Source organism: Rhipicephalus microplus, chromosome X, assembly GCF_043290135.1.
Source record: "Rhipicephalus microplus isolate Deutch F79 chromosome X, USDA_Rmic, whole genome shotgun sequence".
In the NCBI taxonomy this organism is placed as follows: domain Eukaryota; kingdom Metazoa; phylum Arthropoda; class Arachnida; order Ixodida; family Ixodidae; genus Rhipicephalus; species Rhipicephalus microplus.
Window position 1 is genome coordinate 512537675 of NC_134710.1, and position 72089 is coordinate 512609763.

Consider the following 72089-nt stretch of genomic DNA (forward strand, 5'->3'; position numbering starts at 1 on the left):
TCTCATTAGATGACGTCGTTTTTGGTAGTTTCACGACGCTACCTAGCCTAAACTAACTCAACCTAACATAACCATCGCACTTCTATCGTTAGAAAACGTTTTACTCGCTACATTACAATGCTCTCTACAACATTACGACGGTTTCATGTGCTTTCACATTAGATATCGCAGTTCCCGACTTGTAATGGTCAAAAACACTGCATCTCACTAAGTGACATTCTTTAATGCGGTTTTACGACGGTTCATATCTTAACCTAACCTAACCTAACCTAATCTAACCTAACCTAACCAAACTTAACCTAACCTAACCTAACCTAACCTAACCTTACCCAACCCAACCCAACCCAACCTAACCTAACCTAACCTAACCTTACCCAACCCAACCCAACCCAACCAAACCTAACCTAACCCCACCCAACCCAACCCAACCCAACCCAACCTAACCTAACCTAAACCAACTCAACCCAACCCAACCCAACTTAACCTAACCTAACCTAACCAAACCTAACCTAACCTAACCAAACCTGACCTTACCTAACCTAACCTTACCTAACCTAACGTAACCTAACCTAACGTAACCTAACCTAACCCAACATAACCCAACCCAACCCAACCTAACCTAACCCAACCCAACCCAACCTAACCCAACCTAACCTAACCTAACCTAACCCAACCTAACCCAACGCAACCTAACCAAACACAACCCAACCCAACCTAACCCAACCTAACCTAACCTAACCTAACCTAACCTAACAATGGTTGCAAGCGCTTTAACATTAGATATCGCAGTTCCCGACTTGTAATGGTGAAAAACACTGCATCTCACTAAGTGACATTGTTTAATGCGGTTTTACGACGGTTCATATCTTAACCTAACCTAACCTAACCTTACCTAACCTAACTTAACCTAACTTAACCTAACCCAACCCAACCTAACCTAACCTAACCTAACCCAACCCAACCTAACCTAACCTAACCTAACCTAACCCAACCTAACCTAACCTAACATAACCTAACCTAACCCAGCCCAACCCAACCCAACCTAACCTAACCTAACCTAACCAAACCTAACCTAACCTAACCTAACCTTACCTAACTTAACCTAACCTAACCTAACCTAACCTAACGTAACCTAACCTAACCTAACGTAACGTAACGTAACCTAACCTAACCTAACCTAACCCAACCCAACCCAACCCAACCCAACCCAACCTAACCTAATCCAACCCAAACCAACCTAACCTAACCTAACCTAACCTAACGACGGTTGCAAGCGCTTTCACATTAGATATCGCAGTTCCCAACTTGTAATGGTGAAAAACACTGCATCTCACTAAGTGACATTGTTTAATGCGGTTTTACGACGGTTAATATCTTAACCTAACCTAACATTCGCACTTGTATCTAAAAACGTTCCATTACACTGTTTTGTTCACTATTACGATAATTGCATAACCTCACAGTTTTTCAGCAACTTATTGCAGTACAGAACGCTGTATCTCACTGAATGACATTTTTCTTTAAGGTTTGATGCTTGCATGCGCTTTAAGGAGAATATCACAGTATAGCAGTTTGGCACTTGTAACGGTACAACACGCAGTATTTGGCTTGTTCATGCCTTTTTGTGTGCTTTCACAACATTTCACCTATCGCGGTTTCGTACTCGCAATAAAACAACACTATCTCGTTAGATGATGTCATTTTTGGTGGTTTCACGACGCTACCTAGCTTAAACTAACATAACTCAACCTAACATAACCTTCGCACTTCTATCGTTAGAAAACGTTTTACTCGCTACTTTACATTGCTTTCTACCACATTACGATGGTTTCAAGCGCTTTCACATTAGATATCGCAGTTCCCGACTTGTAATGGTGAAAAACACTGCATCTCACTAAGTGACATTGTTTATTGCGGTTTTACGACGGTTCATATCTTAACCTAACCTAACCTAACCTTACCTAACCTAACTTAACCTAACCTAACCCAACCTAACTTAACCTAACCTAACCTAACCTAACCAAAACCAACCCAACCCAACCCAACCCAACCTAACCTAACCTAACCTAACCCAACCCAACTCAACCCAACCCAACCCAACCCAACCTAACCTAACCTAACCCAACCCAACCCAACCCAACCTAACCTAACCTAACCTAACCTAACCAAACCTAACCTAACCTAACCTAACCTAACCTTACCTAACCTAACCTAACCTAACGTAACCTAACCTAACCTAACCTAACGTAACCTAACCTAACCTAACGTAACCTAACCTACCCTAATCTAACCTAACCTAACCCAACCTAACCCAACCCAACCCAACACAACCCAACCCAACCCACCCCAACCTAACCTAATCCAACCCAAACCAACCTAACCTAACCTAACCTAACCTAACGACGCTTGCAAGCGCTTTCACATAAGATATCGCAGTTCCCGACTTGTAATGGTGAAAAACACTGCATCTCACTAAATAACATTGTTTAATGCGGTTTTACGACGGGTCATATCTTAACATAACCTAACATCGCACTTGTATCTAAAAACGCTCTATTACACTGTTTCGTTCACCTTTACGATATTTGCATGACCGCACATTTTTTCACCAACTTATTACAGTACAAAACGCTGTACCTCGCTAAATGACATCTTTCTTTAGGTTTCACGATGCTTGCATGCGCTTTAACGAGAATATCACAACATAGCAGTTTCGCACTTGTAACGGTACAACACGCAGTATTTGGCTTGTTCATGCCGTTTTGTGTGCTTTCACATTTCACCTATTGCAGTTTCGTACATGCAATAAAACAACACTATCTCGTTAGATGACGTCCTTTTTGGTGGTTTCACGATGCTACCTAGCTTAAACTAACATAACTCAACCTAACATAACCTTCGCACTTCTATCGTTAGAAAACATCTTACTCGCTACATTACAATGCTCTCAACAACATTACGACGGTTTCATGCGATTTAACATATGATATCGCAGTTCCCGACTTGTAATGGTGAAAAACACTGCATCTCACTAAGTGACATTGTTTAATGCGGTTTTACGACTCTTCATTTCTTAACCTAACCCAACCCAACCCAACCCAACCTAACCTAATCTAACCTAACCCAACCCAACTCAACCCAACCCAACCCAACCCAACCTAACCTAACCTAACCTAACCCAACCCAACCCAACCTAACCTAAACTAACCTAACCTAACCTAACCTAACCCAACCCAACCCAACCTAACCTAACCTAACCTAACCCAACCCAACCCAATTCAACCCAACCTAACCTAACCTCACCTAACCTAACCCAACCTACCTAACCTAACCTAACCTAACCCAACCCAACCCACTCAACCCGACCCAACCTAACCTAACCTAACCTAACCTAACCAAACCTAACCTAACCTAACCTAACCTAAGCTAACTTAACCTAACCTAACCTAACCTAACTTAACCTAACCTAACCTAACCTAACCTAATCAACCCAACCCAACCCAACCCAACCTAACCTAACCTAACCTATCCCAACCCAACTCAACCCAACTCAACCCAACCCAACCTAACCTGACCTAACCTAACCTAACCCAACCCAACCCAACCTAACCTAAACTAACCTAACCTAACCTAACCTAACCTAACCCAACCTAACCTAACCTAACCTAACCTAACCCAACTCAACCCAACCCAACCCAACCCAACCTAACCTAACCTAACCTAACCCAACCCAACGCAACCCAACCCAACCCAACCCAACCTAACCTAACCTAAACTAACCCAACCCAACCCAACCTAACCTAACCTAACCTAACCTAACCCAACCCAACCCAACCTAACCTAACCCAACCTAACCCAACCCAACCCACCCTAACTTAATCCAACCCAAACCAACCTAACCTAACCTAACCTAACCTAACAACGGTTGCAAGCGCTTTCACATTAGATATCGCAGTTCCCGACTTGTAATGGTGAAAAACACTGCATCTCACTAAGTGACATTGTTTAATGCGGTTTTACGACGGTTCATATCTTAACATAACCTAACATCGCACTTGTATCTAAAAACGCTCTATTACACTGTTTTGTTCACAATTACAATAATTGCATAACCTCACAGTTTTTCACCAACTTATTGCAGTACAGAACGCTGTATCTCGCTAAATGACATCGTTCTTTAAAGTTTCACGATGCTTGCATGCGCTTTAACGAGAATATCACAACATAGCAGTTTCGCACTTGTAACGGTACAACACGCAGTATTTGGCTTGTTCATGCCGTTTTGTGTGCTTTCACAGCATTTCACCTATCGCAGTTTCGTACTCGCAATAAAACAACACTATCCCGTTAGATGACGTCGTTTTTAGTGGTTTCACGACGCTACCTAGCTTAAACTAACATAACTCAACCTAACATAACCTTCGCACTTCTATCGTTAGAAAACGTTTTACTCGCTACTTTAAAATGCTCTCTACCACATTACGATGGTTTCATGCGCTTTCACATTAGATATCGCAGTTCCCGACTTGTAATGGTGAAAAACACTGCATCTCACTGACATTCTTTAATGCGATTTTATGACGGTTCATATCTTAACCTAACCTAACATTCTCACTTGTATCTCAAAACGCTCTATTACACAGTTTTGTTCACAATTACGATATTTGCATGACCTCACAGTTTTTCACAAACTTATTACAGTACAGAACGCTGTATCTCGCTAAATGACCTCATTCTTCAAGGTTTCACGATGCTTGCATGTGCTTTAACGAGCATATCACAACATAGCAGTTTCGCACTTGTAACGGTACAACACGCAGTATTTAGCTTGTTCATGCCGTTTTGTGTGCTTTCACAACTTTTCACCTATCGCAGTTTTGTACTCACAATAAAGCAACACTATCTGGTTAGATGACGTCGTTTTTGGTGGTTTCACGACGCTACCTAGCTTAAACTAACATAAGTGCACCTAACGTATCCTTCGCACTTCTATCGTTAGAAAACGTTTTACTCGCTACTTTACATTGCTTTCTACAACATTACGACGGTTTCAAGCGCTTTCACATTAGATATCGCAGTTCCCGACTTGTAATGGTGAAAAACACTGCATCTCACTAAGTGACATTCTTTATTGCGGTTTTACGACGGTTCATATCTTAACCTAACCTAACCTAACCTAACGCAACCTTACCTAACCTAATCTAACCTAACCTAACCAAACTTAACCTAACCTAACCTAACCCAACCCAACCCAACTCAACCTAACCTAACCTAACCTTACCCAACCCAACCAAACCCAACCTAACCTAACCTAACCCCACCCAACCCAACCCAACCCAACCTAGCCTAACCTAACCTAACCTAACCTAAACCAACTCAACCCAACCCAACCCAACCTACCTAACCTAACCTAACCCAACCCAACCCAACCCAACCCAGCCTAACCTAACCTAACCAAACCTAACCTAACCTAACCTAAGCTAACTTAACCTAACCTAACCTAACCTAACTTAACCTAACCTAACCCAACCTAACCCAACCCAACCCAACCTAACCTAACCTAACCTAACCTAACCCAACCCAACTCAACCCAACTCAACCCAACCCAACCTAACCTACCTAACCTAACCTAACCCAACCCAACCCAACCTAACCTAAACTAACCTAACCTAACCTAACCTAACCCAACCTAACCCAACGCAACCTAACCAAACACAACCCAACCCAACCTAACCCAACCTACCTAACCTAACCTAACCCAACCCAACCCAACCCAACCCAGCCTAACCTAACCTAACCAAACCTAACCTAACCTAACCTAAGCTTACTTAACCTAACCTAACCTAACCTAACTTAACCTAACCTAAGCCAACCTAACCCAACCCAACCTAACCTAAACTAACCTAACCTAACCTAACCCAACTCAACCCAACCTAACCTAACCTAAACCAACCCAACCCAACCCAACCTAACCTAACTTAACCTAACCCAACCTAACCTAACCTAACCTAACCCAACTCAACCCAACCCAACCCAACCCAACCTAACCTAACCTAACCTAACCTAACCCAACCCAACCTAACCTAACCTACCTAACCCAACCTAACCTAACCTAACCTAACCTAACCTAACCCAACCAACGCAACCTAACCTAACCTAACCCAACCCAACCCAACCCAACCTAACCTAACCTGACCTAACCTAACCCAACCTAACCTAACCCAACCTAACCCAACCCAACACAACCCAACCTAACCTACCGAACCCAAACCAACCTAACCTAACCTAACCTAACGACGGTTGCAAGCGCTTTCACATTAGATATCGCAGTTCCCGACTTGTAATGGTGAAAAACACTGCATCTCACTAAGTGGCATTGTTTAATGCGGTCTTACGACGGTTCATATCTTAACATAAGCTAACATCGCACTTGTATCTAAAAACGCTCTATTACACTGTAGCGTTCTCAAATACAATATTTGCATAACCTCACAGTTTTTCACCAACTTATTGCAGTACAGAACGCTGTATCTCGCTAAATGACATCGTTCTTTAAGGTTTCACGATGCTTGCATGCGCTTTAACGAGAATATCACAATATAGCAGTTTCGCACTTGTAACGGTACAACACGCCGTACCTGGCTAGTACATGCCGTTTTGTGTCCTTTCACAATATTTGACCTATCGCAGTTTCGTAGTCACAATAAAACAACACTATCTCGTTAGATGACATCGTTTTTGGTGGTTTCACGACGCTACCTAGCTTAAACTAACATAACTCAACCTAACATAACCTTCGCACTTCTATCGTTAGAAAACGTTTTACTCGCTACTTTAAAATGCTCTCTACAACATTACGATGGTTTCATGCGCTTTCACATTAGATATCGCAGTTCCCGACTTGTAAAGGTGAAAAACACTGCATCTCACTGACATTCTTTAATGCGATTTTATGACGGTTCATATCTTAACCTCACCTAACATTCTCACTTGTATCTCAAAACGCTCTATTACACTGTTTTGTTCACAATTACGATATTTGCATGACCTCACAGTTTTTCACAAACTTATTACAGTACAGAACGCTGTATCTCGCTAAATGACATCATTCTTCAAGGTTTCACGATGCTTGCATGTGCTTTAACGAGCATATCACAACATAGCAGTTTCGCACTTGTAACGGTACAACACGCAGTATTTAGCTTGTTCATGCCGTTTTGTGTGCTTTCACAACTTTTCACCTATCGCAGTTTTGTACTCACAATAAAGCAACACTATCTCGTTAGATGACGTCGTTTTTGGTGGTTTCACGACGCTACCTAGCTTAAACTAACATAAGTGCACCTAACGTATCCTTCGCACTTCTATCGTTAGAAAACGTTTTACTCGCTACTTTACATTGCTTTCTACAACATTACGACGGTTTCAAGCGCTTTCACATTAGATATCGCAGTTCCCGACTTGTAATGGTGAAAAACACTGCATCTCACTAAGTGACATTCTTTATTGCGGTTTTACGACGGTTCATATCTTAACCTAACCTAACCTAACCTAACGCAACCTTACCTAACCTAATCTAACCTAACCTAACCAAACTTAACCTAACCTAACCTAACCTAACCCAACCCAACACAACCCAACCTAACCTAACCTAACCTAACCTAACCTAACCTTACCCAACCCAACCCAACCCAACCTAACCTAACCTAACCTAACCCCACACAACCCAACCCAACCCAACCAAACCTAACCTAACCTAACCTAACCTAACCTAAACCAACTCAACCCAACCCAACCCAACCTACCTAACCTAACCTAACCCAACCCAACCCAACCCAACCCAGCCTAACCTAACCTAACCAAACCTAACCTAACCTAACCTAACCTAAGCTAACTTAACCTAACCTAACCTAACCTAACTTAACCTAACCTAACCTAACCTAACCTAACCTAACCCAACCCAACCCAACCCAACCCAACTTAACCTAACCTAACCTAACCTAACCTAACCCAACCCAACTCAACCCAACCCAACCTAACCTGACCTAACCTAACCTAACCTAACCCAACCCAACCCAACCTAACCTAAACTAACCTAACCTAACCTAACCTAACCTAACCTAACCTAACGACGGTTGCAAGCGCTTTCACATTAAATATCGCAGTTCCCGACTTGTGATGGTAAAAAACACCGCATCTCACTAAGTGACATTGTTTAATGCAGTTTTACGACGGTTCATATCTCAACCTAAACTAACCTAACCTAACCTTACCTAACCTAACTTAACCTAACCTAACCTAACTTAACCTAACCTAACCTAACCTAACCCAACCCAACCCAACCTAACCTAACCTAACCTAACCTAACCTAACCCAACCCAACCTAACCTAACCTAACCTAACGTAACCTAACCTAACCTAACGTAACGTAACCTAACCTAACCTAACCCAACCTAACCCAACCCAACCCAACCTAACCTAATCCAACCCAAACCAACCTAACCTAACCTAACCTAACCTAACGACGGTTGCCAGCGCTTTCACATTAGATATCGCAAACCCGACTTGTAATGGTGAAAAACACTGCATCTCACTAAGTGACATTGTTCAATGCGGTTTCACGACGGTTCATATCATAACCTAACCTAACATTCGCACTTGTATCTAAAAACGCTCTATTACACTGTTTTGTTCACAATTACGATATTTGCATAACCTCACAGTTTTTCAGCAACTTATTGCAGTACAGAACGCTGTATCTCACTAAATGACATTGTTCTTTAAGGTTTCACGATGCTTGCATGCGCTTAAACGAGAATATCACAGTATAGCAGTTTCGCACTTGTAACGGTACAACACGCAGTATCTGGCTTGTTCATGCCGTTTTGTATGCTTTCACAACGTTTCACCTATTGCAGTTTCGTACTCGCAATAAAACAACACTATCTCGTTAGATGACGTCGTTTTTGGAGGTTTCACGACGCTACCTAGCTTAAACTAACATAACTACACCTAACATATCCTTCGCACTTCTATCGCTAGAAAACGTTTTACTCGCTACTTTACATTGCTTTCTACAACATTACGACGGTTTCAAGCGCTGTCACATTAGATATCGCAGTTCCCGACTTGTAATGGTGAAAAACACTGCATCTCACTAAGTGACCTTCTTTATTGCGGTTTTACGACGGTTCATATCTTAACCTAACCTAACCTAACCTAACGCAACCTTACCTAACCTAATCTAACCTAACCTAACCAAACTTAACATAACCTAACCTAACCCAACCCAACCCAACCCAACCTAACCTAACCTAACCTAACCTAACCTAACCTTACCCAACCCAACCCAACCCAACCTAACCTAACCTAACCTAACCCCACACAACCCAACCCAACCCAACCCAACCTAACCTAACCTAACCTAACCTAACCTAAACCAACTCAACCCAACCCAACCCAACCTACCTAACCTAACCTAACCCAACCCAACCCAACCCAACCCAGCCTAACCTAACCTAACCAAACCTAACCTAACCGAATCTAACCTAAGCTAACTTAACCTAACCTAACCTAACCTAACTTAACCTAACCTAACCTAACCTAACCCAACCCAACCCAACCCAACCCAACTTAACCTAACCTAATCTAACCTAACCCAACCCAACTCAACCCAACCCAACCTAACCTGACCTAACCTAACCTAACCCAACCCAACCCAACCTAACCTAAATTAACCTAACCTAACCTAACCTAACCTAACCTAACGACGGTTGCAAGCGCTTTCACATTAGATATCGCAGTTCCCGACTTGTGATGGTAAAAAACACCGCATCTCACTAAGTGACATTGTTTAATGCAGTTTTACGACGGTTCATATCTCAACCTAAACTAACCTAACCTAACCTTACCTAACCTAACTTAACCTAACCTAACCTAACCTAACTGAACCTAACCTAACCTAACCTAACCTAACCCAACCCAACCCAACCTAACCTAACCTAACCTAACCTAACCCAACCCAACCTAACCTAACCTAACTTAACCTAACCTAACCTAACGTAACGTAACCTAACCTAACCTAACCCAACCCAACCCAACCCAACCCAACCTAACCTAATCCAACCCAAACCAACCTAACCTAACCTAACCTAACCTAACCTAACCTAACGACGGTTGCAAGCGCTTTCACATTAGATATCGCAAACCCGACTTGTAATGGTGAAAAACACTGCATCTCACTAAGTGACATTGTTCAATGCGGTTTCACGACGGTTCATATCATAACCTAACCTAACATTCGCACTTGTATCTAAAAACGCTCTATTACACTGTTTTGTTCACAATTACGATATTTGCATAACCTCACAGTTTTTCAGCAACTTATTGCAGTACAGAACGCTGTATCTCACTAAAAGACATTGTTCTTTAAGGTTTCACGATGCTTGCATGCGCTTAAACGAGAATATCACAGTATAGCAGTTTCGCACTTGTAACGGTACAACACGCAGTATCTGGCTTGTTCATGCCGTTTTGTATGCTTTCACAACATTTCACCTATTGCAGTTTAGTACTCGCAATAAAACAACACTATCTCGTTAGATGACGTCGTTTTTGTAGGTTTCACGACGCTACCTAGCTTAAACTAACATAACTACACCTAACATATCCTCCGCACTTCTATCGTTAGAAAACGTTTTACTCGCTACTTTACATTGCTTTCTACAACATTACGACGGTTTGAAGCGCTTTCACATTAGATATCGCAGTTGCCGACTTGTAATGGTGAAAACCACTGCATCTCACTAAGTGACAATGTTTATTGCGGTTTTTCGACGGTTCATATCTTAACCGAACCTAACCAACCCAACCCAACCTAACCTAACCCAACCCAACCTAACCCAACCTAACCTAACCTAACCTAACCTAACCTTACCTAACCTAACCTAACCTAACGTAACCTAACCTAACCTAACCTAACCCAACCTAACCAACCTAACCCAACCCAACCTAACCTAACCCAACCCAACCCAACCTAACCCAACCTAACCTAACCTAAACTAACCCAACCTAACCCAACCTAACCTAACCCAACCCAACCCAACCTAACCCAACCTAACATAACCTAACCTAACCTAACCTAACGACGGTTGCAAGCGCTTTCACATTAGATATGGCAGTTCCCGACTTGTAATGGTGAAAAACACTGCATCTCACTACGTGACAGTGTTTATTGCGGTTTTACGACGGTTCATATCATAACCTAACCTAACATTCGCACTTGTATCTAAAAACGCTCTATTACACTGTTTCGTTCACAATTACGATATTTGCATAACCTCACAGTTTTTCACCAACCTATTGCAGTACAGAACGCTGTATCTCACTAAATGACATTGTTCTTTAAGGTTTCACGATGCTTGCATGCGCTTAAACGAGAATATCACAGTATAGCAGTTTCGCACTTGTAACGGTACAACACGCAGTATCTGGCTTGTTCATGCCGTTTTGTATGCTTTCACAACGTTTCACCTATTGCAGTTTCGTACTCGCAATAAAACAACACTATCTCGTTAGATGACGTCGTTTTTGGAGGTTTCACGACGCTACCTAGCTTAAACTAACATAACTACACCTAACATATCCTTCGCACTTCTATCGCTAGAAAACGTTTTACTCGCTACTTTACATTGCTTTCTACAACATTACGACGGTTTCAAGCGCTGTCACATTAGATATCGCAGTTCCCGACTTGTAATGGTGAAAAACACTGCATCTCACTAAGTGACATTCTTTATTGCGGTTTTACGACGGTTCATATCCTAACCTAACCTAACCTAACCTAACGCAACCTTACCTAACCTAATCTAACCTAACCTAACCAAACTTAACATAACCTAACCTAACCTAACCCAACCCAACCCAACCCAACCTAACCTAACCTAACCTAACCTAACCTTACCCAACCCAACCCAACCCAACCTAACCTAACCTAACCTAACCCCACACAACCCAACCCAACCCAACCTAACCTAACCTAACCTAAACCAACTCAACCCAACCCAACCCAACCTACCTAACCTAACCTAACCCAACCCAACCCAACCCAACCCAGCCTAACCTAACCTAACCAAACCTAACCTAACCTAACCTAAGCTAACTTAACCTAACCTAACCTAACCTAACTTAACCTAACCTAACCTAACCTAACCTAACCCAACCCAACCCAACCCAACCCAACTTAACCTAACCTAACCTAACCTAACCCAACCCAACTCAACCCAACCCAACCTAACCTGACCTAACCTAACCTAAACCAACCCAACCCAACCTAACCTAAACTAACCTAACCTAACCTAACCTAACCTAACCCAACTCAACCCAACCTAACCTAACCTAAACCAACCCAACCCAACCCAACCTAACCTAACCTAACCTAACCCAACTCGACCCAACCCAACCCAACCTAACCTAACCTAACCTAACCTAACCCAACCCAACCTAACCTACCTAACCCAACCCAACCCAACATAACCTAACCTAACCTAACCTAACCCAACCAACCCAACCTAACCTAACCTAACCCAACCCAACCCAACCCAACCTAACCTAACCTGACCTAACCTAACCCAACCTAACCTAACCCAACCTAACCCAACCCAACACAACCCAACCTAACCTACTCCAACCCAAACCAACCTAACCTAACATAACCTAACCTAACGACGGTTGCAAGCGCTTTCACATTAAATATCGCAGTTCCCGACTTGTAATGGTGAAAAACACTGCATCTCACTAAGTGACATTGTTTAATGCGGTTTTACGACGGTTCATATCTTAACATAACCTAACATCGCACTTGTATCTAAAAACGCTCTATTACACTGTATCGTTCTGAAATACAATATTTGCATAACCTCACAGTTTTTCACCAACTTATTGCAGTACAGAACGCTGTATCTCGCTAAATGACATCGTTCTTTAAGGTTTCACGATGCTTGCATGCGCTTTAACGAGAATATCACAATATAGCAGTTTCGCACTTGTAACGGTACAACACGCAGTACCTGGCTAGTACATGCCGTTTTGTGTCCTTTCACAATATTTGACCTATCGCAGTTTCGTAGTCGCAATAAAACAACACTATCTCGTTAGATGACATCGTTTTTGGTGGTTTCACGACGCTACCTAGCTTAAACTAACATAACTCAACCTAACATAACCTTCGCACTTCTATCGTTAGAAAACGTTTTACTCGCTACTTTTAAATGCTCTCTACAACATTACGATGGTTTCATGCGCTTTCACAATAGATATCGCAGTTCCCGACTTGTAATGGTGAAAAACACTGCATCTCACTGACATTCTTTATTGCGATTTTATGACGGTTCATATCTTAACCTCACCTAACATTCTCACTTGTATCTCAAAACGCTCTATTACACTGTTTTGTTCACAATTACGATATTTGCATGACCTCACAGTTTTTCACAAACTTATTACAGTACAGAACGCTGTATCTCGCTAAATGACATCATTCTTCAAGGTTTCACGATGCTTGCATGTGCTTTAACGAGCATATCACAACATAGCAGTTTCGCACTTGTAACGGTACAACACGCAGTATTTAGCTTGTTCATGCCGTTTTGTGTGCTTTCACAACTTTTCACCTATCGCAGTTTTGTACTCACAATAAAGCAACACTATCTCGTTAGAGGACGTCGTTTTTGGTGGTTTCACGACGCTACCTAGCTTAAACTAACATAAGTGCACCTAACGTATCCTTCGCACTTCTATCGTTAGAAAACGTTTTACTCGCTGCTTTACATTGCTTTCTACAACATTACGACGGTTTCAAGCGCTTTCACATTAGATATCGCAGTTCCCGACTTGTAATGGTGAAAAACACTGCATCTCACTAAGTGACATTCTTTATTGCGGTTTTACGACGGTTCATATCTTAACCTAACCTAACCTAACCTAACGCAACCTTACCTAACCTAATCTAACCTAACCTAACCAAACTTAACATAACCTAACCTAACCTAACCCAACCCAACCCAACCCAACCTAACCTAACCTAACCTAACCTAACCTTACCCAACCCAACCCAACCCAACCTAACCTAACCTAACCTAACCCCACACAACCCAACCCAACCCAACCTAACCTAACCTAACCTAACCTAACCTAACCTAACCTTACCCAACCCAACCGAACCCAACCTAACCTAACCTAACCTAACCCCACACAACCCAACCCAACCCAACCCAACCTAACCTAACCTAACCTAACCTAACCTAAACCAACTCAACCCAACCCAACCCAACCTACCTAACCTAACCTAACCCAACCCAACCCAACCCAACCCAGCCTAACCTAACCTAACCAAACCTAACCTAACCTAACCTAAGCTAACTTAACCTAACCTAACCTAACCTAACTTAACCTAACCTAACCTAACCTAACCTAACCCAACCCAACCCAACCCAACCCAACTTAACCTAACCTAACCTAACCTAACCCAACCCAACTCAACCCAACCCAACCTAACCTGACCTAACCTAACCTAACCTAACCCAACCCAACCCAACCTAACCTAAACTAACCTAACCTAACCTAACCTAACCTAACCTAACGACGGTTGCAAGCGCTTTCACATTAGATATCGCAGTTCCCGACTTGTGATGGTAAAAAACACCGCATCTCACTAAGTGACATTGTTTAATGCAGTTTTACGACGGTTCATATCTCAACCTAAACTAACCTAACCTAACCTTACCTAACCTAACTTAACCTAACCTAACCTAACCTAACTTAACCTAACCTAACCTAACCTAACCCAACCCAACCCAACCTAACCTAACCTAACCTAACCTAACCTAACCCAACCCAACCTAACCTAACCTAGCCTAACGTAACCTAACCTAACCTAACGTAACGTAACCTAACCTAACCTAACCCAACCCAACCCAACCCAACCCAACCCAACCTAACCTAATCCAACCCAAACCAACCTAACCTAACCTAACCTAACCTAACGACGGTTGCAAGCGCTTTCACATTAGATATCGCAAACCCGACTTGTAATGGTGAAAAACACTGCATCTCACTAAGTGACATTGTTCAATGCGGTTTCACGACGGTTCATATCATAACCTAACCTAACATTCGCACTTGTATCTAAAAACGCTCTATTACACTGTTTTGTTCACAATTACGATATTTGCATAACCTCACAGTTTTTCAGCAACTTATTGCAGTACAGAACGCTGTATCTCACTAAATGACATTGTTCTTTAAGGTTTCACGATGCTTGCATGCGCTTAAACGAGAATATCACAGTATAGCAGTTTCGCACTTGTAACGGTACTACACGCAGTATCTGGCTTGTTGATGCCGTTTTGTATGCTTTCACAACATTTCACCTATTGCAGTTTCGTACTCGCAATAAAACAACACTATCTCGTTAGATGACGTCGTTTTTGGAGGTTTCACGACGCTACCTAGCTTAAACTAACATAACTACACCTAACATATCCTCCGCACTTCTATCGTTAGAAAACGTTTTACTCGCTACTTTACATTGCTTTCTACAACATTACGACGGTTTCAAGCGCTTTCACATTAGATATCGCAGTCGCCGACTTGTAATGGTGAAAACCACTGCATCTCACTAAGTGACAATGTTTATTGCGGTTTTTCGACGGTTCATATCTTAACCGAACCTAACCAACCCAACCCAACCTAACCTAACCCAACCCAACCTAACCCAACCTAACCTAACCTAACCTAATCTAACCTTACCTAACCTAACCTAACCTAACCTAACGTAACCTAACCTAACCTAACCTAACCCAACCTAACCAACCCAACCCAACCTAACCTAACCCAACCCAACCCAACCTAACCCAACCTAACCTAACCTAAACTAACCCAACCTAACCCAACCTAACCTAACCCAACCCAACCCAACCTAACCCAACCTAACATAACCTAACCTAACCTAACCTAACGACAGTTGCAAGCGCTTTCACATTAGATATGGCAGTTCCCGACTTGTAATGGTGAAAAACACTGCATCTCACTACGTGACATTGTTTATTGCGGTTTTACGACGGTTCATATCATAACCTAACCTAACATTCGCACTTGTATCTAAAAACGCTCTATTACACTGTTTCGTTCACAATTACGATATTTGCATAACCTCACAGTTTTTCACCAACCTATTGCAGTACAGAACGCTGTATCTCACTAAATGACATTGTTCTTTAAGGGTTCACGATGCTTGCATGCGCTTAAACGAGAATATCACAGTATAGCAGTTTCGCACTTGTAACGGTACAACACGCAGTATCTGGCTTGTTCATGCCGTTTTGTATGCTTTCACAACGTTTCACCTATTGCAGTTTCGTACTCGCAATAAAACAACACTATCTCGTTAGATGACGTCGTTTTTGGAGGTTTCACGACGCTACCTAGCTTAAACTAACATAACTACACCTAACATATCCTTCGCACTTCTATCGCTAGAAAACGTTTTACTCGCTACTTTACATTGCTTTCTACAACATTACGACGGTTTCAAGCGCTGTCACATTAGATATCGCAGTTCCCGACTTGTAATGGTGAAAAACACTGCATCTCACTAAGTGACCTTCTTTATTGCGGTTTTACGACGGTTCATATCTTAACCTAACCTAACCTAACCTAACGCAACCTTACCTAACCTAATCTAACCTAACCCAACCCAACCCAACCTAACCTAACCTAACCTAACCTAACCTAACCTTACCCAACCCAACCCAACCCAACCTAACCTAACCTAACCTAACCCCACACAACCCAACCCAACCCAACCCAACCTAACCTAACCTAACCTAACCTAACCTAAACCAACTCAACCCAACCCAACCCAACCTACCTAACCTAACCTAACCCAACCCAACCCAACCCAGCCTAACCTAACCTAACCAAACCTAACCTAACCGAACCTAACCTAAGCTAACTTAACCTAACCTAACCTAACCTAACTTAACCTAACCTAACCTAACCTAACCTAACCTAACCCAACCCAACCAAACCCAACCCAACTTAACCTAACCTAACCTAACCTAACCCAACCCAACTCAACCCAACCCAACCTAACCTGACCTAACCTAACCTAACCCAACCCAACCCAACCTAACCTAAACTAACCTAACCTAACCTAACCTAACCTAACCCAACTCAACCCAACCTAACCTAACCTAAACCAACCCAACCCAACCCAACCTAACCTAACCTAACCTAACCCAACCTAACCTAACCTAACCTAACCCAACTCAACCCAACCCAACCCAACCTAACCTAACCTAACCTAACCTAACCCAACCCAACCTAACCTAACCTACCTAACCCAACCCAACCCAACATAACCTAACCTAACCTAACCTAACCCAACCAACCCAACCTAACCTAACCTAACCCAACCCAACCCAACCCAACCTAACCTAACCTGACCTAACCTAACCCAACCTAACCTAACCCAACCTAACCCAACCCAACACAACCCAACCTAACCTACTCCAACCCAAACCAACCTAACCTAACATAACCTAACCTAACGACGGTTGCAAGCGCTTTCACATTAGATATCGCAATTCCCGACTTGTAATGGTGAAAAACACTGCATCTCACTAAGTGACATTGTTTAATGCGGTTTTACGACGGTTCATATCTTAACATAACCTAACATCACACTTGTATCTAAAAACGCTCTATTACACTGTATCGTTCTGAAATACAATATTTGCATAACCTCACAGTTTTTCACCAACTTATTGCAGTACAGAACGCTGTATCTCGCTAAATGACATCGTTCTTTAAGGTTTCACGATGCTTGCATGCGCTTTAACGAGAATATCACAATATAGCAGTTTCGCACTTGTAACGGTACAACACGCAGTACCTGGCTAGTACATGCCGTTTTGTGTCCTTTCACAATATTTGACCTATCGCAGTTTCGTAGTCGCAATAAAACAACACTATCTCGTTAGATGACATCGTTTTTGGTGGTTTCACGACGCTACCTAGCTTAAACTAACATAATTCAACCTAACATAACCTTCGCACTTCTATCGTTAGAAAACGTTTTACTCGCTACTTTAAAATGCTCTCTACAACATTACGATGGTTTCATGCGCTTTCACAATAGATATCGCAGTTCCCGACTTGTAATGGTGAAAAACACTGCATCTCACTGACATTCTTTAATGCGATTTTATGACGGTTCATATCTTAACCTCACCTAACATTCTCACTTGTATCTCAAAACGCTCTATTACACTGTTTTGTTCACAATTACGATATTTGCATGACCTCACAGTTTTTCACAAACTTATTACAGTACAGAACGCTGTATCTCACTAAATGACATCATTCTTCAAGGTTTCACGATGCTTGCATGTGCTTTAACGAGCATATCACAACATAGCAGTTTCGCACTTGTAACGGTACAACACGCAGTATTTAACTTGTTCATGCCGTTTTGTGTGCTTTCACAACTTTTCACCTATCGCAGTTTTGTACTCACAATAAAGCAACACTATCTCGTTAGATGACGTCGTTTTTGGTGGTTTCACGACGCTACCTAGCTTAAACTAACATAAGTGCACCTAACGTATCCTTCGCACTTCTATCGTTAGAAAACGTTTTACTCGCTACTTTACATTGCTTTCTACAACATTACGACGGTTTCAAGCGCTTTCACATTAGATATCGCAGTTCCCGACTTGTAATGGTGAAAAACACTGCATCTCACTAAGTGACATTCTTTATTGTGGTTTTACGACGGTTCATATCTTAACCAAACCTAACCTAACCTAACGCAACCTTACCTAACCTAATCTAACCTAACCTAACCAAACTTAACATAACCTAACCTAACCTAACCTAACCCAACCCAACCCAACCCAACCTAACCTAACCTAACCTAACCTAACCTTACCCAACCCAACCCAACCCAACCTAACCTAACCTAACCTAACCTAACCCCACACAACCCAACCCAACCCAACCCAACCTAACCTAACCTAACCTAACCTAACCTAAACCAACTCAACCCAACCCAACCCAACCTACCTAACCTAACCTAACCCAACCCAACCCAACCCAACCCAGCCTAACCTAACCTAACCAAACCTAACCTAACCTAACCTAATCTAAGCTAACTTAACCTAACCTAACCTAACCTAACTTAACCTAACCTGACCTAACCTAACCTAACCTAACCCAACCCAACCCAACCCAACTTAACCTAACCTAACCTAACCTAACCCAACCCAACTCAACCCAACCCAACCTAACCTGACCTAACCTAACCTAACCCAACCCAACCCAACCTAACCTAAACTAACCTAACCTAACCTAACCTAACCTAACGACGGTTGCAAGCGCTTTCACATTAGATATCGCAGTTCCCGACTTGTGATGGTAAAAAACACCGCATCTCACTAAGTGACATTGTTTAATGCAGTTTTACGACGGTTCATGTCTCAACCTAAACTAACCTAACCTAACCTTACCTAACCTAACTTAACCTAACCTAACCTAACCTAACTTAACCTAACCTAACCTAACCTAACCTAACCCAACCCAACCCAACCTAACCTAACCTAACCCAACCCAACCTAACCTAACCTAACCTAACGTAACCTAACCTAACCTAACGTAACGTAACCTAACCTAACCTAACCCAACCTAACCCAACCCAACCCAACCCAACCCAACCCAACCTAACCTAATCCAACCCAAACCAACCTAACCTAACCTAACCTAACCTAACCTAACGACGGTTGCAAGCGCTTTCACATTAGATATCGCAAACCCGACTTGTAATGGTGAAAAACACTGCATCTCACTAAGTGACATTGTTCAATGCGGTTTCACGACGGTTCATATCATAACCTAACCTAACATTCGCACTTGTATCTAAAAACGCTCTATTACACTGTTTTGTTCACAATTACGATATTTGCATAACCTCACAGTTTTTCAGCAACTTATTGCAGTACAGAACGCTGTATTTCACTAAATGACATTGTTCTTTAAGGTTTCACGATGCTTGCATGCGCTTAAACGAGAATATCACAGTATAGCAGTTTCGCACTTGTAACGGTACAACACGCAGTATCTGGCTTGTTCATGCCGTTTTGTATGCTTTCACAACATTTCACCTATTGCAGTTTCGTACTCGCAATAAAACAACACTATCTCGTTAGATGACGTCGTTTTTGGAGGTTTCACGACGCTACCTAGCTTAAACTAACATAACTACACCTAACATATCCTCCGCACTTCTATCGTTAGAAAACGTTTTACTCGCTACTTTACATTGCTTTCTACAACATTACGACGGTTTCAAGCGCTTTCACATTAGATATCGCAGTTGCCGACTTGTAATGGTGAAAACCACTGCATCTCACTAAGTGACAATGTTTATTGCGGTTTTTCGACGGTTCATATCTTAACCGAACCTAACCAACCCAACCCAACCTAACCAAACCCAACCCAACCTAACCCAACCTAACCTAACCTAACCTAACCTAACCTAACCTTACCTAACCTAACCTAACCTAACCCTACGTAACCTAACCTAACCTAACCTAACCCAACCTAACCAACCCAACCCAACCCAACCTAACCTAACCCAACCCAACCCAACCTAACCCAACCTAACCTAACCTAAACTAACCCAACCTAACCCAACCTAACCTAACCCAACCCAACCCAACCTAACCCAACCTAACATAACCTAACCTAACCTAACCTAACGACGGTTGCAAGCGCTTTCACATTAGATATGGCAGTTCCCGACTTGTAATGGTGAAAAACACTGCATCTCACTGACATTCTTTAATGCGATTTTATGACGGTTCATATCTTAACCTCACCTAACATTCTCACTTGTATCTCAAAACGCTCTATTACACTGTTTTGTTCACAATTACGATATTTGCATGACCTCACAGTTTTTCACAAACTTATTACAGTACAGAACGCTGTATCTCGCTAAATGACATCATTCTTCAAGGTTTCACGATGCTTGCATGTGCTTTAACGAGCATATCACAACATAGCAGTTTCGCACTTGTAACGGTACAACACGCAGTATTTAGCTTGTTCATGCCGTTTTGTGTGCTTTCACAACTTTTCACCTATCGCAGTTTTGTACTCACAATAAAGCAACACTATCTCGTTAGATGACGTCGTTTTTGGTGGTTTCACGACGCTACCTAGCTTAAACTAACATAAGTGCACCTAACGTATCCTTCGCACTTCTATCGTTAGAAAACGTTTTACTCGCTGCTTTACATTGCTTTCTACAACATTACGACGGTTTCAAGCGCTTTCACATTAGATATCGCAGTTCCCGACTTGTAATGGTGAAAAACACTGCATCTCACTAAGTGACATTCTTTATTGCGGTTTTACGACGGTTCATATCTTAACCTAACCTAACCTAACCTAACGCAACCTTACCTAACCTAATCTAACCTAACCTAACCAAACTTAACATAACCTAACCTAACCTAACCCAACCCAACCCAACCCAACCTAACCTAACCTAACCTAACCTAACCTTACCCAACCCAACCCAACCCAACCTAACCTAACCTAACCTAACCCCACACAACCCAACCCAACCCAACCTAACCTAACCTAACCTAACCTAACCTTACCCAACCCAACCGAACCCAACCTAACCTAACCTAACCTAACCCCACACAACCCAACCCAACCCAACCCAACCTAACCTAACCTAACCTAACCTAACCTAAACCAACTCAACCCAACCCAACCCAACCTACCTAACCTAACCTAACCCAACCCAACCCAACCCAACCCAGCCTAACCTAACCTAACCAAACCTAACCTAACCTAACCTAACCTAAGCTAACTTAACCTAACCTAACCTAACCTAACTTAACCTAACCTAACCTAACCTAACCTAACCCAACCCAACCCAACCCAACCCAACTTAACCTAACCTAACCTAACCTAACCCAACCCAACTCAACCCAACCCAACCTAACCTGACCTAACCTAACCTAACCTAACCCAACCCAACCCAACCTAACCTAAACTAACCTAACCTAACCTAACCTAACCTAACCTAACGACGGTTGCAAGCGCTTTCACATTAGATATCGCAGTTCCCGACTTGTGATGGTAAAAAACACCGCATCTCACTAAGTGACATTGTTTAATGCAGTTTTACGACGGTTCATATCTCAACCTAAACTAACCTAACCTAACCTTACCTAACCTAACTTAACCTAACCTAACCTAACCTAACTTAACCTAACCTAACCTAACCTAACCCAACCCAACCCAACCTAACCTAACCTAACCTAACCTAACCCAACCCAACCTAACCTAACCTAACCTAACGTAACCTAACCTAACCTAACGTAACGTAACCTAACCTAACCTAACCCAACCCAACCCAACCCAACCCAACCCAACCTAACCTAATCCAACCCAAACCAACCTAACCTAACCTAACCTAACCTAACGGCGGTTGCAAGCGCTTTCACATTAGATATCGGAAACCCGACTTGTAATGGTGAAAAACATTGGATCTCACTAAGTGACATTGTTCAATGCGGTTTCACGACGGTTCATATCATAACCTAACCTAACATTCGCACTTGTATCTAAAAACGCTCTATTACACTGTTTTGTTCACAATTACGATATTTGCATAACCTCACAGTTTTTCAGCAACTTATTGCAGTACAGAACGCTGTATCTCACTAAATGACATTGTTCTTTAAGGTTTCACGATGCTTGCATGCGCTTAAACGAGAATATCACAGTATAGCAGTTTCGCACTTGTAACGGTACAACACGCAGTATCTGGCTTGTTCATGCCGTTTTGTATGCTTTCACAACATTTCACCTATTGCAGTTTCGTACTCGCAATAAAACAACACTATCTCGTTAGATGACGTCGTTTTTGGAGGTTTCACGACGCTACATAGCTTAAACTAACATAACTACACCTAACATATCCTCCGCACTTTTATCGTTAGAAAACGTTTTACTCGCTACTTTACATTGCTTTCTACAACATTACGACGGTTTCAAGCGCTTTCACATTAGATATCGCAGTTGCCGACTTGTAATGGTGAAAACCACTGCATCTCACTAAGTGACAATGTTTATTGCGGTTTTTCGACGGTTCATATCTTAACCGAACCTAACCAACCCAACCCAACCTAACCAAACCCAACCCAACCTAACCCAACCTAACCTAACCTAACCTAACCTAACCTAACCTAACCTTACCTAACCTAACCTAACCTAACCCTACGTAACCTAACCTAACCTAACCTAACCCAACCTAACCAACCCAACCCAACCCAACCTAACCTAACCCAACCCAACCCAGCCTAACCCAACCTAACCTAACCTAAACTAACCCAACCTAACCCAACCTAACCTAACCCAACCCAACCCAACCTAACCCAACCTAACATAACCTAACCTAACCTAACCTAACGACGGTTGCAAGCGCTTTCACATTAGATATGGCAGTTCCCGACTTGTAATGGTGAAAAACACTGCATCTCACTACGTGACATTGTTTATTGCGGTTTTACGACGGTTCATATCATAACCTAACCTAACATTCGCACTTGTATCTAAAAACGCTCTATTACACTGTTTCGTTCACAATTACGATATTTGCATAACCTCACAGTTTTTCACCAACCTATTGCAGTACAGAACGCTGTATCTCACTAAATGACATTGTTCTTTAAGGTTTCACGATGCTTGCATGCGCCTAAACGAGAATATCACAGTATAGCAGTTTCGCACTTGTAACGGTACAACACGCAGTATCTGGCTTGTTCATGCCGTTTTGTATGCTTTCACAACGTTTCACCTATTGCAGTTTCGTACTCGCAATAAAACAACACTATCTCGTTAGATGACGTCGTTTTTGGAGGTTTCACGACGCTACCTAGCTTAAACTAACATAACTACACCTAACATATCCTTCGCACTTCTATCGCTAGAAAACGTTTTACTCGCTACTTTACATTGCTTTCTACAACATTACGACGGTTTCAAGCGCTGTCACATTAGATATCGCAGTTCCCGACTTGTAATGGTGAAAAACACTGCATCTCACTAAGTGACATTCTTTATTGTGGTTTTACGACGGTTCATATCTTAACCTAACCTAACCTAACCTAACGCAACCTTACCTAACCTAATCTAACCTAACCTAACCAAACTTAACATAACCTAACCTGACCTAACCTAACCCAACCTAACCTAACCCAACCTAACTCAACCCAACACAACCCAACCTAACCTACTCCAACCCAAACCAACCTAACCTAACATAACCTAACCTAACGACGGTTGCAAGCGCTTTCACATTAGATATCGCAGTTCCCGACTTGTAATGGTGAAAAACACTGCATCTCACTAAGTGACATTGTTTAATGCGGTTTTACGACGGTTCATATCTTAACATAACCTAACATCGCACTTGTATCTAAAAACGCTCTATTACACTGTATCGTTCTGAAATACAATATTTGCATAACCTCACAGTTTTTCACCAACTTATTGCAGTACAGAACGCTGTATCTCGCTAAATGAAATCGTTCTTTAAGGTTTCACGATGCTTGCATGCGCTTTAACGAGAATATCACAATATAGCAGTTTCGCACTTGTAACGGTACAACACGCAGTACCTGGCTAGTACATGCCGTTTTGTGTCCTTTCACAATATTTGACCTATCGCAGTTTCGTAGTCGCAATAAAACAACACTATCTCGTTAGATGACATCGTTTTTGGTGGTTTCACGACGCTACCTAGCTTAAACTAACATAACTCAACCTAACATAACCTTCGCCCTTCTATCGTTAGAAAACGTTTTACTCGCTACTTTAAAATGCTCTCTACAACATTACGATGGTTTCATGCGCTTTCACATTAGATATCGCAGTTCCCGACTTGTAATGGTGAAAAACACTGCATCTCACTGACATTCTTTAATGCGATTTTATGACGGTTCATATCTTAACCTCACCTAACATTCTCACTTGTATCTCAAAACGCTCTATTACACTGTTTTGTTCACAATTACGATATTTGCATGACCTCACAGTTTTTCACAAACTTATTACAGTACAGAACGCTGTATCTCGCTAAATGACATCATTCTTCAAGGTTTCACGATGCTTGCATGTGCTTTAACGAGCATAACACAACATAGCAGTTTCCCACTTGTAACGGTACAACACGCAGTATTTAGCTTGTTCATGCCGTTTTGTGTGCTTTCACAACTTTTCACCTATCGCAGTTTTGTACTCACAATAAAGCAACACTATCTCGTTAGATGACGTCGTTTTTGGTGGTTTCACGACGCTACCTAGCTTAAACTAACATAAGTGCACCTAACGTATCCTTCGCACTTCTATCGTTAGAAAACGTTTTACTCGCTACTTTACATTGCTTTCTACAACATTACGACGGTTTCAAGCGCTTTCACATTAGATATCGCAGTTCCCGACTTGTAATGGTGAAAAACACTGCATCTCACTAAGTGACATTCTTTATTGCGGTTTTACGACGGTTCATATCTTAACCTAACCTAACCTAACCTAACGCAACCTTACCTAACCTAATCTAACCTAACCTAACCAAACTTAACATAACCTAGCCTAACCTAACCCAACCCAACCCAACCCAACCCAACCTAACCTAACCTAACCTAACCTAACCTTACCCAACCCAACCCAACCCAACCTAACCTAACCTAACCTAACCCCACACAACCCAACCCAACCCAACCCAACCTAACCTAACCTAACCTAACCTAACCTAAACCAACTCAACCCAACCCAACCTACCTAACCTAACCTAACCCAACCCAACCCAGCCTAATCTAACCTAACCAAACCTAACCTAACCTAACCTAAGCTAACTTAACCTAACCTAACCTAACCTAACTTAACCTAACCTAACCTAACCTAACCTAACCTAACCCAACCCAACCCAACCCAACCCAACTTAACCTAACCTAACCTAACCTAACCCAACCCAACTCAACCCAACCCAACCTAACCTGACCTAACCTAACCTAACCCAACCCAACCCAACCTAACCTAAACTAACCTAACCTAACCTAACCTAACCTAACCTTACGACGGTTGCAAGCGCTTTCACATTAGATATCGCAGTTCCCGACTTGTGATGGTAAAAAACACCGCATCTCACTAAGTGACATTGTTTAATGCAGTTTTACGACGGTTCATATCTCAACCTAAACTAACCTAACCTAACCTTACCTAACCTAACTTAACCTAACCTAACCTAACCTAACTTAACCTAACCTAACCTAACCTAACCCAACCCAACCCAACCTAACCTAACCTAACCTAACCTAACCCAACCCAACCTAACCTAACCTAACCTAACGTAACCTAACCTAACCTAACGTAACGTAACCTAACCTAACCTAACCCAACCTAACCCAACCCAACCCAACCCAACCCAACCTAACCTAATCCAACCCAAACCAACCTAACCTAACCTAACCTAACCTAACCTAACGACGGTTGCAAGCGCTTTCACATTAGATATCGCAAACCCGACTTGTAATGGTGAAAAACACTGCATCTCACTAAGTGACATTGTTCAATGCGGTTTCACGACGGTTCATATCATAACCTAACCTAACATTCGCACTTGTATCTAAAAACGCTCTATTACACTGTTTTGTTCACAATTACGATATTTGCATAACCTCACAGTTTTTCAGCAACTTATTGCAGTACAGAACGCTGTATCTCACTAAATGACATTGTTCTTTAAGGTTTCACGATGCTTGCATGCGCTTAAACGAGAATATCTCAGTATAGCAGTTTCGCACTTGTAACGGTACAACACGCAGTATCTGGCTTGTTATTGCCGTTTTGTATGCTTTCACAACGTTTCACCTATTGCAGTTTCGTACTCGCAATAAAACAACACTATCTCGTTAGATGACGTCGTTTTTGGAGGTTTCACGACGCTACCTAGCTTAAACTAACATAACTACACCTAACATATCCTTCGCACTTCTATCGCTAGAAAACGTTTTACTCGCTACTTTACATTGCTTTCTACAACATTACGACGGTTTCAAGCACTGTCACATTAGATATCGCAGTTCCCGACTTGTAATGGTGAAAAACACTGCATCTCACTAAGTGACATTATTTATTGCGGTTTTACGACGGTTCATATCTTAACCTAACCTAACCTAACCTAACGCAACCTTACCTAACCTAGTCTAACCTATCCTAACCAAACTTAACATAACCTAACCTAACCTAACCCAACCCAACTTAACCTAACCTAACCCAACCTAACCTAACCTAACCCAACCCAACCCAACCCAACCCAGCCTAACCTAACCTAACCTAACCTAACCCAACCCTACCCAACCCAACCCAACCTAACCTAACCTAACCTAACCTAACCTAAACCAACCCAACCCAACCCAACCTAACCTTACCTAACCTAACCTAACCCAAACCAACCCAACCCAACCTAAACTAACCTAACCCAACCTGACCTAACCCAACCTAACCCAACCCAACCCAACCCAACACAACCCAACCCAACCTAACCTAATCCAACCCAAACCAACCTAACCTAACCTAACCTAACCTAACGACGGTTGCAAACACTTTCACATTAGATATCGCAGTTCCCGACTTGTAATGGTGAAAAACACTGCATCTCACTAAGTGACATTGTTTATTGCGGTTTTACGACGGTTCATATCTTAACCTAACCTACATTCGCACATGTATCTAAAAACGCTCTAATACACTGTTTCGTTCACATTTACGATATTTGCATGACCTCACACTTTTTCACCAACTTATTACAGTACAGAACGCTGTATCTCGCTAAATGACATCTTTCTTTAATGTTTCACGATGCTTGCATGCGCTTTAACGAGAATATCACAACATAGCAGTTTCGCACTTGTAACGGTACAACACGCAGTATTTGGCTTGTTCATGCCGTTTTGTGTGCTTTCACATTTCAGCTATCGCAGTTTCGTACTCGCAATAAAAAACACTATCTCGTTAGATGACGTCGTTTTTGGTGGTTTCACGACGCTACCTAGCTTAAACTAACATAACTCTACCTAACATAACCTTCGCACTTCTATCGTTAGAAAACGTTTTACTCGCTACTTTACAATGCTTTCTACAACATTACGACGGTTTCATGCGATTTAACATAAGATATCGCCGTTCCCAACTTGTAATGGTGAAAAACACTGCATCTCACTAAGTGACATTGTTTAATGCCGTTTTACGACGGTTCATTTCTTAACCTAACCTAACCTAACCTAACCTTACCTAACCTAACCTAACCTAAGCTAACCTAACCTAACCTAACCTAACCCAACCCAACCCAACCCAACCTAACCTAACCTAACCCAACCCAACCCAACCCAACCTAACCTAACCTAACCTAACCCAACCCAACCCAACCTAACCTAAACTAACCAAACCTAACCTAACCCAACCCAACCCAACCTAACCTACCCTAACCTAACCTAACCTAACTCAACCCAACCCAACCTAACCTAACCTAACCTAACCAAACCTAACCTAACCTAACCTTACCTAACCTTACCTAACCTAACATAACCTAACCTTACCTAACGTAACCTAACCTAACCTAACCTAACCTAACCTAACGTAACCTAACCTAACCCAACCTAACCTAACCTAACCTAACCTAACCCAACCTAACCCAACCTAACCCAACCCAACCCAACCCAACCTAACCTAACCCAACCCAACGTAACCCAACCTAACCTAGCCTAACCTAACCTAACCCAACCTAACCCAACCCAACCTAACCCAACATAACCTAACCTAACCTAACGACGGTTGCAAGCACTTTCACATTAGATATCGCAGTTCCCGACTTGTAATAGTGAAAAACACCGCATCTCACTAAGTGAGATTGTTTAATACAGTTTTACGAAGGTTCATATCTTAACCTAACATAACCTAACCTAACCTCACCTAACCTAACTTAACCTAACCTAACTTAACCTAACCTAACCTAACCTAACCCAACCCAACCCAACCCAACCTAACCTAACCTAACCTAACCCAAGCCAACCCAAATTAACCTGAACTAACCTAACCTAACCTAACCTAACCCAACCCAACCTAACCTAACCTAACCTAACCCAACCCAACCTAACCTAACCTAACCTAACCCAACCTAACCTAACCTAACATAACCTAACTTAACCCAACCCAACCCAACCCAACCCAACCTAACCTAACCTAACCTAACCTAACCTAACCAAACCTAACCTAACCTAACCTAACGTAACCTAACCTAACCTAACCTAACCTAACGTAACGTAACCTAACCTAACCTAACGTAACGTAACCTAACCTAATCCAACCCAAACCAACCTAACCTAACCTAACCTAACCTAACGACGGTTGCAAGTGCTTTCACATTACATATCGCAGTTCCCGACTTGTCATGGTGAAAAACACTGCATCTTACTAAGTGACATTGTTTATTGCGGTTTTACGACGGTTCATATATTAACCTAACCTACATTCGCACATGTATCTAAAAACGCTCTAATACACTGTTTCGTTCACAATTACGATATTTGCATGACCTCACAGTTTTTCACAGACTTTTTACAGTACAGAACGCTGTATCTCGCTAAATGACATCTTTCTTTAATGTTTCACGATGCTTGCATGCGCTTTAACGAGAATATCACAACATAGCAGTTTCGCCCTTGTAACGGTACAACACGCAGTATTTGGCTTGTTCATGCCGTTTTGTTTGCTTTCACATTTCAGCTATCGCAGTTTCGTACTCGCAATAAAAAAACACTGTCTGGTTAGATGACGTCGTTTTTGGTGGTTTCACGACGCTACCTAGCTTAAACTAACATAACTCAACCTAACATAACCTTCGCACTTCTATCGTTAGAAAACGTTTTACTCGCTACTTTACAATGCTTTCTACAACATTACGACGGTTTCATGCGATTTAACATAAGATATCGCACTTCCCGACTTGTACTGGTGAAAAACACTGCATCTCACTAAGTGAGATTGTTTATTGCCGTTTTACGACGGTTCATTTCTTAACCTAACCTAACCTAACCTAACCTTACCTAACCTAACCTAACCTAAGCTAACTTAACCTAACCTAACCTAACCTGACCCAACCCAACCCAACCTAACCTAACCTAACCTAACCCAACCCAACCCAACCTAACCTAACCTAACCTAACCTAACCCAACCCAAGCTAACCTAAACTAACCTAACCTAACCTAACCTAACCAAACCCAACCCAACCTAACCTAACCTAACCCAATGCAACCCAACACAACCTAACCTAACCTACCCCAACCTAACCTAACCTAACCTAACCTAACCCAACCCAACTCAACCCAATCCAACCCAACCTAACCTAACCTAACCTAACCAAACCTAACCTAACCTAACCTAAACTTACCTAACCTAACCTAACCTAACCTAACCTAACGTAACCTAACCTAACCTAACCTAACCTCACGTAACCTAACCCAACCCAACCTTACCCAACCTAACCTAACCTAACCTAACCCAACCCAACCTAACCTAACCTAACCCAACCCAACCCAACCTAACCCAACCTGACCTAACCTAACGACGGTTGCAAGCGCTTTCACATTAGATATCGCAGTTCCCGACTTGTAATAAGGAAAAACACCGCATCTCACTAAGTGACATTGTTTAATGCAGTTTTACGACGGTTCATATCTTAACCTAACATAACCTAACCTAACCTTACCTAACTTAACTTAACCTAACCTAACCTAACCTAACCTAACTTAACCTAACCCAACCCAACCCAACCCAACCCAACCTAACCTAACCTAACATAACCCAACCCAACCCAACCCAAATTAACCTAAACTAACCTTTCCTAACCTAACCTAACCCAACCCAACCAAACCTACCCTAACCCAACCCAACCTAACCTAACCTAACCTAACCCAACCTAACCTAACCTAACATACCCTAACCTAACCTAACCCAACCCAACCCAACCCAACCCAACCTTACCTAACCTAACCTAACCTAACCTAACCAAACCTAACCTAACCTAACCTAACCTAACCTTACCTAACCTAACCTAACCTAACGTAACCTAACCTAACCTAACCTAACCTAACCCAACCCAACCCAACCCAACCCAACCCAACCTAAGCTAACCTAACCTAATGATTGATATGTGGGGTTTAACGTCCCAAAACCACTCTATGATTATGAGAGACGCAACCTAACCTAACCTAAACCAACCCAACCCAACCCAACCCCACCCAACCTAACCTAACCTAACCTAACCAAACCTAACCTAACCTAACCTAACCTGACCTAACCTAATTTAACCTAACCTAACCTAACCAAACCTAACCTAACGTAACCTAACCTAACCTAAACCTAACCAACCCAATCCCACCCAACCTAACCTAACCCAACCCAACCCAACCTAACCCAACCTAACCTAACCTAACCTAGCCCAACCTAACCCAACCCAACCTAACCTAACCTAACCCAACCACACCCAACCTAACCCAACCTAACATAACCTAACCTAACCTACCCTAACGACAGTTGCAAGCGCTTTCACATTAGATATCGCAGTTCCCGACTTGTAATGGTGAAAAACACTGCATCTCACTAAGTGACATTGTTTAATGCGGTTTTTCGACGGTTCATAACTTAACCTAACCTAACCTAACCTTACCTAACCTAACCTAACCTAACCTAACCTAACCAAACTTAACCTAACCTCACCTAACCTAACCTAACCCAACCCAACCCAACCCAACCCAACCTAACCTAACCTAGCCTTACCCAAACCAACCCAACCAAACCCAACCTAACCTAACCTAACCCAACCCAACCCAACCCAACCTAACCTAACCTAACCTAACCCAACCCAACCTAACCTAACCTAACCTAACCTAACGTAACCTAACCTAACCTAACGTAACGTAACCTAACCTAACCTAACCCAACCTAACCCAACCCAACCCAACCCAACCCAACCTAACCTAATCCAACCCAAACCAACCTAACCTAACCTAACCTAACCTAACCTAACGACGGTTGCAAGCGCTTTCACATTAGATATCGCAAACCCGACTTGGACTAATGGTGAAAAACACTGCATCTCACTAAGTGACATTGTTTAATGCGGTTTTACGACGGTTCATATCTTATTCTAACCTAACATTCGCACTTGTATCTAAAAACGCTCTATTACACTCTTTCGTTCATATTTAAGATATTTGCATAACCTCACAGTTTTTCACCAACTTATTGCAGTACAGAACGCTGTATCTCGCTAAAAGACATCGTTCTATAAGGTTTCACGATGCTTGCATGCGCTTTAACGAGAATATCACAATATAGCAGTTTCGCACTTGTAACGATACAACACGCAGTACCTGACTAGTGCATGCCGTTTTATGTACTTTCACAATATTTGACCTATCACAGTTTCGTGGTCGCAATAAAACAACACTATCTCATTAGATGAAGTCGTTTTTGGTGGTTTCACGACGCTACCTAGCTTAAACTAACTAAACCTAACATAACCTTCGCACTTCTATCGTTAGAAAACGTTTTATTCGCTACTTTACAATGCTTTCTACAACATTACGATGGTTTCATGCAATTTAACATAGGATATCGCCGTTCACGACTTGTAATGGTGAAAAACACTGCATCTCACTAAGTGACATTGTTCAATGCGGTTTCACGACGGTTCATATCATAACCTAACCTAACATTCGCACTTGTATCTAAAAACGCTCTATTACACTGTTTTGTTCACAATTACGATATTTGCATATCCTCACAGTTTTTCAGCAACTTATTGCAGTACAGAGCGCTGTATCTCACTAAATGACATTGTTCTTTAAGGTTTCACGATGCTTGCATGCGCTTAAACGAGAATATCACAGTATAGCAGTTTCGCACTTGTAACGGTACAACACGCAGTATCTGGCTTGTTCATGCCGTTTTGTATGCTTTCACAACATTTCACCTATTGCAGTTTCGTACTCGCAATAAAACAACACTATCTCGTTAGATGACGTCGTTTTTGGAGGTTTCACGACGCTACCTAGCTTAAACTAACATAACTACACCTAATATATCCTTCGCACTTCTATCGCTAGAAAACGTTTTACTCGCTACTTTACATTGCTTTCTACAACATTACGACGGTTTCAAGCGCTGTCACATTAGATATCGCAGTTCCCGACTTGTAATGGTGAAAAACACTGCATCTCACTAAGTGACATTCTTTATTGCGGTTTTACGACGGTTCATATCTTAACCTAACCTAACCTAACCTAACGCAACCTTACCTAACCTAATCTAACCTAACCTAACCAAACTTAACATAACCTAACCTAACCTAACCCAACCCAACCCAACCCAACCTAACCTAACCTAACCTAACCTAACCTAACCTTACCCAACCCAACCCAACCCAACCTAACCTAACCTAACCTAACCCCACACAACCCAACCCAACCCAACCCAACCTAACCTAACCTAACCTAACCTAAACCAACTCAACCCAACCCAACCTACCTAACCTAACCTAACCCAACCCAACCCAACCCAACCCAGCCTAACCTAACCTAACCAAACCTAACCTAACCTAACCTAACCTAACCTTACCTAACCTAACCTAACCTAACCTAACCAAACTTAACCTAACCTCACCTAACCTAACCTAACCCAACCCAACCCAACCACACCCAACCTAACCTAACCTAACCTAACCCAACCCAACTCAACCCAACCCAACCTAACCTGACCTAACCTAACCTAACCCAACCCAACCCAACCTAACCTAAACTAACCTAACCTAACCTAACCTAACCTAACCCAACTCAACCCAACCTAACCTAACCTCAACCAACCCAACCCAACCCAACCTAACCTAACCTAACCTAACCCAACCTAACCTAACCTAACCTAACCCAACTCAACCCAACCCAACCCAACCTAACCTAACCTAACCTAACCTAACCCAACCCAACCTAACCTAACCTACCTAACCCAACCCAACCCAACATAACCTAACCTAACCTAACCTAACCCAACCAACCCAACCTAACCTAACCTAACCCAACCCAACCCAACCCAACCTAACCTAACCTGACCTAACCTAACCCAACCTAACCTAACCCAACCTAACCCAACCCAACACAACCCAACCTAACCTACTCCAACCCAAACCAACCTAACCTAACATAACCTAACCTAAAGACGGTTGCAAGCGCTTTCACATTAGATATCGCAGTTCCCGACTTGTAATGGTGAAAAACACTGCATCTCACTAAGTGACATTGTTTAATGCGGTTTTACGACGGTTCATATCTTAACATAACCTAACATCGCACTTGCATCTAAAAACGCTCTATTACACTGTTTCGTTCACAAATACGATATTTGCATAACCTCACAGTTTTTCACCAACTTATTGCAGTGCAGAACGCTGTATCTCGCTAAATGACATCGTTCTATAAGGTTTCACGATGCTTGCATGCGCTTTACCGAGAATATCACAATATAGCAGTTTCGCACTTGTAACGATACAACACGCAGTACCTGACTAGTGCATGCCGTTTTATGTACTTTCACAATATTTGACCTATCACAGTTTCGTGGTCGCAATAAAACAACACTATCTCATTAGATGAAGTCGTTTTTGGTGGTTTCACGACGCTACCTAGCTTAAACTAACTAAACCTAACATAACCTTCGCACTTCTATCGTTAGAAAACGTTTTATTCGCTACTTTACAATGCTTTCTACAACATTACGATGGTTTCATGCGATTTAACATAGGATATCGCCGTTCACGACTTGTAATGGTGAAAAACACTGCATCTCACTAAGTGACATTGTTTATTGCGGTTTTACGACGGTTCATGTCTTAACCTAACCTAACATTCGCACTTGTATCTCAAAACGCTCTATTACACTGTTTCGTTCACAATTACGATATTTGCATGACCTCACAGTTTTTCACCAACCTAATACAGTACAGAACGCTGTATCTCGCTAAATGACATCATTCTTTAAGGTTTCACAATGCTTGCATGCGCTTTAACGAGATTATCACAACATAACAGTTTCGCACTTGTAACGGTACAACACGCAGTATTTGGCTCGTTCATGCCGTTTTGTGTGCTTTCACAACAATTCACCTATCGCAGTTTCGTACTCGCAATAAAACAACACTATCTCGTTAGATGACGTCGTTTTTGGTGGTTTCAAGACGCTACCTAGCTTAAACTAACATAACTCAACCTAACATAACCTTCGCACTTCTATCGTTAGAAAACGTTTTACTCGCTACTTTACATTGCTTTCTACCACATTACGATGGTTTCAAGCGCTTTCACATTAGATATCGCAGTTTCCGACTTGTAATGGTGAAAAACACTGCATCTCACTAAGTGACATTGTTTAATCCGGTTTTACGACGGTTCCTATCTTAACCTAACCTATCCTAACCTAACCTAACCTTACCTAACCTCACTTAACCTAACCTAACCCAACCTAAACTAACCTAACCCAACCCAACCCAACCCAACCTAACCTAACCTAACCTAACCCAACCCAACCCAACCTAACCTAAACTAATTTAACCTAACCTAACCTAACCCAACCCAACCCAACCTAACCTAACCTAACCTAACCTAACCCAACCTAACCTAACATAACCTAACCTAACCCGACCCAACCTAACCTAACCTAACCAAACCTTACCTAACCTAACCTAACGTAACCTAACCTAACCTAACCTAACCTAACGTAACCTAACCTAACCTAACCTAACCTAACCTAACGTAACCTAACCCAACCTAACCCAACCCAACCTAACCTAACCCAACCCAACCCAACCTAACCCAACCTAACCTAACCTAACCTAACGACGGTTGCAAGCGCTTTCACATTAGATATCGCAGTTCCCGACTTGTAATGGTGAAAAACACCGCATCTCACTAAGTGACATTGTTTAATGTAGTTTTACGACGGTTCATATCTCAACCTAACCTAACCTAACCTAACCTTACCTAACCTAACTTAACCAAACCTAACCTAACCTAACCCAACCCAACCCAACGCAACCCAACCCAACCTAACCTAACCCAACCCAACCAAACCTAACCTAAACTAATTTAACCTAACCTAACCTAACCCAACCCAACCCAACCTAACCTAACCTAACCTAACCTAACCCAACCTAACCTAACATAACCTAACCTAACCTAACCTAACCTTACCTAACCTAACCTAACGTAACGTAACCTAACCTAACCTAACGTAACCTAACCTAACCTAACCTAACGTAACCTAACCCAACCTAACCCAACCCAACCTAACCTAACCCAACCCAACCCAACCTAACCCAACCTAACCTAACCTAACCTTACCTAACCTAACCTAACGACGGTTGCAAGCGCTTTCACATTAGATATCGCAGTTCCCGACTTGTGATGGTAAAAAACACCGCATCTCACTAAGTGACATAGTTTAGTGCAGTTTTACGACGGTTCATATCTCAACCTAAACTAACCTAACCTAACCTTACCTAACCTAACTTAACCTAACCTAACCTAACCTAACTTAACCTAACCTAACCTAACCTAACCCAACCCAACCCAACCTAACCTAACCTAACCTAACCCAACCCAACCTAACCTAACCTAACCTAACGTAACCTAACCTACCCTAACGTAACGTAACCTAACCTAACCTAACCCAACCTAACCCAACCCAACCCAACCCAACCTAACCTAATCCAACCCAAACCAACCTAACCTAACCTAACCTAACGACGGTTGCAAGCGCTTTCACATTAGATATCGCAAACCCGACTTGTAATGGTGAAAAACACTGCATCTCACTAAGTGACATTGTTCAATGCGGTTTCACGACGGTTCATATCATAACCTCAGCTAACATTCGCACTTGTATCTAAAAACGCTCTATTACACTGTTTTGTTCACAATTACGATATTTGCATAACCTCACAGTTTTTCAGCAACGTATTGCAGTACAGAACGCTGTATCTCAATAAATGACATTGTTCTTTAAGGTTTCACGATGCTTGCATGCGCTTAAACGAGAATATCACAGTATAGCAGTTTCGCACTTGTAACGGTACAACACACAGTATCTGGCTTGTTCATGCCGTTTTGTATGCTTTCACAACATTTCACCTATTGCAGTTTCGTACTCGCAATAAAACAACACTATCTCGTTAGATGACGTCGTTTTTAGAGGTTTCACGACGCTACCTAGCTTAAACTAACATAACTACACCTAACATATCCTCCGCACTTCTATCGTTAGAAAACGTTTTACTCGCTACTTTACATTGCTTTCTACAACATTACGACGGTTTCAAGCGCTTTCACATTAGATATCGCAGTTGCCGACTTGTAATGGTGAAAACCACTGCATCTCACTAAGTGACAATGTTTATTGCGGTTTTTCGACGGTTCATATCTTAACCGAACCTAACCAACCCAACCCAACCTAACCTAACCCAACCCAACCTAACCCAACCTAACCTAACCTAACCTAACCTAACCTTACCTAACCTAACCTAACCTAACCTAACGTAACCTAACCTAACCTAACCTAACCCAACCTAACCAACCCAACCCAACCCAACCTAACCTAACCCAACCCAACCCAACCTAACCCAACCTAACCTAACCTAAACTAACCCAACCTAACCCAACCTAACCTAACCCAACCCAACCCAACCTAACCCAACCTAACATAACCTAACCTAACCTAACCTAACGACGGTTGCAAGCGCTTTCACATTAGATATGGCAGTTCCCGACTTGTAATGGTGAAAAACACTGCATCTCACTACGTGACATTGTTTATTGCGGTTTTACGACGGTTCATATCATAACCTAACCTAACATTCGCACTTGTATCTAAAAACGCTCTATTACACTGTTTCGTTCACAATTACGATATTTGCATAACCTCACAGTTTTTCACCAACCTATTGCAGTACAGAACGCTGTATCTCACTAAATGACATTGTTCTTTAAGGTTTCACGATGCTTGCATGCGCTTAAACGAGAATATCACAGTATAGCAGTTTCGCACTTGTAACGGTACAACACGCAGTATCTGGCTTGTTCATGCCGTTTTGTATGCTTTCACAACGTTTCACCTATTGCAGTTTCGTACTCGCAATAAAACAACACTATCTCGTTAGATGACGTCGTTTTTGGAGGTTTCACGACGCTACCTAGCTTAAACTAACTTAACTACACCTAACATATCCTTCGCACTTCTGTCGCTAGAAAACGTTTTACTCGCTACTTTACATTGCTTTCTACAACATTACGACGGTTTCAAGCGCTGTCACATTAGATATCGCAGTTCCCGACTTGTAATGGTGAAAAACACTGCATCTCACTAAGTGACATTTTTTATTGCGGTTTTTCGACGGTTCATATCTTAACCTAACCTAACCTAACCTAACCTTACCTAACCTAACCTAACCTAACCAAACTTAACCTAACCTAACCTAACCTAACCTAACCCAACCCAACCCAACCCAACCTAACCTAACCTAACCTAACCCAACCCAACCCAACCTAACCTAACCTAAACCAACCCAACCACTCCCAACCCAACCCCACACAACCTAACCTAACCTAACCTAACCTTACCTAACCTAACCTAACCTAACCTAACGTAACCTAACCTAACCTAACGTAACCTGACCTAGCCTAACCTAACCTAACCCAACCTAACCAACCCAACCCAACCCAACCTAACCTAACCCAACCCAACCCAACCTAACCCAACCCAACCTAACATAACCTAACCTAACCTAACCTAACGACGGTTGCAAGCGCTTTCACATTAGATATCGCAGTTCCCGACTTGTAATGGTGAAAAACACCGCATCTCACTAAGTGACATTGTTTAATGCCGTTTTACGATGGTTCATATCTTAACATACCCTACCTTCGCACTTGTATCTAAAAACGTTCTATTACACTGTTTCGTTCACAAATACGATATTTGCATAACCTCACAGTTTTTCACCAACCTATTACAGTACAGAACGCTGTATCTCGCTAAATGACATCATTCTTTAAGGTTTCACAATGCTTGCATGCGCTTTAACGAGAATATCACAGTATAGCAGTTTCGCACTTGTAACGGTACAACACGCAGTATCTGGCTCTTTCATGTCATTTTGTATGCTTTCACAACGTTTCACCTATTGCAGTTTTGTACATGCAATAAAACAACACTATCTCATTAGATGACGTCGTTTTTGGTGGTTTCACGACGCTACCTAGCTTAAACTAACATAACTCAACCTAACATAACCTTCGCACTTCTATCGTTAGAAAACGTTTTACTCGCTACTTTACATTGCTTTCTACAACATTACGATGGTTTCAAGCGCTTTCACATTAGATATCGCAGTTCCCGACTTGTAATGGTGAAAAGCACTGCATCTCACTAAGTGACATTGTTTACTGCGGTTTTACGACGGTTCATATCTTAACCTAACCTAACCTAACCTAACTTAACCTAACCTAACCTAACCTAACCTAACTTAACCTAACCTAACCTAACCTAACTTAACCTACCCTAACCTAACCTAACCCAACCCAACCCAACCCAACCCAACCTAACCTAACCTAACCTAACCCAACCCAACCCAACCCAATCCAACCTAACCTAACCTAACCTAACCTAACCTAACCCAACCCAACCCAACCTAACCTAAACTAACCTAACCTAACATAACCTAACCTAACCTAACCTAACCTAATCCAAACTAACCTAACCTAACATAACCTAACCGAACCCAACCCAACCCAACCTAACCTAACCTAACCTAACCTAACCTTACCTAACCTTACCTAACCTAACCTAACGTAACCTAACCTAACCTAACGTAACCTAATCTAACCCAACCTAATCCAACCCAACCCAACCCAACCCAACCTAACCTAATCCAACCCAAACCAACCTAACCTAACCTAACCTAACCTAACCTAACGACGATTGCAAGCGCTTTCCCATTAGATATCGCAGTTCCCGACTTGTAATGGTGAAAAACACTGCATCTCACTAAGTGACAATGTTTAATGCGGTTCTACGATGGATCATATCTTAACCTAACCTAACATTCGCACTTGTATCTAAAAACGCTCTATTACACTGTTTCGTTCACAATTACGATATCTGCATAACCTCACAGTTTTTAAGCAACTTATTGCAGTACAGAACGCTGTATCTCGCTAAATGACATTGTTCTTTGAGGTTTCACGATGCTTGGATGCGCTTTAACGAGAATATCACAGTATAGCAGTTTCGCATTTGTAACGGTACAACACGCAGTATATGGCTTGTTCATGTCGTTTTGTATGCTTTCACAACGTTTCACCTATTGCAGTTTCGTACATGCAATAAAACAACACTATCTCATTAGATGACGTCGTTTTTGGTGGTTTCACGACGCTACCTAGCTTAAACTAACTCAACCTAACATAACCTTCGAACTTCTATCGTTAGAAAACGTTTTACTCGCTACTTTACAATGCTTTCTACAACATTACGACGGTTTCATGCGATTTAACATAAGATATCGCAGTTCTCGACTTGTAATGGTGAAAATCACTGCATCTCACTAAGTGACATTGTTTAATGCGGTTTTACGACGGTTCATATCTTAACCTAACCTAACACTCGCACTTGTATCTCAAAACGCTCTATTACAGTGTTTAGTTCACAATTACGATATTTGCATGACCTCACAGTTTTTCACCAACCTAATACAGTACAGAACGCTGTATCTCGCTAAATGACATCATTCTTTAAGGTTTCACAATGCTTGCATGCGCTTTAACGAGAATATCACAACATAGCAGTTTCGCACTTGTAACGGTACAACACGCGGTATTTGGCTTGTTCATGCCATTTTGTGTGCTTTCACAACATTTCACCTATCGCAGTTTCGTACTCGCAATAAAACAACACTATCTCGTTAGATGATGTCGTTTTTGGTGGTTTCACGACGCTACCTAGCTTAAACTAGCATAACTCAACCTAACATAACCTTTGCACTTCTCTCGTTAGAAAACGTTTTACTCACTACTTGTCATTGCTTTTTACAACATTACGGCGGTTTCAAGCGCTTTTACATTACATATCGCAGTTCCCGACTTGTAATGGTGAAAAACACTGCATCTCACTAAGTGACATTGTTTAATGCGGTTTTACGACGGTTCATATCTTAACCTAACCTAACCTAACCTAACCTTAACTAGCCTAACCTAACTTAACCTAACCTAACCTAACCTAACTTAACCTAACCCAACCTAACCTAACCTAACCCAACCCAAACCAACCCAACCCAACCCAACCCAACCTAACCTAACCTAACCCAACCCAACCCAACCCAACCCAACCTAACCTAACCTAACCTAACCCAACCCAACCTAACCTAAACTAACCTAACCTAACCTAACCCAACCCAACCCAACCTAACCTAACCTAACCCAACCCAACCCAGCCCAACCTAACCTAACCTAACCTAACCCAACCTAACCTAACCTAACCTAACCCAACCCAACCCAACCCAACCCAACCTAACCTAACCTAACCTAACCTAACCAAACCTAACCTAACCTAACCTAACATAACCTAACCTAACCTAACCTAACCCAACCTAACCCAACCCAACCCAACCCAACCTAACCTAACCTAACCTAGCCTTACCCAACCCAACCCAACCCAACTAAACCCAACCTAACCTAACCTAACCTAACCTAACCCAACCTAACCTAACCTAATCTAACCTAACTTAACGTAACCTAACCTAACCTGACGTAACCTAACCTAACCTAACCTAACCGAACCGAACCTAACCAACCCAACCCAACCCAACCTAACCTAACCCAACCCAACCCAACCTAACCCAACCTAACCTAACCTAACCTAACCTTGCCTAACCTAACCTAACCTAACCTAACGTAACCTAACCTAACCTAACGTAACCTAACCTAACCTAACCTAACCCAACCTAACCAACCCAACCCAACCCAACCTAACCTAACCCAACCCAACCCAACCTAACCCAACCTAACCTAACCTAACCTAACCCAACCTAACCCAACCTAACCTAACCCAACCCAACCCAACCTAACCCAACCTAACATAACCTAACCTAACCTAACCTAACGACGGTTGCAAGCGCTTTCACATTAGATATCGCAGTTCCCGACTTGTAATGGTGAAAAACACCGCATCTCACTAAGTGACATTGTTTAATGCCGTTTAACGACGGTTCATATCTTAACATAACCTAACATCGCACTTGTATCTAAAAATGCTCTATTACACTCTTTCGTTCACAAATACGATATTTGCATAACCTCACAGTTTTTAACCAACTTATTGCAGTACAGAACGCTGTATCTCGCTAAATGACATCATTCTTTAAGGTTTCACAATGCTTGCATGCGCTTTAACGAGAATATCACAACATAGCAGTTTCGCACTTGTAACGGTACAACACGCAGAACCTGGCTATCATGCCGTTTTATGTCCTTTCACAATATTTGACCTATCGCAGTTTCGTAGTCGCAACAAAACAACACTATCTCATTAGATGACGTCGTTTTTGGTGGTTTCACGACGCTACCTAGCTTAAACTAACTCAACCTAACATAACCTTCGCACTTCTATCGTTCGAAAACGTTTTACTCGCTACTTTACAATGCTTTCTACAACTCTACGACGGTTTCATGCGATTTCCTATAGGATATCGCCGTTCCCGACTTGTAATGGTGAAAAACACTGCATCTCACTAAGTGACATTGTTTAATGCGGTTTTACGACGGTTCATATCTTAACCTAACCTAACATTCGCACTTGTATCTCAAAACGCTCTATTACACTGTTTCGTTCACAATTACCATATTTGCATGATCTCACAGTTTTTCACCAACCTATTACAGTACAGAACGCTGTATCTCGCTAAATGACATCATTCTTCAAGATTTCACAATGTTTGCATGTGCTTTAACGAGAATATCACAACATAGCAGTTTCGCACTTGTAACGGTACAACACGCAGTATTTGGCTTGTTCATGCCGTTTTGTGTGCTTTTACAACATTTCACCTATCGTAGTTTCGTACTCGCAATAAAACAACACTATCTCGTTAGATCACGTCGTTTTTGGTGGTTTCACGACGCTACCTAGCTTAAACTAACATAACTCAACCTAACATAACCTTCGCACTTCTATCGTTAGAAAACGTTTTACTCGCTACTTTACATTGCTTTCTACAACATTACGATGGTTTCAAGCGCTTTCACATTAGATATCGAAGTTCCCGACTTGTAATGGTGAAAAACACTGCATCTCACTAAGTGACATTGTTTACTGCGGTTTTACGACGGTTCATATCTTAACATAACCTAACATCGCACTTGTATCTAAAAACGCTCTATTACACTGTTTCGTTCACAAATACGATATTTGCATAACCTCACAGTTTTTCACCAAATTATTGCAGTACAGAACGCTGTATCTCGCTAAATGACATCGTTCTAAAAGGTTTCACGATGCTTGCATGCGCTTTAACGAGAATATCGCAATATAGCAGTTTCGCACTTGTAACGGTACAATACGCAGTACCTGGCTAGTGCATGCCGTTTTTTGTCTTTTCACAATATTTGACCTATGGCAGTTTCGTAGTCGCAATAAAACAACATTATCTCATTAGATGACGTCGTTTTTGGTGGTTTCACGACGCTACCTAGCTTAAACTAACTCAACCTAACATAACCTTCGCACTTCTTTCGTCAGAAAACGTTTTACTCGCTACTTTACAATGCTTTCTACAACATTACGACGGTTTCATGCGATTTAACATAAGATATCGCAGTTCCCGACCCTTAATGGTGAAAAACATTGCATCTCACTAAGTGACATTGTTTACTGCGGTTTTACGACGGTTCATATCTTAACCTAACCTAACCCAACTTAACCTAACCTAACCTAACCTAACCTAACTTAACCTAACCTAACCTAACCTAACTTAACCTAACCTAACCTAACCTAACCCAACCCAACCCAACCTAACCTAACCTAACCTAACCTAACCCAACCCAACCCAAACCAACCCAACCCAACCTAACCTAACCTAACCTAACCTAACCCAACCCAACCCAACCTAACCTAAACTAACCTAACCTAACCTAACTTAACCTAACCCAACCCAACCTAACCTAACCTAACCTAACCTAACATAACCTAACCTAACCCAACCCAACCCAACCTAACCTAATCCAACCCAAACCAACCTAACCTAACCTAACCTAACCTAACCTAACCTTACGACGGTTGCAAGCGCTTTCCCATTAGATATCGCAGTTCCCGACTTGTAATGGTGAAAAACACTGCATCTCACTAAGTGACATTGTTTAATGCGGTTTTACGACGGTTCATATCTTAACCTAACCTAACATTCGCACTTGTATCTCAGAACGCTCTATTACACTGTTTCGTTCACAATTACAATATTTGCATGACCTCACAGTTTTTCACCAACTTATTACAGTACAGAACGCTGTATCTCGCTAAATGACATCATTCTTGAAGGTTTCACAATGCTTGCATGCGCTTTAACGAGAATATCACAACATAGCAGTTTCGCACTTGTAACGGTACAACACGCAGTATTTGGCTTGTTCATACCGTTCTGTGTGCTTTCACAACATTTCACCTATCGCAGTTTCGTACTCGCAATAAAACAACACTATCTCGTTAGATGACGTCCTTTTTGGTGGTTTCACGACGCTACCTAGCTTAAACTAACATAACTCAACCTAACATAACCTTCGCACTTCTCTCGTTAGAAAACGTTTTACTCGCTACTTTACATTGCTTTTTACAACTTTACGGCGGTTTCAAGCGCTTTCACATTACATATCGCAGTTCCCGACTTGTAATGATGAAAAACACTGCATCTCACTAAGTGACATTGTTTAATGCGGTTTTACGACGGTTCATATCTTAACCTAACCTAACCTAAACTAATCTTACCTAACCTAACCTAACTTAACCTAACCTAACCCAACCTAACCCAACCTAACCTAACCCAACCCAACCCAACCTAACCCAACCTAACATAACCTAACCTAACCTAACCTAACGACGGTTGCAAGCGCTTTTACATTAGATGTCGACGTTCCCGACTTGTAATGGTGAAAAACACCGCATCTAAGTGACATTGTTTAATGCCGTTTTACGACGGTTCATATCTTAACATAACCTAACATCGCACTTGTATCTAAAAACGCTCTATTACACTGTTTCGTTCACAATTACGATATTTGCATGACCTCACAGTTTTTCACCAACCTATTACAGTACAGAACGCTGTATCTCGCTAAATGACATCATTCTTTAAGGTTTCACAATGTTTGCATGTGCTTTAACGAGAATATCACAACATAGCAGTTTCGCACTTGTAACGGTACAACACGCAGTATTTGGCTTGTTCATGCCGTTTTGTGTGCTTTCACAACATTTCACCTATCGCAGTTTCGTACTCGCAATAAAACAACACTATCTCGTTAGATGACGTTGTTTTTGGTGGTTTCACGACGCTACCTAGCTTAAACTAACATAACTCAGCCTAACATAACCTTCGCACTTCTATCGTTAGAAAACGTTTTACTCGCTACTTTACATTGCTTTCTACAACATTACGATGGTTTCAAGCGCTTTCACATTAGATATCGCAGTTCCCGACCCTTAATGGTGAAAAACACTGCATCTCACTAAGTGACATTGTTTACTGCGGTTTTACGATGGTTCGTATCTTAACCTAACCTAACCTAACTTAACCTAACCCAACCCAACCTAACCTAACCTAACCTAATCCACCCAACCCAACCTAACCTAACCTAACCTACCCTAACCCAACCCAACCTAACCTAACCTAACCTAACCTAACCCAACCCAACCCAACCTAACCTAACCTAACCTAACCCAACCCAACCTAACCTAACCTAACCTAACCTAACCGAATCCAAACTAACCTAACCTAACATAACCTAACCTAACCAAACCACACCCAACCTAACCTAACCTAACCTAACCTTACCTAACCTAACCTAACCTAACCTAACGTAACCTTACCTAACCTAACCTAACGTAACCTAACCTAACCTAACCTAACCCAACCTAATCCAACCCAACCCAACCCAACCCAACCTAACCTAATCCAACCCAAACCAACCTAACCTAACCTAACCTAACGACGGTTGCAAGCGCTTTCCTATTAGATATCGCAGTTCCCGACTTGTAATGGTGAAAAACACTGCATCTCACTAAGTGACATTGTTTAATGCGGTTTTACGATGGTTCATATCTTAACCTAACCTAACATTCGCACTTGTATCTAAAAACGCTCTATTACACTGTTTCGTTCACAATTGCGATAATTGCATAACCTCACAGTTTTTCACCAACTTATTGCAGTACAGAACCCTGTATCTCGCTAAATGACATTGTTCTTTAAGGTTTCACGATGCTTGGATGCGCTTTAACGAGAATATCACAGTATAGCAGTTTCGCACTTGTAACGGTACAACACGCAGTATCTGGCCTGTTCATGTCGTTTTGTATGCTTTCACAACGTTTCACCTATCGCAGTTTTGTACATGCAATAAAACAACACTATCTCATTAGATGACGTCGTTTTTGGTGGTTTCACGACGCTACCTAGCTTAAACTAACTCAACCTAACATAACCTTCGAAGTTCTATCGTTAGAAAACGTTTTACTCGCTACTTTACAATGCTTTCTACAACATTACGACGGTTTCTTGCAATTTAACATAAGATATCGCAGTTCCCGACTTGTAAGGGTGAAAAACACTGCATCTCACTAAGTGACATTGTTTAATGCGGTTTTATGACGGTTCATATCTTAACCTAACCTAACATTCGCACTTGTATCTCAAAACGCTCTATTACACTGTTTCGTTCACAATTGCGATAATTGCATAACCTCACAGTTTTTCACCAACTTATTGCAGTACAGAACCCTGTATCTCGCTAAATGACATTGTTCTTTAAGGTTTCACGATGCTTGCATGCGCTTTAACGAGAATATCGCAATATAGCAGTTTCGCACTTGTAACGGTACAACACGCAGTACCTGGCTAGTGCATGCCGTTTTATGTCCTTTCACAATATTTGACCTATCGCAGTTTCGTAGTCGCAATAAAACAACACTATCTCATTAGATGACGTCGTTTTTGGGAGGTCTCACGACGCTACCTAGCTTAAACTAACTCAACCTAACATAACCTTCGCACTTCTATCGTCAGAAAACGTTTTACTCGCTACTTTACAATGCTTTCTACAACATTACGATGGTTTCATGCGATTTAAAATAAGATATCGCAGTTCCCGACCCTTAATGGTGAAAAACATTGCATCTCAATAAGTGACATTGTTTACTGCGGTTTTGTGACGGTTCATATCTTAACCTAACCTAACCCAACTTAACCTAACCTAACCTAACCTAACTTAACCTAACCTAACCTAACCTAACTTAACCTAACCTAACCTAACCTAACCTAACCCAACCCAACCCAACCCAACCTAACCTAACCTAACCCAACCCAACCCAACCCAACCTAACCTAACCTAACCTAACCTAACCCAACCCAACCCAACCTAACCTAAACTAATCTAACCTAACCTAACTTAACCTAACCCAACCCGACCTAACCTAACCTAATCTAACCCAACCCAACCTAACCTAACCTAACCTAACATAACCTAACCTAACCCAACCCAACCCAACCTAACCTAATCCAACCCAAACCAACCTAACCTAACCTAACCTAACCTAACCTAACCTTACGACGGTTGCAAGCGCTTTCCCATTAGATATCGCAGTTCCCGACTTGTAATGGTGAAAAACACTGCATCTCACTAAGTGACATTGTTTAATGCGGTTTTACGATGGTTCATATCTCAACCTAACCTAACATTCGCACTTGTATTTAAAAACGCTCTATTACACTGTTTCGTTCACAATTGCGATATCTGCATAACCTCACAGTTTTTAAGCAACTTATTGCAGTACAGAACGCTGTATCTCGCTAAATGACATTGTTCTTTAAGGTTTCACGATGCTTGGATGCGCTTTAACGAGAATATCACAACATAGCAGTTTCGCACTTGTAACGGTACAACACGCAGTATTTGGCTTGTTCATGCCGTTCTGTGTGCTTTCACAACTTTTCACCTATCGCAGTTTCGTACTCGCAATAAAACAACACTATCTCGTTAGATGATGTCGTTTTTGGTGGTTTCACGACGCTACCTAGCTTAAACTAACATAACTCAACCTAACATAACCTTCGCACTTCTCTCGTTAGAAAACATTTTACTCGCTACTTTACAAGGCTTTCCACAACATTACGACGGTTTCATGCAATTTAACATAAGATATCGCAGTTCCCGACTTGTAATGGTGAAAAACACTGCATCTCACTAAGTGACATTGTTTAATGCGGTTTTACGACGGTTCATATCTTAACCTAACCTAACATTCGCACTTGTGTCTCAAAACGCTCTATTACACTGTTTCGTTCACAATTACGATATTTGCATGACCTGACAGTTTTTCACCAACTTATTACAGTACAGAACGCTGTATCTCGCTAAATGACATCATTCTTTAAGGTTTCACAATGCTTGCATGCGCTTTAACGAGAATATCACAACATAGCAGTTTCGCACTTGTAACGGTACAACACGCAATATTTGGCTTGTTCATACCGTTCTGTGTGCTTTCACAACATTTCACCTATCGCAGTTTCGTACTCGCAATAAAACAACACTATCTCGTTAGATGACGTCCTTTTTGGTGGTTTCACGACGCTACCTAGCTTAAACTAACATAACTCAACCTAACATAACCTTCGCACTTCTATCGTTAGAAAACGTTTTACTCGCTACTTTACATTGCTTTTTACAACTTTACGGCGGTTTCTTGCAATTTAACATAAGATATCGCAGTTACCGACTTGTAAGGGTGAAAAACACTGCATCTCACTAAGTGACATTGTTTAATGCGGTTTTACGACGGTTCATATCTTAACCTAACCTAACATTCGCACTTGTGTCTCAAAACGCTCTATTACACTGTTTCGTTCACAATTACGATATTTGCATGACCTGACAGATTTTCACCAACTTATTACAGTACAGAACGCTGTATCTCGCTAAATGACATTGTTCTTTAAGGTTTCACGATGCTTGGATGCGCTTTAACGAGAATATCACAGTATAGCAGTTTCGCACTTGTAACGGTACAACACGCAGTATCTGGCCTGTTCATGTCGTTTTGTATGCTTTCACAACGTTTCACCTATTGCAGTTTTGTACATGCAATAAAACAACACTATCTCATTAGATGACGTCGTTTTTGGTGGTTTCACGACGCTACCTAGCTTAAACAAACTCAACCTAACATAACCTTCGAACTTCTATCGTTAGAAAACGTTTTACTCGCTACTTTACAATGCTTTCTACAACATTACGACGGTTTCTTGCAATTTAACATAAGATATCGCAGTTCCCGACTTGTAAGGGTGAAAAACACTGCATCTCACTAAGTGACATTGTTTAATGCGGTTTTACGACGGTTCATATCTTAACCTAACCTAACATTCGCACTTGTATCTCAAAACGCTCTATTACACTGTTTCGTTCACAATTACAATATTTGCATAACCTCACAGTTTTTCACCAACTTATTGCAGTACAGAACGCTGTATCTCGCTAAATGACATCGTTCTATAAGGTTTCACGATGCTTGCATGCGCTTTAACGAGAATATCGCAATATAGCAGTTTCGCACTTGTAACGGTACAACACGCAGTACCTGGCTAGTGCATGCCGTTTTATGTCCTTTCACAATATTTGACCTATCGCAGTTTCGTAGTCGCAAAAAAACAACACTATCTCATTAGATGACGTCGTTTTTGGGAGGTCTCACGACGCTACCTAGCTTAAACTAACTCAACCTAACATAACCTTCGCACTTCTATCGTCAGAAAACGTTTTACTCGCTACTTTACAATGCTTTCTACAACATTACGATGGTTTCATGCGATTTAACATAAGATATCGCAGTTCCCGACCCTTAATGGTGAAAAACATTGCATCTCAATAAGTGACATTGTTTATTGCGGTTTTGTGACGGTTCATATCTTAACCTAACCTAACCCAACTTAACCTAACCTAACCTAACCTAACTTAACCTAACCTAACCTAACCTAACTTAACCTAACCTAACCTAACCTAACCTAACCCAACCCAACCCAACCCAACCCAACCTAACCTAACCTAACCCAACCCAACCCAACCCAACCTAACCTAACCTAACCTAACCTAACCCAACCCAACCCAATCTAACCTAAACTAATCTAACCTAACCTAACTTAACCTAACCCAACCCGACCTAACCTAACCTAATCTAACCCAACCCAACCTAACCTAACCTAACCTAACCTAACCTAACCTAACATAACCTAACCTAACCCAACCCAACCCAACCTAACCTAATCCAACCCAAACCAACCTAACCTAACCTAACCTAACCTAACCTTACGACGGTTGCAAGCGCTTTCCCATTAGATATCGCAGTTCCCGACTTGTAATGGTGAAAAACACTGCATCTCACTAAGTGACATTGTTTAATGCGGTTTTACGATGGTTCATACCTCAACCTAACCTAACATTCGCACTTGTATTTAAAAACGCTCTATTACACTGTTTCGTTCACAATTGCGATATCTGCATAACCTCACAGTTTTTAAGCAACTTATTGCAGTACAGAACGCTGTATCTCGCTAAATGACATTGTTCTTTAAGGTTTCACGATGCTTGGATGCGCTTTAACGAGAATATCACAACATAGCAGTTTCGCACTTGTAACGGTACAACACGCAGTATTTGGCTTGTTCATGCCGTTCTGTGTGCTTTCACAACTTTTCACCTATCGCAGTTTCGTACTCGCAATAAAACAACACTATCTCGTTAGATGATGTCGTTTTTGGTGGTTTCACGACGCTACCTAGCTTAAACTAACATAACTCAACCTAACATAACCTTCGCACTTCTCTCGTTAGAAAACATTTTACTCGCTACTTTACAATGCTTTCCACAACATTACGACGGTTTCATGCAATTTAACATAAGATATTGCAGTTCCCGACTTGTAATGGTGAAAAACACTGCATCTCACTAAGTGACATTGTTTAATGCGGTTTTACGACGGTTCATATCTTAACCTAACCTAACATTCGCCCTTCTGTCTCAAAACGCTCTATTACACTGTTTTGTTCACAATTACGATATTTGCATGACCTGACAGTTTTTCACCAACTTATTACAGTACAGAACGCTGTATCTCGCTAAATGACATCATTCTTTAAGGTTTCACAATGCTTGCATGCGCTTTAACGAGAATATCACAACATAGCAGTTTCGCACTTGTAACGGTACAACACGCAGTATTTGGCTTGTTCATACCGTTCTGTGTGCTTTCACAACATTTCACCTATCGCAGTTTTGTACTCGCAATAAAACAACACTATCTCGTTAGATGACGTCCTTTTTGGTGGTTTCACGACGCTACCTAGCTTAAACTAACATAACTCAACCTAACATAACCTTCGCACTTCTATCGTTAGAAAACGTTTTACTCGCTACTTTACATTGCTTTTTACAACTTTACGGCGGTTTCAAGCGCTTTCACATTACATATCGCAGTTCCCGACTTGTAATGGTGAAAAACACTCCATCTCACTAAGTGACATTGTTTAATGCGGTTTTACGACGGTTCATATCTTAACCTAACCTAACCTAACCTAACCTTACCTAACCTAACCTAACTTAACCTAACCTAACCTAACCTAACCTAACCTGACGTAACCTAACCTAACCTAACCTAACCCAACCTAACCAACCCAACCCAACCCATCCTAACCTAACCCAACCCAACCCAACCTAACCCAACCTAACCTAACCTAACCTAACCTAATCTAACCTAACCTTACCTAACTTAACCTAACCTAACCTAACGTAACCTAACCTAACCTAACGTAACCTAACCTAACCTAACCTAACCCAACCTAACCAACCCAACCCAACCTAACCTAACCCAACCCAACCTAACCCAACCTAACCTAACCTAACCTAACCCAACCTAACCCAACCTAACCTAACCCAACCCAACCCAACCGAACCCAACCTAACATAACCTAACCTAACCTAACCTAACGACGGTTGCAAGCGCTTTTACATTAGATGTCGCAGTTCCCGACTTGTAATGGTGAAAAACACCGCATCTAAGTGACATTGTTTAATGCCGTTTTACGACGGTTCATATCTTAACATAACCTAACATCGCACTTGTATCTAAAAACGCTCTATTACACTGTTTCGTTCACAATTACGATATTTGCATGACCTCACAGTTTTTCACCAACCTATTATAGTACAGAACGCTGTATCTCGCTAAATGACATCATTCTTTAAGGTTTCACAATGTTTGCATGTGCTTTAACGAGAATATCACAACATAGCAGTTTCGCACTTGTAACGGTACAACACGCAGTATTTCGCTTGTTCATGCCGTTTTGTGTGCTTTCACAACATTTCACCTATCGCAGTTTCGTACTCGCAATAAAACAACACTATCTCGTTAGATGACGTTGTTTTTGGTGGTTTCACGACGCTACCTAGCTTAAACTAACATAACTCAGCCTAACATAACCTTCGCACTTCTATCGTTAGAAAACGTTTTACTCGCTACTTTACATTGCTTTCTACAACATTACGATGGTTTCAAGCGCTTTCACATTAGATATCGCAGTTCCCGACCCTTAATGGTGAAAAACACTGCATCTCACTAAGTGACATTGTTTACTGCGGTTTTACGATGGTTCGTATCTTAACCTAACGTAACCTAACTTAACCTAACCTAACCTAACCTAACTTAACCTAACCTAACCTAACCTAACTTACCCTCACCTAACCTAACCTAACCTAACCTAACCCAACCCAACCCAACCCAACCCAACCTAACCTAACCTAACCTAATCCACCGAACCCAACCTAACCTAACCTAACCTACCCTAACCCAACCCAACCTAACCTAACCTAACCTAACCTAACCCAACCCAACCCAACCTAAACTAACCTAACCTAACCCAACCCAACCTAACCTAACCTAACCTAACCTAACCAAACCCAACCCAACCTAACCTAACCTAACCTAACCTTACCTAACCTAACCTAACCTAACCTAACGTAACCTTACCTAACCTAACGTAACGTAACCTAACCTAACCTAACCTAACCCAACCTAATCCAACCCAACCCAACCCAACCCAACCTAACCTAATCCAACCCAAACCAACCTAACCTAACCTAGCCTAACCTAACCTAACGACGGTTGCAAGCGCTTTCCTATTAGATATCGCAGTTCCCGACTTGTAATGGTGAAAAACACTGCATCTCACTAAGTGACATTGTTTAGTGCGGTTTTACGATGGTTCATATCTTAACCTAACCTAACATTCGCACTTGTATCTAAAAACGCTCTATTACACTGTTTCGTTCACAATAGCGATAATTGCATAACCTCACAGTTTTTCACCAACTTATTGCAGTACAGAACCCTGTATCTCGCTAAATGACATTGTTCTTTAAGGTTTCACGATGCTTGGATGCGCTTTAACGAGAATATCACAGTATAGCAGTTTCGCACTTGTAACGGTAAAACACGCAGTATCTGGCCTGTTCATGTCGTTTTGTATGCTTTCACAACGTTTCACCTATTGCAGTTTTGTACATGCAATCAAACAACACTATCTCATTAGATGACGTCGTTTTTGGTGGTTTCACGACGCTACCTAGCTTAAACTAACTCAACCTAACATAACCTTCGAACTTCTATCGTTAGAAAACGTTTTACTCGCTACTTTACAATGCTTTCCACAACATTACGACGGTTTCATGCAATTTAACATAAGATATCGCAGTTCCCGACTTGTAATGGTGAAAAACACTGCATCTCACTAAGTGACATTGTTTAATGCGGTTTTACGACGGTTCATATCTTAACCTAACCTAACATTCGCACTTCTGTCTCAAAACGCTCTATTACACTGTTTTGTTCACAATTACGATATTTGCATGACCTGACAGTTTTTCACCAACTTATTACAGTACAGAACGCTGTATCTCGCTAAATGACATCATTCTTTAAGGTTTCACAATGCTTGCATGCGCTTTAACGAGAATATCACAACATAGCAGTTTCGCACTTGTAACGGTACAACACGCAGTATTTGGCTTGTTCATACCGTTCTGTGTGCTTTCACAACATTTCACCTATCGCAGTTTCGTACTCGCAATAAAACAACACTATCTCGTTAGATGACGTCCTTTTTGGTGGTTTCACGACGCTACCTAGCTTAAACTAACATAACTCAACCTAACATAACCTTCGCACTTCTATCGTTATAAAACGTTTTACTCGCTACTTTACATTGCTTTTTTCAACTTTACGGCGGTTTCAAGCGCTTTCACATTACATATCGCAGTTCCCGACTTGTAATGGTGAAAAACACTCCATCTCACTAAGTGACATTGTTTAATGCGGTTTTACGACGGTTCATATCTTAACCTAACCTAACCTAACCTAACCTTACCTAACCTAACCTAACTTAACCTAACCTAACCTAACCTAACCTAACCTGACGTAACCTAACCTAACCTAACCTAACCCAACCTAACCAACCCAACCCAACCCATCCTAACCTAACCCAACCCAACCCAACCTAACCCAACCTAACCTAACCTAACCTAACCTAATCTAACCTAACCTTACCTAACTTAACCTAACCTAACCTAACGTAACCTAACCTAACCTAACGTAACCTAACCTAACCTAACCTAACCCAACCTAACCAACCCAACCCAACCTAACCTAACCCAACCCAACCTAACCCAACCTAACCTAACCTAACCTAACCCAACCTAACCCAACCTAACCTAACCCAACCCAACCCAACCGAACCCAACCTAACATAACCTAACCTAACCTAACCTAACGACGGTTGCAAGCGCTTTTACATTAGATGTCGCAGTTCCCGACTTGTAATGGTGAAAAACACCGCATCTAAGTGACATTGTTTAATGCCGTTTTACGACGGTTCATATCTTAACATAACCTAACATCGCACTTGTATCTAAAAACGCTCTATTACACTGTTTCGTTCACAATTACGATATTTGCATGACCTCACAGTTTTTCACCAACCTATTATAGTACAGAACGCTGTATCTCGCTAAATGACATCATTCTTTAAGGTTTCACAATGTTTGCATGTGCTTTAACGAGAATATCACAACATAGCAGTTTCGCACTTGTAACGGTACAACACGCAGTATTTCGCTTGTTCATGCCGTTTTGTGTGCTTTCACAACATTTCACCTATCGCAGTTTCGTACTCGCAATAAAACAACACTATCTCGTTAGATGACGTTGTTTTTGGTGGTTTCACGACGCTACCTAGCTTAAACTAACATAACTCAGCCTAACATAACCTTCGCACTTCTATCGTTAGAAAACGTTTTACTCGCTACTTTACATTGCTTTCTACAACATTACGATGGTTTCAAGCGCTTTCACATTAGATATCGCAGTTCCCGACCCTTAATGGTGAAAAACACTGCATCTCACTAAGTGACATTGTTTACTGCGGTTTTACGATGGTTCGTATCTTAACCTAACCTAACCTAACTTAACCTAACCTAACCTAACCTAACTTAACCTAACCTAACCTAACTTACCCTCACCTAACCTAACCTAACCTAACCTAACCCAACCCAACCCAACCCAACCCAACCTAACCTAACCTAACCTAATCCACCCAACCCAACCTAACCTAACCTAACCTACCCTAACCCAACCCAACCTAACCTAACCTAACCTAACCTAACCCAACCCAACCCAACCTAAACTAACCTAACCTAACCCAACCCAACCTAACCTAACCTAACCTAACCTAACCGAATCCAAACTAACCTAACCTAACATAACCTAACCTAACCAAACCCAACCCAACCTAACCTAACCTAACCTAACCTTACCTAACCTAACCTAACCTAACCTAACGTAACCTTACCTAACCTAACCTAACGTAACCTAACCTAACCTAACCTAACCCAACCTAATCCAACCCAACCCAACCCAACCCAACCTAACCTAATCCAACCCAAACCAACCTAACCTAACCTAGCCTAACCTAACCTAACGACGGTTGCAAGCGCTTTCCTATTAGATATCGCAGTTCCCGACTTGTAATGGTGAAAAACACTGCATCTCACTAAGTGACATTGTTTAGTGCGGTTTTACGATGGTTCATATCTTAACCTAACCTAACATTCGCACTTGTATCTAAAAACGCTCTATTACACTGTTTCGTTCACAATAGCGATAATTGCATAACCTCACAGTTTTTCACCAACTTATTGCAGTACAGAACCCTGTATCTCGCTAAATGACATTGTTCTTTAAGGTTTCACGATGCTTGGATGCGCTTTAACGAGAATATCACAGTATAGCAGTTTCGCACTTGTAACGGTAAAACACGCAGTATCTGGCCTGTTCATGTCGTTTTGTATGCTTTCACAACGTTTCACCTATTGCAGTTTTGTACATGCAATCAAACAACACTATCTCATTAGATGACGTCGTTTTTGGTGGTTTCACGACGCTACCTAGCTTAAACTAACTCAACCTAACATAACCTTCGAACTTCTATCGTTAGAAAACGTTTTACTCGCTACTTTACAATGCTTTCTACAACATTACGACGGTTTCTTGCAATTTAACATAAGATATCGCAGTTCCCGACTTGTAAGGGTGAAAAACACTGCATCTCACTAAGTGACATTGTTTAATGCGGTTTTACGACGGTTCATATCTTAACCTAACCTAACATTCGCACTTGTATCTCAAAACGCTCTATTACACTGTTTCGTTCACAATTACAATATTTGCATAACCTCACAGTTTTTCACCAACTTATTGCAGTACAGAACGCTGTATCTCGCTAAATGACATCGTTCTATAAGGTTTCACGATGCTTGCATGCGCTTTAACGAGAATATCGCAATATAGCAGTTTCGCACTTGTAACGGTACAACACGCAGTACCTGGCTAGTGCATGCCGTTTTATGTCCTTTCACAATATTTGACCTATCGCAGTTTCGTCGTCGCAATAAAACAACACTATCTCATTAGATGACGTCGTTTTTGGGAGGTCTCACGACGCTACCTAGCTTAAACTAACTCAACCTAACATAACCTTCGCACTTCTATCGTCAGAAAACGTTTTACTCGCTACTTTACAATGCTTTCTACAACATTACGATGGTTTCATGCGATTTAACATAAGATATCGCAGTTCCCGACCCTTAATGGTGAAAAACATTGCATCTCAATAAGTGACATTGTTTACTGCGGTTTTGTGACGGTTCATATCTTAACCTAACCTAACCCAACTTAACCTAACCTAACCTAACCTAACCTAACTTAACCTAACCTAACCTAACTTAACCTAACCTAACCTAACCTAACCTAACCCAACCCAACCCAACCCAACCCAACCTAACCTAACCTAACCCAACCCAACCCAACCCAACCTAACCTAACCTAACCTAACCCAACCCAACCCAACCTAACCTAAACTAATCTAACCTAACCTAACTTAACCTAACCCAACCCGACCTAACCTAACCTAATCTAACCCAACCCAACCTAACCTAACCTAACCTAACATAACCTAACCTAACCCAACCCAACCCAACCTAACCTAATCCAACCCAAACCAACCTAACCTAACCTAACCTAACCTAACCTTACGACGGTTGCAAGCGCTTTCCCATTAGATATCGCAGTTCCCGACTTGTAATGGTGAAAAACACTGCATCTCACTAAGTGACATTGTTTAATGCGGTTTTACGATGGTTCATATCTCAACCTAACCTAACATTCGCACTTGTATTTAAAAACGCTCTATTACACTGTTTCGTTCACAATTGCGATATCTGCATAACCTCACAGTTTTTAAGCAACTTATTGCAGTACAGAACGCTGTATCTCGCTAAATGACATTGTTCTTTAAGGTTTCACGATGCTTGGATGCGCTTTAACGAGAATATCACAACATAGCAGTTTCGCACTTGTAACGGTACAACACGCAGTATTTGGCTTGTTCATGCCGTTCTGTGTGCTTTCACAACTTTTCACCTATCGCAGTTTCGTACTCGCAATAAAACAACACTATCTCGTTAGATGATGTCGTTTTTGGTGGTTTCACGACGCTACCTAGCTTAAACTAACATAACTCAACCTAACATAACCTTCGCACTTCTCTCGTTAGAAAACATTTTACTCGCTACTTTACAATGCTTTCCACAACATTACGACGGTTTCATGCAATTTAACATAAGATATCGCAGTTCCCGACTTGTAATGGTGAAAAACACTGCATCTCACTAAGTGACATTGTTTAATGCGGTTTTACGACGGTTCATATCTTAACCTAACCTAACATTCGCACTTCTGTCTCAAAACGCTCTATTACACTGTTTTGTTCACAATTGCGATATCTGCATAACCTCACAGTTTTTAAGCAACTTATTGCAGTACAGAACGCTGTATCTCGCTAAATGACATTGTTCTTTAAGGTTTCACGATGCTTGGATGCGCTTTAACGAGAATATCACAACATAGCAGTTTCGCACTTGTAACGGTACAACACGCAGTATTTCGCTTGTTCATGCCGTTTTGTGTGCTTTCACAACATTTCACCTATCGCAGTTTCGTACTCGCAATAAAACAACACTATCTCGTTAGATGACGTTGTTTTTGGTGGTTTCACGACGCTACCTAGCTTAAACTAACATAACTCAGCCTAACATAACCTTCGCACTTCTATCGTTAGAAAACGTTTTACTCGCTACTTTACATTGCTTTCTACAACATTACGATGGTTTCAAGCGCTTTCACATTAGATATCGCAGTTCCCGACCCTTAATGGTGAAAAACACTGCATCTCACTAAGTGACATTGTTTACTGCGGTTTTACGATGGTTCGTATCTTAACCTAACGTAACCTAACTTAACCTAACCTAACCTAACCTAACTTAACCTAACCTAACCTAACCTAACTTACCCTCACCTAACCTAACCTAACCTAACCTAACCCAACCCAACCCAACCCAACCCAACCTAACCTAACCTAACCTAATCCACCGAACCCAACCTAACCTAACCTAACCTACCCTAACCCAACCCAACCTAACCTAACCTAACCGAACCTAACCCAACCTAAACTAACCTAACCTAACCCAACCCAACCTAACCTAACCTAACCTAACCTAACCAAACCCAACCCAACCTAACCTAACCTAACCTAACCTTACCTAACCTAACCTAACCTAACCTAACGTAACCTTACCTAACCTAACCTAACGTAACCTAACCTAACCTAACCTAACCCAACCTAATCCAACCCAACCCAACCCAACCCAACCTAACCTAATCCAACCCAAACTAACCTAGCCTAACCTAGCCTAACCTAACCTAACGACGGTTGCAAGCGCTTTCCTATTAGATATCGCAGTTCCCGACTTGTAATGGTGAAAAACACTGCATCTCACTAAGTGACATTGTTTAGTGCGGTTTTACGATGGTTCATATCTTAACCTAACCTAACATTCGCACTTGTATCTAAAAACGCTCTATTACACTGTTTCGTTCACAATAGCGATAATTGCATAACCTCACAGTTTTTCACCAACTTATTGCAGTACAGAACCCTGTATCTCGCTAAATGACATTGTTCTTTAAGGTTTCACGATGCTTGGATGCGCTTTAACGAGAATATCACAGTATAGCAGTTTCGCACTTTTAACGGTAAAACACGCAGTATCTGGCCTGTTCATGTCGTTTTGTATGCTTTCACAACGTTTCACCTATTGCAGTTTTGTACATGCAATCAAACAACACTATCTCATTAGATGACGTCGTTTTTGGTGGTTTCACGACGCTACCTAGCTTAAACTAACTCAACCTAACATAACCTTCGAACTTCTATCGTTAGAAAACGTTTTACTCGCTACTTTACAATGCTTTCCACAACATTACGACGGTTTCATGCAATTTAACATAAGATATCGCAGTTCCCGACTTGTAATGGTGAAAAACACTGCATCTCACTAAGTGACATTGTTTAATGCGGTTTTACGACGGTTCATATCTTAACCTAACCTAACATTCGCACTTCTGTCTCAAAACGCTCTATTACACTGTTTTGTTCACAATTACGATATTTGCATGACCTGACAGTTTTTCACCAACTTATTACAGTACAGAACGCTGTATCTCGCTAAATGACATCATTCTTTAAGGTTTCACAATTCTTGCATGCGCTTTAACGAGAATATCACAACATAGCAGTTTCGCACTTGTAACGGTACAACACGCAGTATTTGGCTTGTTCATACCGTTCTGTGTGCTTTCACAACATTTCACCTATCGCAGTTTCGTACTCGCAATAAAACAACACTATCTCGTTAGATGACGTCCTTTTTGGTGGTTTCACGACGCTACCTAGCTTAAACTAACATAACTCAACCTAACATAACCTTCGCACTTCTATCGTTAGAAAACGTTTTACTCGCTACTTTACATTGCTTTTTACAACTTTACGGCGGTTTCAAGCGCTTTCACATTACATATCGCAGTTCCCGACTTGTAATGGTGAAAAACACTCCATCTCACTAAGTGACATTGTTTAATGCGGTTTTACGACGGTTCGTATCTTAACCTAACCTAACCTAACCTAACCTTACCTAACCTAACCTAACTTAACCTAACCTAACCTAACCTAACCTAACCTGACGTAACCTAACCTAACCTAACCTAACCCAACCTAACCAACCCAACCCAACCCATCCTAACCTAACCCAACCCAACCCAACCTAACCCAACCTAACCTAACCTAACCTAACCTAATCTAACCTAACCTTACCTAACTTAACCTAACCTAACCTAACGTAACCTAACCTAACCTAACGTAACCTAACCTAACCTAACCTAACCCAACCAACCCAACCCAACCTAACCTAACCCAACCCAACCTAACCCAACCTAACCTAACCTAACCTAACCCAACCTAACCCAACCTAACCTAACCCAACCCAACCCAACCGAACCCAACCTAACATAACCTAACCTAACCTAACCTAACGACGGTTGCAAGCGCTTTTACATTAGATGTCGCAGTTCCCGACTTGTAATGGTGAAAAACACCGCATCTAAGTGACATTGTTTAATGCCGTTTTACGACGGTTCATATCTTAACATAACCTAACATCGCACTTGTATCTAAAAACGCTCTATTACACTGTTTCGTTCACAATTACGATATTTGCATGACCTCACAGTTTTTCACCAACCTATTATAGTACAGAACGCTGTATCTCGCTAAATGACATCATTCTTTAAGGTTTCACAATGTTTGCATGTGCTTTAACGAGAATATCACAACATAGCAGTTTCGCACTTGTAACGGTACAACACGCAGTATTTCGCTTGTTCATGCCGTTTTGTGTGCTTTCACAACATTTCACCTATCGCAGTTTCGTACTCGCAATAAAACAACACTATCTCGTTAGATGACGTTGTTTTTGGTGGTTTCACGACGCTACCTAGCTTAAACTAACATAACTCAGCCTAACATAACCTTCGCACTTCTATCGTTAGAAAACGTTTTACTCGCTACTTTACATTGCTTTCTACAACATTACGATGGTTTCAAGCGCTTTCACATTAGATATCGCAGTTCCCGACCCTTAATGGTGAAAAACACTGCATCTCACTAAGTGACATTGTTTACTGCGGTTTTACGATGGTTCGTATCTTAACCTAACCTAACCTAACTTAACCTAACCTAACCTAACCTAACTTAACCTAACCTAACCTAACTTACCCTCACCTAACCTAACCTAACCTAACCTAACCCAACCCAACCCAACCCAACCCAACCTAACCTAACCTAACCTAATCCACCCAACCCAACCTAACCTAACCTAACCTACCCTAACCCAACCCAACCTAACCTAACCTAACCTAACCTAACCCAACCCAACCCAACCTAAACTAACCTAACCTAACCCAACCCAACCTAACCTAACCTAACCTAACCTAACCGAATCCAAACTAACCTAACCTAACATAACCTAACCTAACCAAACCCAACCCAACCTAACCTAACCTAACCTAACCTTACCTAACCTAACCTAACCTAACCTAACGTAACCTTACCTAACCTAACCTAACGTAACCTAACCTAACCTAACCTAACCCAACCTAATCCAACCCAACCCAACCCAACCCAACCTAACCTGATCCAACCCAAACCAACCTAACCTAACCTAGCCTAACCTAACCTAACGACGGTTGCAAGCGCTTTCCTATTAGATATCGCAGTTCCCGACTTGTAATGGTGAAAAACACTGCATCTCACTAAGTGACATTGTTTAGTGCGGTTTTACGATGGTTCATATCTTAACCTAACCTAACATTCGCACTTGTATCTAAAAACGCTCTATTACACTGTTTCGTTCACAATAGCGATAATTGCATAACCTCACAGTTTTTCACCAACTTATTGCAGTACAGAACCCTGTATCTCGCTAAATGACATTGTTCTTTAAGGTTTCACGATGCTTGGATGCGCTTTAACGAGAATATCACAGTATAGCAGTTTCGCACTTGTAACGGTAAAACACGCAGTATCTGGCCTGTTCATGTCGTTTTGTATGCTTTCACAACGTTTCACCTATTGCAGTTTTGTACATGCAATCAAACAACACTATCTCATTAGATGACGTCGTTTTTGGTGGTTTCACGACGCTACCTAGCTTAAACTAACTCAACCTAACATAACCTTCGAACTTCTATCGTTAGAAAACGTTTTACTCGCTACTTTACAATGCTTTCTACAACATTACGACGGTTTCTTGCAATTTAACATAAGATATCGCAGTTCCCGACTTGTAAGGGTGAAAAACACTGCATCTCACTAAGTGACATTGTTTAATGCGGTTTTACGACGGTTCATATCTTAACCTAACCTAACATTCGCACTTGTATCTCAAAACGCTCTATTACACTGTTTCGTTCACAATTACAATATTTGCATAACCTCACAGTTTTTCACCAACTTATTGCAGTACAGAACGCTGTATCTCGCTAAATGACATCGTTCTATAAGGTTTCACGATGCTTGCATGCGCTTTAACGAGAATATCGCAATATAGCAGTTTCGCACTTGTAACGGTACAACACGCAGTACCTGGCTAGTGCATGCCGTTTTATGTCCTTTCACAATATTTGACCTATCGCAGTTTCGTCGTCGCAATAAAACAACACTATCTCATTAGATGACGTCGTTTTTGGGAGGTCTCACGACGCTACCTAGCTTAAACTAACTCAACCTAACATAACCTTCGCACTTCTATCGTCAGAAAACGTTTTACTCGCTACTTTACAATGCTTTCTACAACATTACGATGGTTTCATGCGATTTAACATAAGATATCGCAGTTCCCGACCCTTAATGGTGAAAAACATTGCATCTCAATAAGTGACATTGTTTACTGCGGTTTTGTGACGGTTCATATCTTAACCTAACCTAACCCAACTTAACCTAACCTAACCTAACCTAACTTAACCTAACCTAACCTAACCTAACTTAACCTAACCTAACCTAACCTAACCTAACCCAACCCAACCCAACCCAACCCAACCTAACCTAACCTAACCCAACCCAACCCAACCCAACCTAACCTAACCTAACCTAACCTAACCCAACCCAACCCAACCTAACCTAAACTAATCTAACCTAACCTAACTTAACCTAACCCAACCCGACCTAACCTAACCTAATCTAACCCAACCCAACCTAACCTAACCTAACCTAACATAACCTAACCTAACCCAACCCAACCCAACCTAACCTAATCCAACCCAAACCAACCTAACCTAACCTAACCTAACCTAACCTTACGACGGTTGCAAGCGCTTTCCCATTAGATATCGCAGTTCCCGACTTGTAATGGTGAAAAACACTGCATCTCACTAAGTGACATTGTTTAATGCGGTTTTACGATGGTTCATATCTCAACCTAACCTAACATTCGCACTTGTATTTAAAAACGCTCTATTACACTGTTTCGTTCACAATTGCGATATCTGCATAACCTCACAGTTTTTAAGCAACTTATTGCAGTACAGAACGCTGTATCTCGCTAAATGACATTGTTCTTTAAGGTTTCACGATGCTTGGATGCGCTTTAACGAGAATATCACAACATAGCAGTTTCGCACTTGTAACGGTACAACACGCAGTATTTGGCTTGTTCATGCCGTTCTGTGTGCTTTCACAACTTTTCACCTATCGCAGTTTCGTACTCGCAATAAAACAACACTATCTCGTTAGATGATGTCGTTTTTGGTGGTTTCACGACGCTACCTAGCTTAAACTAACATAACTCAACCTAACATAACCTTCGCACTTCTCTCGTTAGAAAACATTTTACTCGCTACTTTACAATGCTTTCCACAACATTACGACGGTTTCATGCAATTTAACTTAAGATATCGCAGTTCCCGACTTGTAATGGTGAAAAACACTGCATCTCACTAAGTGACATTGTTTAATGCGGTTTTACGACGGTTCATATCTTAACCTAACCTAACATTCGCACTTCTGTCTCAAAACGCTCTATTACACTGTTTTGTTCACAATTACGATATTTGCATGACCTGACAGTTTTTCACCAACTTATTACAGTACAGAACGCTGTATCTCGCTAAATGACATCATTCTTTAAGGTTTCACAATGCTTGCATGCGCTTTAACGAGAATATCACAACATAGCAGTTTCGCACTTGTAACGGTACAACACGCAGTATTTGGCTTGTTCATACCGTTCTGTGTGCTTTCACAACATTTCACCTATCGCAGTTTCGTACTCGCAATAAAACAACACTATCTCGTTAGATGACGTCCTTTTTGGTGGTTTCACGACGCTACCTAGCTTAAACTAACATAACTCAACCTAACATAACCTTCGCACTTCTATCGTTAGAAAACGTTTTACTCGCTACTTTACATTGCTTTTTACAACTTTACGGCGGTTTCAAGCGCTTTCACATTACATATCGCAGTTCCCGACTTGTAATGGTGAAAAACACTCCATCTCACTAAGTGACATTGTTTAATGCGGTTTTACGACGGTTCATATCTTAACCTAACCTAACCTAACCTAACCTTACCTAACCTAACCTAACTTAACCTAACCTAACCTAACCTAACCTAACCTGACGTAACCTAACCTAACCTAACCTAACCCAACCTAACCAACCCAACCCAACCCATCCTAACCTAACCCAACCCAACCCAACCTAACCCAACCTAACCTAACCTAACCTAACCTAATCTAACCTAACCTTACCTAACTTAACCTAACCTAACCTAACGTAACCTAACCTAACCTAACGTAACCTAACCTAACCTAACCTAACCCAACCTAACCAACCCAACCCAACCTAACCTAACCCAACCCAACCTAACCCAACCTAACCTAACCTAACCTAACCCAACCTAACCCAACCTAACCTAACCCAACCCAACCCAACCGAACCCAACCTAACATAACCTAACCTAACCTAACCTAACGGCGGTTGCAAGCGCTTTTACATTAGATGTCGCAGTTCCCGACTTGTAATGGTGAAAAACACCGCATCTAAGTGACATTGTTTAATGCCGTTTCACGACGGTTCATATCTTAACATAACCTAACATCGCACTTGTATCTAAAAACGCTCTATTACACTGTTTCGTTCACAATTACGATATTTGCATGACCTCACAGTTTTTCACCAACCTATTATAGTACAGAACGCTGTATCTCGCTAAATGACATCATTCTTTAAGGTTTCACAATGTTTGCATGTGCTTTAACGAGAATATCACAACATAGCAGTTTCGCACTTGTAACGGTACAACACGCAGTATTTGGCTTGTTCATGCCGTTTTGTGTGCTTTCACAACATTTCACCTATCGCAGTTTCGTACTCGCAATAAAACAACACTATCTCGTTAGATGACGTTGTTTTTGGTGGTTTCACGACGCTACCTAGCTTAAACTAACATAACTCAGCCTAACATAACCTTCGCACTTCTATCGTTAGAAAACGTTTTACTCGCTACTTTACATTGCTTTCTACAACATTACGATGGTTTCAAGCGCTTTCACATTAGATATCGCAGTTCCCGACCCTTAATGGTGAAAAACACTGCATCTCACTAAGTGACATTGTTTACTGCGGTTTTACGATGGTTCGTATCTTAACCTAACCTAACCTAACTTAACCTAACCTAACCTAACCTAACCTAACTTAACCTAACCTAACCTAACCTAACTTACCCTCACCTAACCTAACCTAACCTAACCTAACCCAACCCAACCCAACCCAACCCAACCTAACCTAACCTAACCTAATCCACCCAACCCAACCTAACCTAACCTAACCTACCCTAACCCAACCCAACCTAACCTAACCTAACCTAACCTAACCCAACCCAACCCAACCAAAACTAACCTAACCTAACCCAACCCAACCTAACCTAACCTAACCTAACCTAACCGAATCCAAACTAACCTAACCTAACATAACCTAACCTAACCAAACCCAACCCAACCTAACCTAACCTAACCTAACCTTACCTAACCTAACCTAACCTAACCTAACGTAACCTTACCTAACCTAACCTAACGTAACCTAACCTAACCTAACCTAACCCAACCTAATCCAACCCAACCCAACCCAACCTAACCTAATCCAACCCAAACCAACCTAACCTAACCTAGCCTAACCTAACCTAACGACGGTTGCAAGCGCTTTCCTATTAGATATCGCAGTTCCCGACTTGTAATGGTGAAAAACACTGCATCTCACTAAGTGACATTGTTTAATGTGTAATCTCTATTACACTGTTTCGTTCACAATATCGATAATTGCATAACCTCACAGTTTTTCACCAACTTATTGCAGTACAGAACCCTGTATCTCGCTAAATGACATTGTTCTTTAAGGTTTCACGATGCTTGGATGCGCTTTAACGAGAATATTACAGTATAGCAGTTTCGCACTTGTAACGGTAAAACACGCAGTATCTGGCCTGTTCATGTCGTTTTGTATGGTTTTACGATGGTTCATATCTTAACCTAACCTAACATTCGCACTTGTATCTAAAAACGCTCTATTACACTGTTTCGTTCACAATTACGATATCTGCATAACCTCACAGTTTTTAAGCAACTTATTGCAGTACAGAACGCTGTATCTCGCTAAAGAGTTCGGCAGCAGTGCACAAGAAAGGCGTACCTCTGACGCTCAATCTACTGCTTTTGCAGATTTCCCTGCCAAGTCGGCCTACCGAGCCTCGTGGAAATACTGCCGTTTCTTCAACGAACAAGCAAGACACGCTGGCCCCCGGACATCGCTTCGGCGTTTCTGCGCAGCCATTTCGGCGCATGAGCCTATCAAGTCAGCTGACACGGAGGGAGTGACGGCGAACAGTAGAAAAGACGGCGGAATCCTGCGGCTCGCTTAGTTCGGCAGCAGTGCACAAGAAAGGCGTACCTCTGACGCTCAATCTACTGCTTTTGCAGATTTCCCTGCCAAGTCGGCCTACCGAGCCTCGTGGAAATACTGCCGTTTCTTCAACGAACAAGCAAGACACGCTGGCCCCCGGACATCGCTTCGGCGTTTCTGCGCAGCCATTTCGGCGCATGAGCCTATCAAGTCAGCTGACACGGAGGGAGTGACGGCGAACAGTAGAAAAGACGGCGGAATCCTGCGGCTCGCTTAGTTCGGCAGCAGTGCACAAGAAAGGCGTACCTCTGACGCTCAATCTACTGCTTTTGCAGGTGAGGCTAGTCCCATTTGTTTCTCTGGCATAGGAGTGCACTGCTGCCGAACATAGCGTCTTTGCTGTTGTTGTGCATGACATTTTGGAAATGGGAAGTAAGGGCTCTGGAAAAGATACTTCAGATTCTAAAGAGTTACGTGACCTGTTCAGGGCGTTTGAGAACTTCAAACGGGATTTCCGGGTAGAAATGAAGGAACTGAAAGAGGGAGTGTCTTTTTGTTCTGATGTATGCAATGATGTTAAAGACGTCGCAGAAGATATCAGGACATTAAGGCAGGAAATGAAGGAACTGCTTAGTGAAAACAGGAAACTAAAGACAGAGAATGAGCGCCTGTCGAAGAAGTGTGATGAGCTAGAGCAGTATCAGCGTTCAAATAACCTGGAGATTAAAGGCATACCACCTGGTAGTGATGCTCTCAGTATTCTTCAAAAGATTGGGGATAGCGTGGGTGAGACCGTTGACACGTCAGATATTGACATTTGTCACTGGGTTCGCACGCCAAAACCTACAATTCAGAACATTCTTGCTCGGTTCGTCAGGCGTGGAAAGAGGAATGATTTTCTGGCTAAATGTAGAAAGAGGAGATTAGACACCTCAATGCTTGGTCTTAGACCAGGGGCTGCTATTTTTGTAAATGAGCACCTAACTCAAGCTAACAAGGCGCTGCTTTCAGCCGCCATCCAAAGGAAAAAGGAAAAACAATGGAAGTTTGTCTGGACTTCTGGTGGTAGAGTGCTTGCCCGTAAGGATGAATCTTCTGCTGTGGTTAATGTGACCTGTCAAGATGACATAGAAAAAATGTGCTGAGTTTGCTGAGTGTATCTTGCGTGTACCAATGTTGTTTTTCGTTGTTCACTATGAGTGTTTTCAGTGAAACTCATAAGTATTACAATGTTCTTGATTTAAAATCGTGTTATCCACAAAATAAAAATTTCCTTTCTGCTTTACATGTGAATGCCAGGAGTATTAGAAGTAAAATAGACGACATAAGCATTTTTCTAGACACCGCGGCAATAAACTTTGATATGCTCATGTTCACTGAAACGTGGTTAACCGATGATAATAATGTCCCAAGTTTTCCTGGATATCGATCTGAGCATCTTTGCCGCGCGGACAGAAAAGGAGGCGGAGTCGCAATTTATGTAAAAGAAAAATATACCCATGAAAAACTAGAACTGTCGGTAATCACAACAGATTTTGAATGTTTGGCTATAAAGGTTGATAAACTTGTAGCGATTGTCATTTATAGGCCGCCTCAAGGGCACAAAACACGTTTTTTAGAGTTTATAGACACACTCCTATCTTCCCCATTACTTCACAACACTTCTTATGTTATCATGGGGGACATTAATATCAATCTTGCTGCAAACGATACGCCCGCTGTACATTTTGAGACACTGCTTTCTGCGTTTGGTTGTGCAAATCATGTATGTTCCCCTACCAGAGTGACCAGGGACAGTGCAACATTACTCGATATATGCGTTACAAATTCGAACCCAGCGGAGATCATAAGCGGTATCGTGTCAAGTGATCTTAGCGATCATTTGCCAGTTTTTTGTTACATACCCTTGTTATTGAAACACCAAAAGCAACAGAAGGAAACCTTCGTCCGACGCAACATAAATAGTGAAAGTAAGAACTTATTCTTTCAGCTCGTCAAAGCAGTAGATTGGAATGATATATATAAGATAAAAGATGCTGATGAGGCCTATAATGGTTTTTTGAATGCATTACGTCACTGTTACAACACGGCATTTCCTAGGAAAGAAGTCTCTTTTCAAAAGAGAAAAACTTGCCGGAAACCTTGGATAGACTGCTCGCTTTATAAACGTATTCAAATAAAAAATGGCCTTTTTAAAAATTTTTTAAGCCTACGAGAACCCGAAGCATTTGCCGAGTACAAAAAATACCGCAACGCACTTACATCAGACTTAAAAAAGGCTAAACGAGAATATTATCAGAAAAAATTTCAGAACATATGTGATAACCCAAGAAGGGTCTGGGAAACAGTGGATGCCCTTACTGGGAGAAAGAAAGCAAGACATGACATCACAGAAATGCAAGAGGAAAACGTGGTGCTGCGTGGAGAGAACCTAGCCAATGCTATAAATCGTCATTTCGTCAATGCGGGCGCGTATAGTGGTTTTTCTGAAAGAGAAGATGACTCGTGTTTCGAAGAAACAACAGCTATGCAGAATTCAATCTTTATGCTTCCTACTGACAGTGCTGAGATAGCTAACCTAATAAAAAAAACTTAAGAGCAATGTGACGCCAGGTATAGACGAAATCACCGCAGCTGAACTAAAGTTGATATGTCCGCTAATATCCGAGGCGCTTGCTTACATAGTAAATCTTGTACTGAAAACAGGCGTGTTTCCGGCACAGTTAAAAGTTGCAAGGGTAACCCCAATTTACAAAGGAGGTGGCATTAATAATATGTCAAATTATAGACCCGTTTCAGTACTCTCGACATTATCAAAGGTTTTTGAAGGCGTTATTCACGACAGGTTGGTATCCTTTTTCAATAAGTATGGCATCATCACAACATGTCAGTATGGTTTTCAGAAAAACAAGTCTACTGAACAAGCGTTAACGATTATTAAAGATCAAATAATTACAAATATGGAAAATAAGAAATTTACGCTTGGTTTATTTTTGGACTTAAAAAAAGCCTTCGATTCAATACATTATGATATATTGTTACGGAAACTATCACGGTACGGCATACGTGGGGTCACCCTTAAGCTATTACAAAACTATTTGCATAACCGGTACCAACTAGTACAAATGAAGACAGCCACATCAAGTCGGCTTCAGTTGACCCAAGGAGTTCCGCAGGGTTCTATACTGGGTCCTTTGCTCTTTTTGCTTTATGTTAATGATATTGTATGTATACCCGCCTCACCACAGCTTATTATGTATGCAGACGACACAAATGTATTTTTCACATCAGATCACTTAGAAATACTAGAAAAAAATGTAAATGAATATATGACGTCACTCTCAAACTGGCTTAAACAAAACAAGCTACAGTTAAATGCCAAGAAGACGACATATATTATATTTCGCCCAATAAATAAACATGTTAAATATGACATAAAGATAAGCTTTGACGGGAACATCATAAAACGAGAAAAACATCAAAAATTTCTGGGGGTATGGTTCAGTGAAGACTTAACGTGGAATGTCCACGTTAATCATTTAGTTAGGCAACTTGCGGGAACGGTAGGATGCCTGTACAGAATTGGTTCCCTCATTCCTCAGTGGCTGAAGAAAAATTTGTACAATGCCCTATTCTATTCGAGACTTTGTTACGGCGTACTAGTATGGGGTACCACAACAGCGAAAAATTATAACAAACTTATAATGCTACAAAAGAAAATACTTCGCTGTTATGAAAATTACCAGGGTAGAATAGACCGTTTGCGCACTTCAGTGCTCTTTGATAAACATGAAATCTTAAAGGCAAACCAAATATATTATTTTAAACTGCTTCAAGAGGTACACAAAAATAAGTGGTATAAACAAAAAGAAAATGACCAACGTTATCCTGCAAGAAGAAACTTACAGCGTTTACCGAGAACCAGGACAAATTACGGAAAGCAAACACTGCATTACCAATCAACGCGAATAGTAAATGAATTCCAAAATGGCTTGCAGTTTGACGTCAGCCTAGGGACATTTAAAAAACAAGTTAAAGAAATTTTGATCAAAAAAGAAATAACTTATCA